This window comes from Candoia aspera, chromosome 9, assembly GCF_035149785.1.
Source record: "Candoia aspera isolate rCanAsp1 chromosome 9, rCanAsp1.hap2, whole genome shotgun sequence".
Taxonomy (NCBI): Eukaryota; Metazoa; Chordata; class Lepidosauria; order Squamata; family Boidae; genus Candoia; species Candoia aspera.
Genome location: NC_086161.1, coordinates 23,074,137 through 23,135,084, shown reverse-complemented (window position 1 = coordinate 23,135,084; position 60,948 = coordinate 23,074,137). Strand labels below are relative to the sequence as shown.

The following is a 60,948-nucleotide window of genomic DNA, read 5'->3' as shown; positions in this document are numbered from 1 at the left end:
AGATTTTCACTATGTTGATTGCACCCACTGGATTCCCATCCTCTATTCCAGTGACCTTTTCAAATTGCGTTGAACATCTAAGACAGTGTTTCCTCAACCTTGGCCACTGGAAGATGTGTGGACTTCAACTCCCAGAATTCCCCAGCCAGCCATGCTGGCAGGGGGAATTCTGGGAGTTGAAGTCCACGCATCTTAAAGTCCCTGAGGTTGAGAAACACTGCACCATTTGAGTGAGCTTTTCCAAAATTCAAGTCCCATCCGCAACCTGAAGAACTCCCAGGTTGCATTCCCACGACACCAGTGGTTAACCACCGCTTACTCAATGCACCCTCACTTCTGAATCCAGAGCTCTAGCCGTGTGGGCCATGCTGAGGTTCAGAAGGACAGCTTCCATTGCAGAAGAACATCTCATTTCTAAGAAGACAAAACTGTTGACGTTCTCTTCATTCCTGCTTACAGCAATGCTACAAAACTGAAACAGTGCTCCGAAACAGGTGGCTCTTAACTTTAGGAGCGATTAATTTGGGTTTCATTTGCTAATTAAGAAAGGTCATTGTTAAAATATCACAACTGTATCAAGCTAGGGTTTTAATCTTACTTTTAACCTGTCTCAGAATACAGGTTGGTTTAGGGTCCTATCCCACTTTCGCCCACCAACCTGTGTAATAGAAAACAGGCAGTTTTCTGGGGGGGGGGGGTTACGTCTGTTGTATTTTGCAATAAATTTCATGCACCTGAGGTGGGAGTACCTGAGCGGCAGGGAAGGGTGGTGCCTTCCGGTGCTCTTGGCTGAATTAAAGTGTTCTGTCATGGTATTGGTGATGCAATGTGGGAACAGCACAGCACACAGAAACAAAGGGTGACCCAGTGACTAAGTTTTGTCAAAACCCACAAGGAGAGTTTGGTTAGATGTTCCTGAACCACAGCATTTTGTGCAAGCTCAGAAGTTTACCCATTGCTGAGGCACCTTCCTTTCCAATGGTGTCAGGAGACAACAAGCCATAATGTTTGGTTTGGGTTTTGTTTATTCTGCAAATCAAACCACTTTCAATCTAAATCATAATTGATGAGCACACTGTTAGAAGACCTGAAAGACTGGGTTAGGGACAGATTGTCATGGAGAAAATCTGTCTATGTGGTTGCTAAGAGTTGGCAATGACTTGATGGCACATAATCCATCAATCAATATTGTGTGAACTCAGTCCACTGGGGTTTTCTCAATAAACCATGGTTAACCAATGGTTTAATGTGAATAAGGCGACTAAGTAAACTCTTCTATTTACTTAAGTGAGGCAGTGGTATTAGAAATGGTGAACAAAATAAACAAGACTGAAGACTGGTAATACAGATGTTCTTAAAGGAATTCCTATTAGAATATTGTGTAAGAGAAAAGAGTATTCCTTTTCGACTGATAGATTAAAACAGAACAAGATTCCATTTCAGTGGGATAAATTGGAAGGTGTGATTTTTACTGTTAAACAGCAGAGGTTTCCACTAAATTTTGTGAGGGGATTTTTAGAAAAATTTAAAGAGGAATTGGAGGAGTTTCAAATAGAGCTGTCAGATGAGACTACCCAAAAACTTCAGCAGGTGCAACAGGAAACTGAAAAGGATGATACTGAACTAGGTGCTACAGAAATGTTTGGTTTGATTATGGATTACAAATTCTTAAGGTAGAATATAAATGGAGGCAATGCTCCTCAAAAGAGGAAAAAAATCATTATTTGAAAACATTAAAACAAGATATAAGATATGTGTCTATAAGAGACACATATTAGAAAAGAACACATAAAAATATCTGATTTATAAAAACTTGTGTGAAGAATTTATTTCAGCAAGAACTAAAAAAAGAAATGAAGTTCTTTTGTATATAAATCCCCAACTAAAACCAGAACTTTTACTGACTGATGAGCATGGTAGATTTGTTGGGGTGAAAGTTAATTTGCATGGGACTAAAGACTCTGATATTGGAAATTTATGCCCCAAATGAGGCCAAAGTACTGTTCTGTAAAGGACTTATGGAGAGACTAATAGGTTTGGCTTATGACATTGGCGTTTGATGGGGGATTGGAATGGAGTGATCTCCCCACAACTGGACAGAACTTCTGAGAAAAATATTAAAATCACTCAAGGCAAATTACCAAATTTTTTCTTTGATTTGATGGACTATTTAGGGCTTGTGGACATAGAAGGACAGAAAAATGACAATTCAAGAGAGTACCCGCATTTTTTGGAAAGCCACAGATCCTTTTCGAGAATAGCTTTGATATGGATTTCGAAGAATTTGGCTTCTAAGGTTTCTAAAGTAGAGATACTAACAAAGAATTTTTCGGATCATAATCCGGTGAGTTTGGTTTATAAAAGGAAATCTTGATCTTTTAGATGGAGACTAAATGAAATGTTGTTACAGAAAGAAGCAATAGTGGAGGATTGTAAAAAAAGGTAAAACAATTTTTTTAAAGTAATTTAAACAAAGGTACCGGTTTAAGAATGGCTGGGGACACAAGTAAAGCTTTTATCAGAGGTTCTTTCATACAACGTAATAGTGAACTCAAGCAGAAGAGGCGAGAGAAAACACAAGCTATTTTGGATGAGATGAAGAGAAAAGAAAAAGAATTAAAGGAATTTCCGGAGAAGATAAATATTTCTCAACAAATCAAGCTTTTACAACGATAGTTATCTATGGTAACTGTATGAGAAATGGAAATAAAAATGAACTATGTAAAGCAAAAAAAAAAAAAAAAAAGAACCGCCCGGCGTGTAGGGAAGCCCCCCGCACGGGGGACAGGAGACCCCGGCCGGCGGGATCCCACCGGGAAACCTCGGCCCCCGCGCGGGTGTCAGCTGGGAGCGGGCGCGCCGCCTAGCGCTCCGCGGCGCCTCTGCCGCCGCCCGGCCTCCCCGCAGCGCCAGCCAACCAGCCGGGGGGCGTGGGAGGAAAGAGGCAGGCAGGCGCGGCGGCGGCAGCGCTCGCTCGCTGCTCGCTCGGCCACTCCGGACTGCGCCGCGCACCTGGGAGCAGCTGGCCGCCGCGCGGCGCGGAAAAGAGCAGCAGCAGCAGCAGCAGCAGCGCGGAGAGAGCGCGGCAGACGCCGCGGGCAGGTGGACCCGAGCCGCGCGGAAGCATCGCTCTCGGGCGCCGCGGCATGCGGGAAAGGTGAGCGCGCCGCCGCTCGACCCGCCCGCCGCGCCCCTCGCCTGCCGGGGGCAAGATGGGCAGCGCCGAGGTCGTCCTGCTCACGCTCGGTAAGTGCGCCCGCCCGCCCGCCGCGCGCCAGAGGGGCGCCGCCGTCCCGGAGAGGACGGAGAAGTTCTCCAGCAGTCGCCGCCTGCTTCCCGGGCAGCCTCCCTGCCCGTTTCGGTCCCTGCTCGCGGGTGGGGGCGGCGGCTTTCTAACCCTCCCCGGCGGGTCGGCCGCCCCAGCCCCTCAGCTCAGCCCGGCCGCCCCGCTGGCTCGCGCGGCTGCTGCTCTGCGCCGGGACCCCGGTAGAAAACAGGTCGGTCGGCGCGGCTGAAGCGGCCAGGCGGGGAGGGAGGGAGGGGGAGAAAGAGCTGGGGGAAACCTTCCGGGATCCAAGAGGGAAACCGGGAATGGGGGGAAGCAGAGCTAAGAAACCTCCTCCTCAATGAGGACTACCCGCTTTTCTTTAAAGAAAGGGAATAGCAACCTGGAGCCCTCCGCGGCTAATTGGACTTCTGGGAATTGTAGGCACCGAGTTGGCTTCTAGGTGAATTATAACTCTTTACCTCTCGTTTTGTTCTGTTTGTGCTTCCTGTCCCCGGCGCGCGCGCGTTTCTGTGTGTGTGTCTGTGTGTGTGTGTGTGTGTGTTTTCTCCCTGCTGATCCTCCGCTCATTTCTTGTACTGATGGTCGGCAATTGAACTGTTTGATACTGGAATGCGTTTTGACCTTGGTGATCTTCTGTGTGTCTCCTAGTTCTCTCTCTTTTTCCTTTAAAGAAGTGACAGACACTTTCTAGAGTGACTTTGCAAGCCAGGGAGTGTTTCTCTTTTAATTGCCCAGCGTTGCTACAATACAATCTAGACTGTTTTTGTCCAGGCTAATTTTTTTTTAATGTGAAATAGCTGGATAATTACAGAGGTACTGTTTTTGGGAGATTTGACAAATACTCATGACTCCGCTCTTAAGAAAGCAATACTTGCTTTCAGGGGTGAGTTTTTGAGGGCCAGACTCTGGTGTGGAGGGAGGATGGCTTCACAAGTTACAGTTGAAGCCCCCAGTGTCCCAGCCTCTCCGGCAGGTGGGGGTCAGCAGATCAACAAGCGTGCAGGCCACCTCCGTCCCTAAAATCTTCCTGCACGTTTGCCACCTGCTTTCAAAGCTTAAGCCTGGCACTGTTTTCCAGGTCAGCCACATCTCTGGGGTGCCCATAACACACTCCGACTGGGTAGCTTGGAAGCACGAGGTTTCAAAAACAACCTGGAGTGCGTTGGAAAGTTTTTCTGGGTAGGAAATCTGAACACATTTCCTATCTTCAGAGACTCTGGCTGGTTGGGATCCTTGTGCCCCCAGCTGTGCCGGCTGGGAATTTGGGATGTTACGGTCCCAACCCATGATGAGAGCACCAGGTTGGAGGAGATCTTCTGGACTCTGGGCTTGGCTCGGGTGGGGTGAAAGTGCCCTGCATGTTTCTTGATGGCTTCTGTTCTGGGCAGTGTGTTATTTCAGGGTTTGAGGTGTTTGCTAGTTTTTTACATTTTTGCGTTAAGAAACTCCAGGACTTCCTTGCTTACAATGTGAAAACTTCTCCCTTAACGAGCTTTTGACAAAAATAGATTTGCACTGAGTCACTGAAATGATGCCATTCTTGCAGATGACACTGCAGAGTAATGTAATTCAGAAATTCCTGCTCCTGGCCCCAAGGCACCCTCATTAAGCATCCCTAATGCAGATTTATCAGCCTGCTGACTTCCTAAGTGCCTTGAATTAAGTGGGAACTACTTTTGAGTAAACACATTTCAGGTCTAGCTGCAAAATTACAGGCTCGAGAATGCCTGCTTGGTTTACTTACCCCGGGGAGCGTGGCTGCCTATGGACTGAGCAGGGCTCTCGGACTTGAATCCAGGAGAGAAGTAACGCTTCAGCCCAGCCCTTTTGAAAAGGCCTTCTCCTCATGGCCCTAGCAAGCTGCTTGTGCAGGTCCACATGTTTTGAGGGAATTGTGGGAGGAAGCCAGGCCGTGTCTTCCAGAGGATGTTGATGTGATTGGAGCAATGCCAATCATGATTAAAATGAAGCTGGTCTAGCTCTGGAATTCAAGAATGTTTGGGTGCTACAATAATTTTCAAATGTACATACAGACCAGCTCTGAGTTCACTCGTCACTGGATTCTGTGCATTGGATGATGGCCAATGGAGACAAGGTTCAATGGAAGGGAATCTCTGGAGCTCCGGGCTGGGCCGTGGAGTCCCTGGGGCTCTCTGTGCTTGGCGGTTGGCTTGCAGGTGTTTCATGACCCCACTAGGTAACAGTGAGACAAGTTTCCGTGGGGCTTCTTCAAACATTTCAAGTATTTGAAAACTATTTGTAAGCAACAGACTGTTCACACAGGCCAGATAATCTTACGATGAATCTCCCTTAAGAAGCGGATGATATAAAGCAGCTTCCCCTTCCTCCTGCTGTCCCCTAGACATGGTGGCTGCGCTGGCTGGGATTTTGGGAGTTGTTGTCCCAACGTCTCTGGGGCACAAGGCTGAAGGCTCCCATCCTAGTACCTCCAGATGCTGTTAGCATATTCCAGTGTTTCTCAACCTCAACTGCTTTAAGATGGGTGGACTTCAACTCCCAGAATTCTGCAGGCAGAATTCTGGAAGTTGCAGTCCACCCATCTTAAAGCGGCTGAGGTTGAGAAACACTGGAATATTGGCAGACATGCTGGCTGGGGAATTCTGGGAGTTGAAGTCCACCCGTCTCAAAGTGGCTGAGGTTGAGAAACACTGGAATATTCTGCTGGAAGAACTGCAAGTATTTTGAACACCATTTTCTCCCTGAGCAGATAACCACCTATTAGAATAGATTAAATCACAGTCTTTGTGACATGCAAAATCCCTTTACTGTTTGGGTGTAATTCTTGGGTGGTGCAATTATCCAGTGCATGTTTTTCTAGAGTTAGAATTGCTAAATAGTTACATGAAGAGGATACACCTTAAGTAGGGGGAACAAGGCATTCACCTAATATTATGGGGCCAATTCTGGAAATAGGTTTCCTGCTTGTGTCCTGAAAATACCTTGGTTGAGCAAGGAGCTGGAAGATGGCCAAGGAAGACATCACTTTCTTGGGCTGTTCAGGCATCAGAGCAACCTGGGCCATTTTACACATCAGCACAACCACAGGGTCAGTGTGCCAAAAGCTTGCTACATTGCCTCTTTGTACTTCCTCAAAGGCGGGGGGGGGAGGGGGCATTCCAAAAAGTGCTGATGGTGTGCATAGCCATGACCCCTTTTACATGTGCTGCACATGTGATGCATGTCAAAAAGGGGTGGGGTTTCAATTGCACAAATGTGGACACCATCTTGACGGTTTTGACTCTCCCTGCCTAGAAGGTATTGTACTTTGAAATGATCTCTTGTATGTGTAGCTTGACAATACAAGTGGGATTAGCAGCCATTCCTAAGGTTTTCGGGGTTTGCCGGTGTAAGTGTGGTACCTATGTTTTTCAAAACCTATTGGGGGCCCCATGCGTGACAGCAGTTTTCTTCCTAGCTAGTTTTGCACAGCTTGATAACTTAACTTGGTTATTGAGTTAACCCAGTTCCTGGATCAGCCTAGCATGTGGGATCATGGACTACCCAAACAGTTTGGGTCCACCCAACCATCTCAGCCACAGGGAAAACTAACCAAGACAATGTGAAACGGCTTGCAGTGGCCGGGGTGGGGGGCAAATGCGACTTCCTGGGCTGGTCTTCGTGATGTCTGTGTTCCTGAAAGCATCTGCTTGGCTGTGTTCACATGCACAAGTGTTTTGGCACAGAAAGGAAAGATCTTGGTATATTACAATTATCTAGGGCACTTTTATAAAAGGTGTGTGTCCCAGAACACCCTTGTTCTGACTGGTGTTTTTTATGTTGGAAAGAAAAAGGAAGCGAAGGGTCTCCTAATCTTTGCTATGAAGGAGCCACTCCATGCAAACAAATGTATTGATCAGCAATTACACTGTCAATCATTACACCTCCTTTACTGAGTCTGCTGCAGGCTATAAATACACCAGCTTTCAGGCACACCTGTTCAGGGGAAACCATCTTTTCTCAGGTTTTTTTGTTGAGGCTGTGTGCTTAAACTCTTTCGAGCAAAACACACATTTTGATCAGGACATAGAAATAGGCTAACCCACTCCTTGATGGTTTTTCCTGGTAAAAATGATTTTTAAAAATCACAATGCTATGTTCACTTTGAATTGAAACTTATGCTTATTGGCGAATAACCCTAGAAGAGTCAGCTGAACAACAGCCATTTCCTAAATGCAGCTGTTTCAGTGCTTGAGTTGAAAAGAAGCAGATCAGTAAAGACAGACTCTGACCTGTGATTTGCAAAAGGAAAATGGGCTGTTGTGGAAAAAAAGCCCATTCAGGCAGAGTCTAGAGCAGCATTTCTCAATCTTGGCAACTTTAAGATAGGCAGACTTCAACTCCCAGAATTCCCCAGCCAGTGTAAAGTTAAAGTTGATCAGGTTGAGAAATACTGCCCTAGAGCATGTTTGACAGATGAAGATGTCAGACTTGAGAGTCTGTTTGAAGACCTGTAGCAAAGGAGACATCACTAGTTCATGTGGCAGACTGTTCCATCGGCTGACACTTGTCCAGTCAGGGGTATGTCAATGAAGATTCTCAGTCATTCAGGTGGAATTGTCCGTAGGCTGAGTCCTGGCAACTGGATTTCTTTCTTTTTGGTTGAAACGTTTCACTGCTTGCCCAAGCAGCTTCTTCAGTCTCAACGTTTTAGCCAAAACGAAAGAAATCCAGTTGCCAGGACTCAGCCTACAGTCCAGTCAGGAGGTCCCTCCTGGCATCCAGCCTGCACCTTCTTCCTTGTAGTTTTAGCCCATTGGTACTGGTCCTGCCCTCTGGGAGAATAGCAAATAAGCACACACACTCTTCTGTGTGATGACTCTTCAGATGTTTCCAGTGTGCTGTGATTTCCCTTTTTCATTCTGAAGGCCAAGCAGAGAGATCTCCATTGGAAGCAGTTGGAGTCCTCTTTTGCAGTGTTCCTCAACCTCAGCAATTTCAAGATAGGCAGACTTCAACTCCCAGAATTCTGAGAGCTGAAGGCCACACCTCTTAAAGTTGCTAAGGTTGAGGAACACGACTCTGTTGAACACAGAACCATTGAGTGAATGAGCAGAATTGATGATCTCCTGGTACTGGCTTGCAAACGTTTTGGGGCTTCTGTACAACAGGTCTCTCTCACATCTCCCTCCAGTTCTCAGCAGGGCTGTGCAGGCTTCAGTCTGATCTCTCCCAAAGGCTTCACTGCATGCAGGACTGTGGCACCTGCCGGCAACACCTTAAGGCAGCCACACCTTTCCAGGGGGCAGTGAGGCCAGCCTAGGAAACGTCACAGCTGCTCTAAGGTGTTGCAGACTGATGCAAGTGTGCTTTCTAGAGATGCAAGAGCTGCCCAGCCCTAATTGTCAGGGCATGTTGATCTCTATAGCTTTTTAACAAGGTGAGGTTATTGCATAGGTAACTCCCTGCCAGAGTCCAGCAGTGTTTTTACAGGTGCTATTGAAATAATCTGTGGAAGTAATCTATCCCATTCACTATTCACTGCAGTCCTCCTGCGCAATAGATACGCTAGGTAGCTGAACCGCTTGAAGCACCTGGATTGAGGTTCCTGGTCCCTGGACTTGCAAAGAGGGTATTCTCTTCTGCTGGTTGACTCTTTTGTGCTGCAAACTCTACTTGCAAGCACTGGCTGGAGTTCTCTCCCAATTGTTGGCCCAGTCTTTGGCAAAAAGATTCAGCACGGTGCAGAAATTAGGAAACGGAAGAGGCAGATGGAGAACCCCTGGTTACGGGAACCCAAAGCAGGTTAAAGGGGCAGAGGATAGATGCAAAGTTGGTGGCTCTGTTTGAGAGCAACAGGAACAGAGTCTTGGAGAAGCACTATGTGGATTTAGTTATTTCCTCTTACAGTAATCTAAGTTAGTTGAGCAGGCTTGAAAGTAACTTGACTACTATATAAGTCTGAGTAATTTCGTAGTTGCAGCCACATACTCAGAATTTCAAGGCAATGCCTCTGATTTCTAACTGCCTCCAGCAGAGTCACAGTAAGCCTGTAGGATGGATCTGTCCAGTGTCGGAAACTGCTTCCGGGTCCTTCGGTCTAAACAGGAGCGCGAGTCTTTTTCTGCCAAGCAAGGGAGGGCCACGCCAGTGCTCAAGGATGCTCCAGTTGTGTTTCCAAGGGCCAAGCTTCTTCGCAGCTGTGCTGTGGTGGTGAAAACCCACTTTTGTATAGCTGCATTGGGTGATGACATAAATGGTTGCAATGCAGGGACAGCCAGGGAGAGAGAACCCTTGTTATGTGAGTCGGCTGTTCAGGGGGTTCAAGCAGGGAGCTTGATAAGGAGGGTGTAACAACGGGGCTAGACTTACTTTTAATTTTTTTAGGGAACTTCCTTAACCTGGGTTAGAATGGAATATTTTGAAGAACCAGGGAAGATTCATTTTCCTCCCTCGCCCTTCAAGTTTGCAAGGAAGTTGAAGGCAGCTTGTTGCTTTTCAGCAGAGGGATCTTTCCTGATTTCAGCTATGAGGAAATGTGGTGGCTGAAAAACATGTTGCGAGAATCCTGCCTTTTCCTCTGCTCACTTTCTTCCGTTCCCAGGAGACCTGGAATGAACCACTCCGCCCTTTGCTGGCAGATTCTTTTGTGCCACCGAAACTGGCAAGTTTCTCTTGCTGAGTACAAATGTTCCCCAGGGCCTGGATGCCAAAGGCCATGGGGGAAAGCGTGGAGGCAGAAGGCACGTGGCCGGCAGCTCCCCTGGAGCCCTCTTTCCTGTCAGCCGTGCTAGTGGAGGGCAGGGGATGATGGGTCCCACAATTAGGGGAGGGGGGATGACTAGCATCGTTTTGCCTTGTCCTGAGAATACCTTGTTTTAGACGTTGTAGAGAAATCTCTTTGGCTGTTGCCAAGCCTGGTGGAGGCTGGAGCATTTCCGGGCACACTCCCTGGATTCTTGGAGTAAACTGTGACCTTTTGTCAGGGGGCAGAATGTCAGGGTGACCCTGATCTTCAGAATCATCCAGTGCCATGGCCCCCTGCGACGGAAGGTGCCCCAGGTTGGAGGAAATATGATGGCTTTGTCCTCTTTGGTGCAAATAGCTTTCAGACAAGGGCGGGAGACCTTTTTCAAGGTGGGGGCCGCATGTTAGCTTTCGAATATGTCTTTGGCCTCCGAGAACTTGGGGGGATGTGTGTCACTGATCCATGTCACCTTGATGTCCTCAGGATGGGAGGGGCTGAAATCTTTTTCTGGTTGGTTGCTATTTTTCCGACTGAGGAAGGCATAGGCGAATAACCCCGTTGCCCCTTCTTTTGGGAAATAAGGCAAAGCAAAAACATTGCCATCAAAAATGAGCAACTTGGGTGCCAAATTTTGTGCGTGCTTTCTGAGGACTGTCCAGAGGCTGCCCATCCCTGCTTTAGGAGGGGTGAATTAGAGTGGTTTGCCTTGACTAGCTGCAGGTAATGTATTAAACCTTCTGCCCCTCAGTTTCATGGGCACTTGCTGATATTGCCAGTCAGAAGGAAATGCCACCAGTAACACAAAGAATTGAGGAACAGCCTTGCTTAAAATTCCCTTTCTACCCCTGTCTCAGTGGCCTATTGATCCTTTGGCAGTCAAATACAGACCTCCCTCCCTCCCTCTTAGAGTCCATTTCCCCTCATTTCCCCTCCCCCCAAAGAACCTGTGGGTAGAGATTGAGCCCAAAGTCTCTGTAGGAGCTCTGTGGACAAGCAGGGACTTCAGCGTGGATCTTCTCAGCCAGTCCCACCTTCACACTGGTTTCTGGTGTTTCTGACACTGAGTTGGAGAACTTCTCTTGTCCTTGACCCAAACACTTGCACTGGGCTGGGAGCACCTGTGCTCAAGGACAGTTACTTGGCTTGAAGAAACCCAAAGCATGTGGCCTAGAAGCGCCCCCAGAACCTTCTGAGGAAGTGTCCATTATGTATGAATATGCGTCATGTATGCCTTCAAATATCTGAGTGGCCGTCAGCTCCAGTACCAGATCAGATTAGTTTTGTGTATTTTCAGATCTTATCCTCTGCTGCAGTGGCCTTGTATTGCAGGGCAGGGAATTTTAATGGAACAAGAAAAAAAAACTGGCTCAGAAACTTGGTAGCCACATATCAGGCATGCTTTGTGGTGGATTTCCTGAGATGGCAGTAAAAATTTTCCATTTTTCTGTTTCCCTTCCTGCCTTCCAACACAGTGCTTAATACTGCTTGCTCTTACTCAGAGCTTGTGGGCCGCCAGTATTCCCAGCACTGACCCATCACCTTAACTGGTGACTGGGGATCAGCACTTACAGCTTCGGCCTGCCCTGTATCTTGCAATCAGGAGCCATGCTTCCCCGCATGGATGGAGCCGGGCAAAAACCGTGTTTGGTTTAGGATTTAATTTAAATTCAGACTTAAGATGTTTCACTTCACATAATGTAATTATTCCCCATGTGTTCAATGAGGTTTCCCTTATCTTATTGGCATAACTTGTGGAAGGCCATTGGGCTACATCCCAAGTTTCGGGGGAAATGTGGCCCCAGCGGCCTAGAGTGTTATGTCCTCTAATGCAAGTGATGCAAGAAAGGAGGCAGGTTTTTAGCAGAAGAGCAATAAATACAACTGTGGGGGAGAGAGTTGTTTGTTTTTTGCTTTTGGTGTCTTCAAGTCCTTCTGAACTCCTGGCAATTGCCTGGCCAAGTCTTTGCAGTTTTCTGGGCAGCATTTTCAGAAGTGGTTTGCCCAGCCTTCTTCTTCCTAAGGATGAGAGAGAGGGACTGACCCAAGGTCCCCCGGCTGGCTTTCATGCCCATGGTGGGACTAGAACTCACAATCTCCCTGGTCCTGGTTCAGGACCTGAAGCATTAGATCAAACTGGTTCTCTCCCCCAGTCTGGAGAAACCCAAAAAGTGAAGGCGAAGACAGTGTGGGCAGAAAAGCTATGATGGCTTGTGAGTAGTGTAGTCCCAGCATTTCGGGGGTGGGGTGGGGATTGAATTGAGGTTGGTTGATGTGAGATGCAAAGAACCTGCAAGCTACAATCTTCACTCTCTCCCTCTTCCAGTCTCACAGGCACAGGGAGCTTCACTCGCACCTGATCACTGGTTCCTATATGCTTTAATGTAAAAATTACCTTGTGGGATTAAGTCATCAACTTGGCATTCAGTTTCTCATCCTAGCCAGATATCTTTGGTGACCACATGACCTCTTTGTTTCTTGCATGAGGATCTGTTCTGCCAGCCTCCCTAACTTGCTGCCCCTGATTGGGACAACTCAATGAAACATTTCATTTGGGCAGTGAAACATGCTGGAGAATATTCGCCTTCTGTCGTGTCTCAAACAAGTATTTCCTGCTGAAAGGGCTGGAGTATGCCAAGCTTGTGCTGGTCCCTTTCAAACAAGCCAGTCCCTTTGTCAAAGTTGCCACCTGATTAGAAGAAACACGGAGAGTCTGAAGCTTTAGGGCATCCCCATTGCATGGAAAAGATGGAGTGTAAAGGAATCAGTTTTTTCATTGTTGTACCATACAGTAGTTGTATAGTGATAGTGGTGCTGTTGTGGCCTCTAGGTAGATGCCACCAGGACTGTTATTGCTAAGCTCTTTGGCCTTCCTTAACTGGGCATCCTGCACTGCAGCTCCCATTGCCCTTGCCACACGGTGGAGGACGTTTCGACACACCTGGAGATCTTCCCTATAGAAGACCTCCAAATAGTAAGTTGATCATGGCAATCTGGGATGCGTCGTTTTGTATCTTCATATAATTAGCTGCAACCATACCGGAAATGACCATAAGCCCCTCTCCAGGCCCAAAAGTGTAGTGTCATTCCATAGTTTTTGAGGAAAAGAGGAACATGTTGCTTTGTCTCTTTCTGATGGAACTGTTTGTTGGAAGGCATAGAAAGAACAAAACTCAAATGTCCAGGGCAAGGGCTGGGACTACACGCTTTTCTCAAGAAATCTGGAAATGTGTAAGCATTTTACTTACTTACTTTATTTATTTATTTATTGCTCAAATGTAGCCACCGCCCATCCCCCCCAGAAGAGGGACTCTGGGCGGTTTACAACAAAATCCAGCACAAAATATAAACATTAAAATCACATAAAAGAGTTATAATAAAATACAGTAAATAAATACAATCCAAGAGAGATGTAAAATCCAGGCTGGTGGGAGGGACTCTAGGGCGCGAGCCACCCCCAAGAACGGTTATTCACTTTCCCGCCCCAGGCGAGAGACAGAACCAGGTCTTCAGGGCCTTCCGGAAGGTCACTGTTTTCCATCTCTGAGCATCTTCTAACATTTATATCGAGAGAATAGTGGTTGGGGACTTCCAGCCAAGCCTCAGTTTATGTATCAATGTCTATGTGCTAATGTATGTGCTAATTATGTATTGTACGTATCATTGTATGTGCTAATTATACTTGTCAGAAGGTTTGAAAAATTGTGACTAGATCATAGTCAATGGCACTTAACAATTTTACGTAGTCTGCTCCGGACTACTGGATTCTAGTCATCCCTGGATGGCCTCCTAATCCATCCTTGTTGTAAAATAGGTCACCACCTGTTAACCATTCATCAAAATGTCTCACCCTTGGTGAGAACGGTGGGCAGACATGGGCCTTCTGGGGTCTCTGAAGCTAAACATGATGGATGATCTCCAGTATGGAATTGCGCATTTTTGTGTTCACGCCCATCTTAACCCCTTTTATCCTCTACGTGAGTAAGGAGTAGACTGTGTGTGAAAAATAATACAACGCAATTACACCATGTTCTGTATCATGGGGGATTTGCTCATTGTGTTTGTATATCTTACCCAGGTTGCTTTACCTGCTGCAGGACTGTTAAAAATTGAGAGGTGCTGGTGTGACCGACGGGGGCCCTCACCCCACCAACGTAGTGAGGCAAAAAAGGCTGCCTTCTCTGCCCTTTATTGGGGAGGAAGACGCATTGCTACCCTCTGCAAGGCCTAATCAGTCTTAGCTTAAAAAGCCAGCTTATGTCTTGGCTGAAGGAGGAAAGTCTCCCTTGAAATCTTGAAAACCCAGCAGAGATTGGGGAACCCAACCATCAGAAATGTGGCTTGTTATAAATTTTCTGTGCTTTTAACTGACTGTACCCCACCCACTTTATGCTGGTTTTGACCGTAATAAAAATTTGATTTGATTTGTTGAGATGAACATTTTTGTAACTCGTTTTACCAGGAGCCAGTTTATTGGAGGACCTGGTTCCAGAATGAGATATAGCTGCCTACCTACATTTTGGAGGGGGGGCATGTTTGCCTAAAAGTGGGTCAGAAGGAGATATTTTAGCCACTCTGCTGATTGGGGAGTGGGGCTTCTGGAGCCTTGCAGCATTGTCCTCCCAGCTGTGGGAAGACTCGCTGGGGTTTTATCAGTTCCAAGCAGGGAAGCTGAGCCTGGCCAGTCTGTACCCTGGTTGACCTGATCCAGGGTCCACCAGTTGATTCCTTTGCTGACTCGTTAGGCTTCTGCTGAGTCAGGGAGGAAGTCCCCAAGCTTCTGCGCTGCCCCCCGCCCCCGGTCTTGGTCCGGGCCTGCGTTTTATCTAGGGACATGACATGTGCTCCATCCCTGGAGGTCTTCAAGGAAAGACTGGACAGCCGTTTGCCCACAATGGTCTGAGGCAGTGTTTCTCAACCATGGCAACTTTAAGATGGGTGGACTTCAACTCCCAGAATTCCCCAGCCAGCAAGGCAGGGGGCTGGACTAGATGGCCTCCTTCCAACCCTAGGATTCTAAGAACATACAGCTCAGCCTGGCAGATTGTACAGCTGTGGCGTACAACGCACTGCGGACCTGTGGACTCTGCTCTTCCCAGCTATGTACCTTACGCAAAATACCTTTTCTTTTCCCCCATGGTGAAAGTATGTGGAAACTCGGGTCAATTTCTTCTCTGTGGTGAGGATTTTCTGTGTCACATTTCCTTCTTTCAACGGACTGGAGATACGGGCGAGTTCACCTTAGCTTTGTTTTCCTCCATCTTGGAACAGCTGGTTCAAGCTTTCTCGGGATCAGGCTGCAGAGTGAAGGGGGACCGGCCTTCTTCGGGAAGCACCTCTTCCGCCTCCGGCCTCTCTCGGGCCAGTCCAGGCCTCCTGCCATGCTGCTCTGCTTCTGTTGTGGTTGGGCTTCCCATCCTCGTTGGACACGCTTTGAATCACATTCTCCGGCGGGTGGTGCGTTGGACGGAGGCGGTTCCTTAATCGGGTGGGGTGCCCACTTGCCCGCTGCTGCTGATTGCTTGGGAGCAGCATCAGCCCTCTGGATGCAGGTGCGGGTGAACCGGGCTGCGGCTTGCAACTCGGTTCTCTCTGCGTCTTCCCAGAGGTCTGCAAACACAACGTGGGCATGCAGGTCCACGGTTTGCAGCGGGGAGGTGCTGGTTCCCTCCCTGGCATCTCCCTGTGGCTCACCTGCATAGAATTGAAGGGAAGGGAGGGGGTCGAAGTACCGCTTTTTATACCACTGTGCCATAGCGCTGCCTATTCCTGCTGCCTTCGCAAAGTTCTCTCAGGCCCGTGGCAGAGCTCCCTGCCCACCCCCTCATGGGAAGGCCTTCTCTCCTCTTGAGATGAAAGCATCTGCAGGGCACGCAGGAATGTGCCGGCCTTGGCGGTGGGTTTGCTGCATTGATGTCTCTCTCCTCCGTGGTGGACTCCCACTGGTTTCTGTTTGTGGTCCTGCGAGATGGGGTGCGATGTAAGGCAACTCCCGGGCTGGCCCTAATGCCACGTGCAGGCCAAGATCTTCCATAAAAGAAAAAGTCCTCAATTCGCCAGATGCTTTCTGCTGCTGTCCGGGTTTAAAGGAGTTTTTTAGCTGGCATCTGAAGCTCAGGCCTCGAGAGAAGGACAAGGCAGAAGATTTCTCAGAGGGGGAAATGGCCAGTGCCCATTTTGCCTGCTGAGAAACAGCTTCAGGCTGATTCCTCTTGGCCTCAGCTGGAGCAGAGATAAATGAGCGGAGCTGCCAAAGAGGGATGGCCTTGAGATCACGGGGCCCGGAGCCAATCGGGTAATGGAGAAATGTTTTAAGCTAAATGACAATATTGAACTGGATCTCAAGGCCTGACAGAGCCGGTCTAACTATGCCTGGGTGAGTTGATGTTAAGCTGGGCCAAATGCTGAGCAGCTTGGTGCCAACCATACAGTATTTTTGTTAGCGATGGTCGTTGGCTCCCTATCCTGGCCATGTTACCTTACTAAACTTGGCACTTCCTTTTTCTTTTTTAATAGTTAAGAGTTCAGAGTAGATTTTTGCACATTTGTAAATAGCAAGAGGAAACCAATTTTCAGCAGGGATGGTGGGAAGTCTCTGGTGACTGCAGAATTGGTCTACCTGCTGTCTTGGGGTCTCAGATGGCCCACCTCTGCGGTTAAATCACAGTTGAACAAGTTGTGAAATATGAACCTGCTGGCTTCTGCCTCTAGTGAAAGGCTGTGGCTGTGATGATATGGAGGTAGGTCCTGTCTCTTGTGTTTCCAGGTGAACAAGCGCAGTATAAATTGGGGTGCTGTTGTAGGGCTTGACCACCACTCAGCTCCAGGGCTTTGAGACTCCTTCCCAGAGATTCTGTGTCTTCAGTTCATCCAAAGACCAGGGTGAAACTTAGTAATTCAGAACAAATGGAGCTCCTCAGAGCCATGTTTATCTTCTGTATGTATAAACCTCTGGCAGAACTAGAGAGCATAGTGAGCATTATCCCAAAGATGAGGTTGGTGAAATTACTTCTGAAGCTTTCTCATCACGCCTGGAGATGCGCTTGACATATTTCTAGAGCTTTGCTCAGCTTAACCAAGGGCTGCCTTGTAGTCGGTGGGCTGTGCGCCAGGTTTATCCAGGGTGTTCGGAGCTGTTACAGTGATCAAGTTAGTCCTGTTTTCTTGCTTTCCACAGCTGAGGAAGCGAGCAATCAGGAGGAATCCTATATGGGGGAAGGAAAACAGTCTCTATTCCAAGGGATCATAAATCTAGACCTCCTCCCCTCTTCCCCACAGAGGATCAGACAGTTTTGTGCCAACAGCAGATTGTTTTTTCCCCACTCTAGTCCTGATGTATCACGGTGGAAAGCTGGCTCCTAGTTACACCTCCATTCATTTTCCAGTTTACATACCTGAAAGTTAAGAAGGACTGGATATCGTCTCTTGAAGGAGCCATATTTCCCAGTTGTTTGTTACAGAGCAACTGATGAGAGGGTTTTTCAACACTAGCATCCCAAATACTGAAACACTCCCCCACACACCCGTCCAGTTATAGTTTGCACCGAATTTAGTTAGGTTTCAGCACCAGCCAAGGACCCATCTATTCATTCCTGTTTGGGATTGAGTGTGCTGAAGTCGTTGCTAACACAGTGCTTGGTCCATGGCATTTATTTTGTTGTTTGCACATGTAACTTGGGTATTATTGTACCTTGCTTTAGAATGAGGTTAAAGCAACGGAGGCTACATTTCAAACAGGCAGATAATCCATCAGTCTGTGGCAGAATGCAAGGCATGAACGTTGCATTTATTGCTAGAATGACTGATCTCCATTTGAGGCTTCCAGCACGTCAGAAGTCCCCATGAATTTGCAGGCCATCCTGCCAAGAAGATTGGGTCCCCTGTTCGAATGAGCGCCTTGCTCAGGAGCCTTCCTACCCATTCTCTGGGGTCCTGTCTCTTTCTGGTGCAGACACTGTAGGAGGAGAGCCAGTTAGTCTGTGGTGGAAAAAAAACAGGAAGTGTCTGGAAGCAGCGTATCCACCGACAGATTTTATTTGTTGCAAGGCCCGGATCTTGCTAGTGAAGTTTCATTCAGCAATTTTCTTAACCGACAGGTCTCTTAAAGGAATAGAGGTCAGCTAAAATACAGAATTCATCTAGACATGAGTTGGGCAACCTGGGGAGGCTGCATCACACATGATCCACATTGCTTTTAGGGGGCAGTTGTGGGGATGTTTTTTCCTTTTTAACCGAGATGCCTTTTTTTAGGACTTGCACTACAGTAGCAGTCCTTTTTCTTTCCCTCTGCAAGATGAGGGAAATTGCATGATCGGTTTTCAGCGGTTGTGTTCAGAACAAACAATGGCAATTGCGAAATGCACAGGTAGCCCAGGGTTCCAGGTAGACTGCACCAAGGTAGAGAGAACTTTTAAAGAAATGTTTGCTTTAGCTGTTTCAAATTAGGACAAAGTTTTTGTTTTTTAAAAAGAAGGTCTAATTCTGGGTGTTGTGTCGGAGCATTTATAAAAGGGGGAGGAAAATAGGTCCACGTACACACGTCCTTGACACAGAAAGTTCTTCCAGAGTATGGTGCAGTATTTGAGAAGATCAGATGAATTAATACTTCTCCAGGCGACGAAAACCTTACAAGAAATTGCTCTCGGGACTTAGATTTTAACATTTTGGATTTCCCCACACAGTTCTGTTTATAGGCTGATGACTTCAGTGGACAAGAAACAGCGGAGAAAACAATATTGTGATAGGGTTTTGTAAGAAGAAAGCCATAGGGGTGTGAGTGGAAGAGGGGGGTCTTAAGTGTGTGTTGTGCCTCTGGGCCTCTCAGATGCTTTAAAGCCATGTTCTTCAACTCTGGCAACTTTAAGATGTGTGGACTTCAACTAGATCCTCAAAGCAAAGTATTAATCTTAATAAATATCCAACCCCCAAACTGGGGTAGAACAGCAATCTACTAAAAGCCACCTGCTAGCTGGGGAATTCTAGGAGTTGAAGTCCACACATTTTAAAGTTGCCAAGGTTGAGAAACACGGCTTTAAAAGATTCTGGTTCTGCAAAAAATGGGTTGCATCATTAGCCAGGAATCAGGTGGTGCATAACAACTGCAGGTCTATTTTAAAGCAAGTAGCCATGGAAGGTGGCTTACAGGGGTAGAGCTATCGATAACAGCTTTTGACACCCCCCCCCCATCCTTTTTCTTCTGCAAAACCTCTCCCTCCCCTCAAGTCTAGCTCATTCCTCCAGCTGAAATTACAAGTCTGTTTTCTTACTGCAAATGGGACCCAGAAAAATGGTTGGAATGCGTGCACACATACATAGCTATACTGGTTTTGCAAATACAATGCTACTTTAGAAAGTAAGTCATGGTAAGAGCTGCTGTTTGGGCTTAAAGAAGATTTACTCATGTGCTGAATGCCTGTATAATTCCCCCCTCACCAGTATTTTAAAGGAAGAAAATACATTGCTGCCATGCAGTTGCCTTGTGCTACATGTTGATGCAGAAATAGGTATTCCTTTGACGTTGGTGTGCCTCACAGCAGCCAACAGGGCTTGTCCTGGAGCCGTGTTTTTCAAACTTGACAACTTTAAGATGTGTGGACTTCAAGTCCCAGAATTCTACTTGGGTCTGGCCATTAACAGACCCAAATAACAGCTCTTAAAATGTGTTGCCACAGTGTGACATCATGCAACCAATGCATTAAGAGTCAACTTGTATTTCCAATTAGCTGCTTGATTAATTTTAACTTGGATGTTTTCTTCTTCTAGGTGTTTTACTGGCAGTGTGCCATACCTTGGAGAACACGACATCAGCCTTGAGGGGTGAGTTTATTTCATTGCAAGATACAATATCTTAAAACTTTACCAGTGGTCACTCTTGTCTTAGGGTGGGGCTGGGTGCTAACCATGAGCCACTCTAGTGGTTGGATACATGAAGGACAGCTTTTGGGCTGTTAAAGCTCCCCATCAGTCATCTCCAACCAGAAGCCTTCCAGGTGGCCAGTTGTAGGTGGGGAAGGCTATAACCCCATGTGCTTGGAGGGCCCAAGGGATTTCCTCTGACTGGTTTGCATAGTCTGTTAGACTAGATTGCAGTAGAGTTGGGTAGTTTGTGATTCAGCACCTTGTGAGAACTCAGCTGTTTCCTTAGTATGTGGTCTGGACCAGACCATCGCATTATGCTCCCAAGGTATGGGTTGTCTGACCCACCATGTTCTCCAGATGTAGCAGTTGGGTTTTGCAGTCTTGAGTTTAAGGCTTAGCCCAGTGCGTTAACCTGATCCTTGCATTAAAGCTCACTCTGGAATCATCTGGAGAAGCTCTCTGCCACTGGAAGCTAACCACAGTTGCCTGGCATCAGATAAATAATAGCTGGGCTTCTTTGTCTGGGACCTCCTTTTAAGAAATACTGTATAGCTGCTAGGCTGAGGGATACATCAGGTGGCTTTCAGCAGATCGCTGCTTTATCACAATGTGGGGGTTGGATGTATATTAAGTTTTATACTTTGCTTTGAGGATCTAGACCAGAAATGACAAACTTTTGGTGGCTCTCCAGATACCGCTGAACTACAACCCCCCATGGCCCCAAGTCAGCTTGGCCGGAGGTGAGAGATGTTAGACGTGGCAGTTCCACAGAATCAGTTCGCTCGAGTGTTCCACCGTTGATTTAGGGAGCAGGATGTTCTTCGAAATAAGAAAAGGGGAAGGAAGTCCAGTGACTCTGGAAATGCTCTTTTGCATCTGTCTTTGCTCATTTCTTAGAAAGCTTGTGTTCTTCTGGAGTCTGTTGTCTCCATCTATGGCAGAATTTCTCTTTTTGATGATCTCACCTTTCTGAACATTTCTTGTTCCAGAAATATCTGGTGCTCAGAAGCTAAACTGAGCTCCCTGGCTCTTTGTCTTACTAGAGAATTTCATCCTAACTTAAAAAGCTCCTCGCTTAATGATGAAAGAGGAACTAGGGCCAGCGTAATCAGATTGCCTTTTAATCCTTAGCTGAAATCTGCCCCTATGCATACTGTGCATTTCTTGTGTGTTAGTGAAATATGGATTTGATCAGATGTGCAGAGTTACGCCAGTAGTGTTAGAAAGAAGGCGGAGGGAACCTTTAGCACTTCCCTAGGCCCCAAAGCCAGGCGGGAGAGACATTTTATTTTATTTATTATTCCAATTTCTATCAGTGCCTATCTCCCCCTAGAAAGGGGGACTCTAGGCGGTTTACAAGAAAATTAACCATTTAAAAACAACGTATAAAATTACAACGTAAGCAACTGAGTTAGTAAAATAATAAATGTAAATATAAAATCCAAGTGGGGGAGATTACATTTGGATTTGAGTTACATTTTAAACACACACCTGGTGGGCTGCAGGAAAACTGCTGGACATGTGCTTAAAACCCCTTCCCACAACTTCAGCATTCCATTGGGGAAGGCTGGGGAGCCTTTCACGACACACGTCCGGCAGCCTTCAGAGGCTGTGGTGCCAGGACTGTGTGCTGGAGAACTTTACCTTGGGGTTGTGCAGCCAGCATCCCATGGGAAAGCCACTCTAAAGCAGGCGCAGGGGAGACAGGTCATTTTGGGTTGGAAGAAATGATCCAGATGTTGCCTTCACAACCTTTACATGCCGGTAAACCCTGGAAAGGGCCAGTGAGTCTGACACCTGGGTGAAGCTTTCCCATGTTTCACTTGGAGAAGGGGATTCTTGCCTCCCTGCTAACCCCAAATACTATTCCTGCCCAAAAGTCTTATGTAATCTTCTCTCTTAATCTCCCTGATCCCTGTTGAACAAACTCCAGCAGTTTTTCCAACATACTTTTGGAGGGCATTGCTTACTAATTGCTAAAATATGCAGGTGCGGTTCCAGACATCTTTGCGGTTGATTTTTCTCACAGCGGCTTTCAGTGGCAACTTGCTTGGCAGCTTCCAGTGGCGTTGATGCTGCCGAGAAAAGCTTTTGTGTCAGCGTTTGCTCCATCACTGCTTCTTTGGAAGCATTTTGCCAACAAAGGCAGCGTCTGGTACCACCTCTGTGACAGGAGCGCCTTCCTCGTTCCTCATCCTCATTCCTGCCAGGCAGAATGACTTCATCAGGGCTGGCAGTTATGTGGCGACCTAGAACAAGTGGCTTTCCTCTCTTTCGGCTCTGCTTTGATTGTATGCTGGGATCCATCATGGCGCAACCCTTACGCACTTGGTACACTGTTTCTGCTGATGACGGTTGTGCTTTTAATGTGCTGAAGTTGTTGTTCTTTTATTAAAGTAGTTGACCAGGTTCTTTTGGGCCTTGCATTTTAAGGAGGATTCATAGAAACTGGAGCTGGTTCAGAGAAGGGCAGCGAAGATGATTAGCAGACAAGAGACTTACCTGGAGGGCTTGAAGGAGCTGGGAATGTTTAGCCTTGCAGGACATAGAACAACAGATTTAAGGTATGGGAAGGAAGACTCCAATTCTGTTAGGACAAATAGGAACGGTGGGACCAGTGACCCAGAGAGGCAATGGGCAACTCTTTGCTGGAGGCATTCAAGCAAAGCTGGAGAGTCATTTGCTGGGAAGGCTGATAACTGGGGCTCCTGCATGAGAGGGTGGGCCTCAGTGGCCCCTTTCTAGATGGTCGTTCTGTGAAGCAATGAGGGTGGCATCTTCAGTTAGTCACTGGTGATTCCAATAAGCCACGATGTCCTTTTTCTGTGTGGCCTTAAAGCTTGGCTTTGAAAGTTATCTTTAGGGCACAGCTAATGGGAGGTGGGAGGGAGGCAGCAACTCCTTTGGAGTTTTCCTGCTATCCCAATACGCTGTTGGGCCCCCACATCTGGAATCTTTAGGATGAAGAACAACATGTTTTCGGAAGTAGCCATCATATTTCGTAGAGTTCCTCACAGAACGTTGAGCTGATTCCTTACTGGTACGTGCAGCAGCCGTATGTTGAGCCTCTCTCTCTCCTCATTGGCAGTAGCTTCTCTGGGCTGCAGCTGGGGTCTGGTCTTCCCTCTCACTATATTGCAGGCACTGAAACACATGGCGGCACAATTCGTCCTGTTAAGCCCAAGGTAGCAGTCATCCGAGGAGGAGGAGATATAGTAGTGCAATGGGAGGCAACTGGTGCCTTAAACTACAGCACCCACAATCCCTTTCCAAAGACCAGACTGCCTGGAGCTTATGGGAGTTAAAGGCACCCGGTTGCCGTCTACTGCAGTTTGAAGTGTTACCCATTTCTGGGGTGGGAGAGAGCGTCAGTGGCTGATGGTCCTCCATCTTTCTAAAAAAATTGGTACAGAGTCTTTCTCGGGCCTGGTAGTGACCTCTTAGCGTGAGTCTGATTTTCCTCTAGAGTTGAACTACAGACCTTGCACAACGGTGCCTTGAGGGGTGGAAGAACGCATACCTTCTGCCTCCCATTGTGGTCCTCTCAGGCACCCTTCGCTTCAGCTTTCGAGCAGGTCTGCAATCTTCATATAGATTCAACCCAGCCTTCTTCAACTTGGTGCCCTTTAGTCATGGGGACTGCAACTTGTGGAGACAGTGGCCCTCCGCTGTCTGGGGACAACACCAAGATGGGGAAGGCTTGATTGAACCTCTCCATCCTGCAGGCCAAGCTCCACTTCCTGGGACTAAATTGGTGAGCCTTTGTTTGAGTTGCTTGGTGTTGTTTGTGGGCAGGGTTAGGATGAGTGCCAGGAGCATGTAGATCAAAGGGTAGTGCTAATCTCTGCTGAAAGGGCCCTCTCTGTTACTAATCAAGTGGTGGTCCTGCTGATGTGTTGCAGCAGTGGGGAAAGGAAAGCTGGGCTGCAGCTGCCGAGTCACACAGAGGACTTCAGTGCTTAGTAACGGAATACAATTGCTATTTTATTCTCCTGACTTTCATGGACTTCCAAGTTCTTGTGTGAGATGTGGGAAGCTACTGCTTCATATCTCATGCATCTTGGGGTCCAGCAGCTCTTCTTTCCACACAGGATTCTTTCTCTGGATACAGGTTTGCTCTGCTGTGGGAAGAAATGCCTGACGGGAAGGATAAGGCCTTTCCCCGGCTACTGTTACTCTGACGAATGGTCTTCTGTTCACAAACCTCTCTGGAATGCTTGTCTCCACTGTGCTGCTGGGCTGGGTTCTGAATCCAAAATGCTCACACAGATTTGGCCTCTGTAACAATTTTGACTTGTCTCTGCCCGCACTGAGGATGGGCAAATCTTGGTTGAGTCAGCTTTATCTGTGGAATGAAGGGCCTGATATCTTTAAGAGAGCGGTGATGGTTGGTGACCAGCAGCATCTTCCTATAATGCACGCATCCACCCAGGGACATGCACAAATGCACAGTCTAAGGAAACAGAGTCAGATATGTCCATGGAGGCATTATTTGCCAGCACACCTTGGCCATTGGCTCTTCTAGAGCAGTGTTTCTCGACCTTGAGAAACTGTTCTAGAGGAATGCTTTAAGTCCCTGGCTGCAACCCACTTTCTCTTACTTTGAACTGCAGGTCAGGAAACTGCTTCAGAGAATCTGCAAGCCTGATCTGTGAACCGTTGCTTTATGCTTCTTCCCCATTGCTTTGTTTTGGAAATATCTCATGAGATGGAGAGTTCTAGAGAATGCCAATGCCAATGCTTGCTTTGGTGTCATTTTGGATGGTTCTGGAAAGGTATTAGAGTGGCCACCTTGGTGATGGTGAGGGTGTTGGCCTCGGACCTGGACGTAGAATTGGGTTAGGCCTGGAGAGAGGGGACAGTGGAGGGAGGGAGGGAGGGAGATCAAAGCCCTGCTCCTTTTTTAGGTGTGGGCAAGTGGTCGCAGCTGCCCTCTTGACTTCTCGACACCTGTCCCCATTTGAGCAGCCCTTGAGCAGATGAACCTTAGTTCAAGTCTACCCTCGACCACAGAAGTCCACTGGTTACTATCACTGTCTGAACTCAGTCTACCCACCGGGCTGTTGTCGTGGAGGCAAAAATAGGCAAAGAGATATTATTCCACCTTGAACTCTAGGAGGGAAATAATTCAAAATCCATAATTGGGTAATTATTACTTATTTATAACAATGAATTTTGTTTGAAGGAGCCACACAGCTATGGTTCTCTTTATGCTTCTCGTCTGCATGTCCAGTTTGAAGAGTACTTGGACTTTTCAGTCAACTTCATGTTCAACTTCTGCCATAGGATGGAAGTGGCTCTTAACAGTTTCCATGCAGTTGGCAGTTCTAAAAGCCGTTCTGGGAAAAAGCCATTATGGGGCTAACTGGATTTATGCATAATCCACTCAGGGACAGAATAAAAATAAAACCAAATTAATCAGTCAACCACCCCACCCCACCCCACCAGTATATCAGCCACTTGCTGTTGGGGGAGGGAGCTGCTTGTTGTCCCAAACGCAGCTTGAAGTGTGTGTCCTGGAGCGTCAACCTGTTGCCATTCTTCCCCACCCATCCCAAGCACAGCTGGGGCGATTATCTCATGTTTCAGGTTTCTTTATTGGGAAGAAATTGAGAGCAGAGGGTGTTGCGATCCCTTCCTGATGCTGGTCGTAACATCAGCTAAAAGTCCTAGCCAGCAGATTTCAAGTGTGAATGGGTTGCAGGGAGGGGCCTGCATTGAAATGGTACAACGTGGAATTTCATTTTAGGATTCCAGCAGCTCGGCTGTTTTCTTCTTCCTCCCCCTTCTCCCTTTTCTCTATGTATTTCCATCGAACTGGTGGAGGCCACGGAGTTTGCTCAAACTTCATTGGTTCCCCTTGTTGTGTTTTGTCTTTAAAGCTGTATGGTACGGATCCTGGGTTGACAAAAGTCGGTTTAGGTGGTTTTGCACCTTTCGGTCTCCTACCACAAATCGGCTACTTCTGTAGCTTGTCTCAGAGGTTGACTTCTCAAGCCATCTCTTGCCTGTCGACTCAAACATGGGCAGTGCTGGGGATGGGGAAGGGAGGGCTGGAATCCCCCCCCCCATAAAGTACCCAAGAGCTGAGGCTCTGCTACCTGTCTCTGCCAACTCAACATCTCCAGCACCCAGAAGTGAATCCTAGTCCCAAATGAAGGTGGCCTTAGTCCCACTTCCAATCCCAACGCCTCCAGGGTCTCCCCCAGGCAAGAAAGAAAAGGAGGAGGAGAAATAGAGCAAGCCAGAAGAGGAGGGCTGGGTATCGGACAGCTGGGAAAGGACTGTGTGGCTGAAAGACCAGTAAGCTATATGCCAAAATAATGGGTCACATATTCAGAGCATTAGTCAATGTGTAACAAAAGGTAATTACAAAAATGCTATTCGGGTTGTGAAACTGAGTCTGTTGCTTACAGCTAACAATGCTAGCAAGAGGGAATTAGTTGCCCTGGCCAAAAGCCAGGAACCCCAGACAGTTATAGATGCCATTTAAAATGACACACACACACACACACACACACACACACCCTATAAAAAGAAGTCGGTTTGAGAGCAAGCCAGGGCCAAAACAGAGTCTTTGTGCACACCCTCCCACCATGTCTGCAAGGCTAGGAAGTAAGTCCTTGGCTTTTCAACTGAGCCAAGATATTATATGGTGAATATACTTAAGATATTGAGCAATAGTAACATATCAATACACTAACCCATCAGGCACCTCCACCCTGACATGCAGAATGCACCCAGGTACAACAGGTTTGAATTCTCAAGGAGTCAGACTTCTGATATATACAGTCTGTGGTTACACTTGCTAAGCCTGTTAGCACTTTGGATCTGCCCAGGGAACCATGATCACACTCAACATTTAAGACTCTGTTCATGAAAACTGAGTAAAACATCACCAGCCAGATGGCCTGAGAGTGGTACGGTATCTAAAGTACAGTACAGTACTTTAGCTGTCCTGAGCGATCTTATTTTCCATCTTATGAAACATCTGGCAAGGATCACAAATACGTTCGATGACACTCAACTATCTTCCTGTTCTATGGACTCTAGAGTAGGCATCATCAAAGCCTCTGTGTATCTCCAGGATAATTCAGACACTGAATCCAGAGGCCAGACTTCAGGATGGAAAAATACTTCTGGTTGCACTCCTGGATAAGAGAGACCTGGTGTCTCCCATCCACTGCTGTCCTCAAACCCTGACTGGCCCTTGAAGACTACCTAAAAAAGTTTCACTTGTTGTGAGCTGCTTTCCAAGCTAAATATAATGACCCCTTGATGGTGTATGAAGCATTACACAAGCTGTTTATATAACCATCTCCTCCCATACAGTCTAGCCTACATTGGGATTTTCAGTGGGAAATGGCAGTCCACCACAAAAACTGAGGTGGGACCTCCGTAACCAGTTCTACTTTGTCAGGACCAATATTACGGAATGCAAGTTCATTGAAGTGAACTCCCTCCTTACTACAGTTTCGGAGGGGGCTCAAAATAAATTTATATTCCCCAACCTTTTAATATTATTTGTTTTAGTTTTTGAGATTTACATGTTAGGCTTTGTTGCTTTATTGATGTTTTCACTGCAGCATATAAGCCACTCAGGCCATTAGGGCAGCAGATGGCATATCCATTTTCTCAGTGAATAAGCCTCAGTGGCATCCCTGACCCATTCTGCATGAGGTGGCAGCTTCCAAGCTAGCCTTCAATAAAAGTCAAAGACTAATAATCCTGTGTGTTATCTGCAAAAAACACTGCTTGCACATGGAGAATGATATATATGTATGTATGTATGTATGTATGTATGTATGTATGTTCAGGATCAAATCAAAATGATTGAGGAGTCGAGCATTATGATGCCTTGCGGAGAGTTTAGTGTTTTTTTTTTTAATTTTATCCCGCCTTTATTGTTTTTTTTATAAATAACTCAAGGCAGCCATACCTAATACTCCTTCCAACATACCTAATACTCCTTCCTCCTCCTATTTTCCCCACAACAACAACCCTGTGAGGTGAGTTGGGCTGAGAGAGAGGGACTGGCCCAAGGTCACCCAGCTGGCTTCCACACCTCAGGCGGGACTAGAACTCTCAGTCGCCTGGTTTCTAGCCTGGCATCTTCACCACTAGACATCAAAACAGTGCATCAATAAATAAAAACCTCCTCAGATGTCCTGAATTTTAAACATTCCCTCCTTTTAACTCTGCACTTCTGTTCCTCATGGTCAGCTTTCTTGGGCAAGATCTGCCAGACCTGGGCCTCAGTTCTCCGATCCTCTGTGTCCTGTGCCTGGCTCTGTCCTCTCCAAATAACGCAAGAGATTGCAGATTTGACATGGCATTATTGTGGGATACACTCACAGACATGAATAGAATAAAGTCATTTTCCAAGTACTGCATACCTAAAGATAGGAATAAAAACGGGGAAGGCTGTGATTTGCAGAAATGCTGGCTGTGAGCTGTAGACCAACGAAAGGGCAGGAGGTTGACCCAAACTGGTGCCGATTCAAACCGGAACCCCCCGTTCCCGAATCAGAGGCTTTCTTTGTGTGAATGGTGGTAGCTAACCACTAGCTTATACTTGTCAGCTGTTTTGCCTAAGTTGTGCAGCAGCCCACAAATATGGAATTATTCCACTGCCTGAACCTCTGGACATTTGGTGAATTTTATGAATGGATATAATTGAAAGGCAGCATCGGGGATAGTTGAGGTAGAGAGAGGCCATAAACTTCTTAGCTTTTTCCTTTTCTTTTCTGGCAAGGGCTACAGCTTGCAAAAATATTGGCAGCTTGGAATGATGGGGCTGTGAAAGAAAATCCCGGCGTTTTAGAGGAGGTGGGAGTGTGAGGCATTCACGCTTTGCCCAGGTTCAAAGAGAAGCAGCTTTGGAGACTTGCAAGGGATCAATTCATGCATCCTCGGTTATTTACTCAGCGCTGCGTTGAAAAGCAGCCTGTGTCTCTTGGATGGCAATCCGGTCAATTGCTCTCCTGGCAGCTGAATAAAAGCCCCTTTCTAGGCGTTCAGTTGGACTTCAGATGGCAAGAGGAAAAAAATAGGCTCTGCAACCTCCAGATCGGAAGGGGCTGTTTTTTCCCATTGGGGGAAAGACTTTAAGTGCCAATTCCTCAAGGCGGAGACGGCCATTAGCAAACTAAAGGGGTGTATTTTCTTAACTAGAGAATCCCACTGAAGAAGCTGCCCTCAAACCTTTGGCGTCTGAAATGTGTCTGCCCGTTTCTTCCTTGGCGAAAGAGGAAACATCCACATTATGCTGAGAAGTATAGTCCAGCTCACCAGCAGGCAGTACAAGCTGCTGACACTTGAAAGCGTGCAGGTGGTCCTGAAGTCACACGTGTTTTTGTGGTTGTGAGCATGTGCATGTTGTTTTTTCAGAACTGAATTTATTCCTGCTGGCCAGCAACCCCGTGATTCGATCTTTTCTTCTCTTCATTTCTTACATCTTCTGTTTGCTTCAATTCTCATGCTGTTCAACGTGCCTAAATTGGAAGGTTCTTCTCATGGTTACTTTTTCTCACTTATTTTAGGCCATGGAAATGAACTGCATTAATGTATTCTGCAGAATTATACTCATAGCTATTCCTTTACTGCAGCCTTTCTCAGCCTTTTGGCCCTGGAGGAACCCTTGAAATATTTTCCAGGCCTCGGGGAACCCCTACATATTCAGGCTCAAATGTAGGCCAGAAGCTACAAAACTATTATATTCCTTTCATGGGTGGGCCTTTATAGATGCATTAACCATGTTCTTAAATAAAAATAAAGGATGAAACTGGCCTCTTTAATGTGAAGTTGCCCGAATTTGAAATAATTTTTTAAATAAATTGTGATCTTCCAGGGAACCCCTAGTGACCTCTCACGGAACTCGGGGGTGATGCAGAACCCTGGCTGAGAAACCCTGCTTTACTGTGCTAACAGAGCATAGCCAATATATTTGTTCCCTTATATATCAATACTTAGTTTAATTATTATTTAACATTGGGGAATAATGCATATACCTGGCCTTTTATATAATTATCCACAGAGTTCTCTAATTTTTATGTTTAGCTCCTGCCAGCTGAGCATAGAGCAATAGGTGTCCTGACAGGTTTAAGCCAACCATTTGGTTCTTCTGCATGTAGAATGAGCATTTGAAATTTGGCTCTTCAGGATCATGGGCCAAAGTTTATCCCATCTGGGTGTTTACTGAATTTACATATGGATTTCTGGAGACAATCAGTTGTGGGGGTCTGTGTGATCTCCACAAAGTGTGCAGGCTTGCTGCTGACAGTGTCTGCTTAGAAGGTGTTGGGTCAGATTCATTTCCTCCAAGGTCCTCTTCTGGCCAAGATCTTCTGCTGTGTTGCGTGGTCTGTGAAGTCATCTCCTCAAGATAGTTGAAGTAAATTTTTATTGCAAGTTGGTTAGAAATAAAACTCAGGAGGGAAGTGTTAAGTGGGGTCTCCCTGAGCTCATACAAGCAGTTCCTTTTAATGCAGTTCCATATTAACACAAGTCCTTGCTTAAGTTAATTTTTCATCTTCCAGTTAGGTCTTCTGAGTGGAAAAATACATTGTCCCACTACCTTTGACAGTCCTGTGTTGGCTTCTGTTTTTTTTTAGAATTAGTGAGTTCTCCGACAACTCTCTCAAGAAAGCTTTGACTTTTGAACGTGCCAAGTTTCAAAGCCGTTTAATCTCTTCCAGGCGACATTGAGCCGGGTCCAAGAGATGGCTTCAATTAATTTTGCTGCCTGGTTTGCTCTTCCGTAATGGGAACAGGAACTTGAGGGGGCTTTGAAATGGAACACGGATTTCTAGAGGGGTTAATTTGCAAGGCAGGATACTGTTTTCAAGCTCTTTGGGGAGGGGGGAAGATCTGTGGAACATTTGGGGACAGGCATGGAAGAACCTCTCATGTGTGTAAAATTAAGCGGAAGGAATTCAACACACACACACGGCTCTCCTCTGTTTGCCCTGATTGTCTCTGAGAAGACATTCACACAACATGCTGAATCAGGCTGAACATTAAGTATGGTTTAAAGTTTTGACTATAAACATTCCCAAGATGGCCCAGCAAACAACAGGACCCTCATTTTCTTTTGCTCACCACTCCAGCAGTCACTTTGTTTGAAGTATTAAACAGATGCACACACACATACACTGTCCCAGTTCCTGAGGAAGGGGAGGCTAAGCCTTGCCCAAACTCCTTTGCTATGAAAAATACAATGGGAGCAGCCAAGACATGGCTGCTAATGGGGTCCACTCTGTGGTCATTCCTTTTCCTGCTCTTGTTTCCCTGGACAATAAATGGGCTGTAAGGTAGCCCATTAGACTAGATAAATCAACATAAGATGAACTAGGGTGACAAACTAGTTTTGATCTGGGTTTTGATAACGGGATAGACCAAACTGCAACAGGATTAATTGTATTATATTAACACAACTTAATTTAACTTGCATGCCTTAATTTCTGGAGCAGAAAGAATGCTCAAAACCAGTGGGTTTCTCGTTCCTCGTTTGTTTTGTGTCTTTGCAAGACACGAAAATGAGGCAGAAAGGAGAATTCCAATTACTTTCATCTATTGAAATCCCAGGTAATCTCCCATTAGACCCGTGTTCTGCCCACCAGCCCCCATTGTGGGATGTTCCACGTTCTTAAAGTGCTGGTTTTATTGATGAATGTGGTTGATTGTGGGAAGGGATAATAGAAGAAAAATCCTGCTGCTGTGGAGTTGTCAGTCTAGGCCAGTGTTTCTCAACCTTGGCAACTTTAAGATGTGTGGACTTCAACTCCCCAACATCCATGCTGGCTGGGGAATTCTGGGAGTTGAAGTCCACACATCTTAAAGTTGCCAAGGTTGAGAAACACTGGTCTAGAGTTTAAGACTGGACAGGTGGCAATGAGGTGAGAAGATGGCTTAGCTTTCTCCAGCCTGAATCACAAGCTGCAAATTTCCCAGGCTAAAGTTCAACAAAACACGTCTGGAAGACTTCAGCTTGGGGGAGGAGAATGGGAGATGTCAGTGGCATCTGGAGGAGAGGGTCAAAAAGTGGGAGCTATGATGGCACCATCAAAGCCCTGCCCCTTTGTCCATGTGCTGCCATAACAACCGTCTTGCATTTTTTGGCACACACCCCCATGGACACCCCTGACAGAAGTGCTCATTCAGGCTGACTTTATAAGTTTTTGTCCATCTTCTTTTTCTCACTGAGACATCTGTGGTTTAACTGGGTCTTGCAAACCCAATTATGATTTCAGTGTGACCCCAAGTTGTGTTCTGGATGTGTCTGATGAAACAGACTGCGATCTACAAAAGCTTGTTCAGTAAGAGTCTTTTGGAGTAGGATGGCTATAATAAATCCAATAAATAAAATGACAAACAGGATCATTTTTAAAGTGCTATAGCAAAGTCTTTGTTGTTCCCAATGCCGAAGATTAACGCTGCTCCCCGTTTGGAATCTGGAAGTCATGAAATTTAGGCTTAGGAAATTATCATGACTGAGCATTGTGCGATTTCCAACTGCAAATGTGTCTGATGTGCAACTCGGAGTTTTTTTAGAAATTCGGATCTGCGTGCTGAACATGTGCTCACCAAAGAGCACTTGGTTGAGGTTTGCCTCTTCTAGTTTGTCAAGGGTAATAAAAAGGAAGTCATAGCCAGCCACCAGTTGTGCTAAACTTCTTATGACTAGGAGGACCTATCCACATACAGCAGGTTTCTTCCCGTGAAATATGAAACTTTGTGCAACTTTTTAGTGATTGCGTAATACCTGGTTGCACCTGCTGGAAGTATTGCGTGAAGAGTTAAGTAATGCCCATGAAGGGAACGGAGTGTCTTGCATTTGGAAGTGAGCTTCCTATACGGCAATTGGGATACATGTTAGAGAAAGCAGCGTTGAAGACTGGTAGTAATTCAGAATGTAGTTTCAAGACACATGGTCTCTAAGGCTGGGACTGATATCACGGTCCATTATGCTCTTCCTGCAAATGGATGTGGTTTTCTCGCAATGCATTCTTGCTCAGCCCACTGGCCTGAGAAAAATATGGGGGAGTTGCTTCCTGGTCTCAGCAGCTGTTACTGTTGCTGGGATCCCTCTGCTTATACTACAAGGATGCTGGAGTTCAACCTCGCTGTGACGTCCAATAGCCGGATCTCAAGGCGGGCAAGATAAAAAAAGTATTCTGAATATGGTGGCTGTCTTCGTTCTCCCTGAAGATATGCTCTGCTTTTTATTCACATGGTGCATTCCAGGAGGTGGTGGTGTAAGGTTATCTTCATCATATAACAGATGATGATGATGATGATGATGATGATGATTTTGGTGCCTTTGAGTCAGTCTTGACTCCTGGTGACTGCCTGGACCAGGTCCTGCAGTTTCTAGGTAGCATTTTTGGAAGTGTTTTGCCCTTGCCTCCTCCTTTCCAGGGTTGAGAAGGAGGGGCTGGCTCAAAGTCACCCAGCTGGCATCATGCCTAAGACAGGACTAGAACTCACCATCTCCCAGTTTCTAGCCTGATGCCTTTAACCACAACACCAATCTGGTTCCTTTTTTGGAGCCTTCAAGTCAGTCTTGGCTCCTGACAACTGCCTGGACTAGTCCCTGCAGTTTTCTTGGTAGCATTTTCAGAAGTGGTTTGCCTTTGCCTCCTCCTTCACAGGGCTGAGAGGGACTGGCCCAAAGTCACCCTGCTGGCGTTGTGCCTAAGGCAGAGCAGAAGAACTCACGGTCTCCTGGCTTCTGGTCCACCACCTTCACCACCACACCAAACTGGCTCTCGTTGCTTTCAGGTCAATCTTGTCTCCTGGTGACTACATGAACGTGTCCCTGCAGTTTTCTTGGCAAGATTTCAGAAATGGCTTGCCATTGCCTCCTTCCTAGGACCGAGAGAGAGTGACTGGCCCAAGGTCACCCAGCTGGCTTTCTGCCCCAGGTGGGACTAGAACTCTCAGTCTCCCTGCTCCCGGTCTAACACCTTCACCACTAGATCAGACTGACCCTGACATTGTCTTTGAGTCATACTTGGCTCCTGATTACCTTCATGGACCAGTCCCTGCAGTTTTTCTTGGGAAGGTTTTTGGTAGTGGTTTGCCTTCTTCTTCCTGGGGCTGAGAAGAGGGACTGACCCAAAGTCACTCAGTTGGCTTCGTGCCTAAGACAGGACTAGAACTCACCGTCTCCTGATTTCTACCCTGGTGCTTTTAATCACTCCACCGAACTGGATCTTATAATTGTACTATTGGGTGCCTCAGTATGACACTAACCTTCCTTATAAACAGAAAAGTTAGAGTTATTAATAAGGTTTCTTCTTCTTATAACAATATGCTTGGTGCAGCATTCTGTGTGTTTCTGGTATCCGCAGCAGGAGGAAGCTGTGGATTTGGATCTAGGGGTGGATCTCTTAGCCACTGGCAGTAGATCAGTAAGAGTTTTTGAACAGAAGCAGCAACCAACTGAGTGTTCCCTGCTTAGGTCTACCCAGAAGGAAAGCACTGAAATGAAGCCATTTCACCCTGAGAGTGACCAGGATCTTGGTTTGGCAAGTTGTGAGTTTTATTCGTTTTTATCCTCCAGAAGAATTCCTGGGCTCAGATTGTTATCGTTTTAAGCCTGCATCAAGATCAGCTTGATGGATATTAAGGTTCTGGGGAATAAAAACGCCAAAATTGATTCTAAAAACCTCGTATCTGCAGATTAGGCAGATAATATTTTCTTCCAGAATGCCCCAACATTAGGCACTAGTCTGGTTTATACATTTTTCATTATGCTGACACTTGAAAATATGAACCCATTATAAGTGGCAGACTGTGGTTTATTCCTGGCCACAAATCATGGTGTGACAATAGCAGCAGCAGCAGCAGCAGCAGCAGCAGTGTTGAATGTTTTAGGAATACACTGGGATACTCTTGGGATAAAGGAGAGGACTAATCTAATCCTTGGATTGAAGTCCATCTTCGTTATAGACCAATCATGTGTTTCACATGGTCTTATTTTCCTGCCTGTAAAATGGGTGTAATAAGGAACCTCACAGGTTATCATGGAGGTCACTTTAATAAAATGTCCTGAGCCATCTGAAAATGCTCTAAAGAAACAAAGAATGGCCTGTTAGTCTTGTTCAAGGTATTCTGAATGGTCTTACTGCAGAAGTGAAAACTCATAAATCTTGTTGGCCTTTTAGGTCCCCCAGTGGCGGCTGCAGTGAGATCTCATTTCAACAACTGTCCAGATGCCCACAGCCAGTTTTGTTTCCACGGGACTTGCAGATTCCTGGTGCAGGAAGAAGAACCGACCTGTGTGTAAGTCCTTACCTTTGTATTCTGAAACGCCTGCGCAGGTGCACTCGGAGGCTTTGCAGGCGAGGGGGAGCAGAGCAAGTGAAAACCGCTTGGGTTCCCATGTTGCAGAGGAACCTCTGGAGTCCTGGCACGAGGCACAGAAACCTCCATGCCAGCTGAGGCAATGCAGGAGAGGAAGGGAGCCTTGGCGAGAACGTCTGCTTACCTACAGCTGCTGCGCTCTAGAGGGGGAGTTTCATTGGACTAAGCTGCTGGCACCACATGGCAGAGATGGCCCAACATTGCTGAGGAATTTGGTCTGCTTTACTCATTCAGCAAGTTAATTCCTCTATGCCCACGAAATGTTAACACTCTAATTGGAATATTTGTTCAGTCTTTTCCTTGATAAGTTAATTAAACTCAAACTGAGACATTAATTAAACCTGGCTCTGACCGTATGGTCCCTTTTGGGTCTCCCCAGCCCCCTTTGGCCCCTTTGTGCATCCCCTTCTGGGAAGCGGGAGCCGTTTCAGGGCTGCCCCCTTTTCCTCCCAAGGCTGAGCAGCTGCACTGGCAGAGGCCATGGGGCCCACTAACCTCTAGTCTCGGATGAAAGGAAGCATCGTGGCTGCGACTCCTCCCCCTGAAATTCAGTTTGTGTGTATTTGTGGATGCACAGAAGTGCTGGAGGTCTCCCCTGGCATTTAATTTTTCCTGAGATCACCAAAGACTGTCAGCCTCCAACTTAAGAAGGTTCCCATGATCTGTCTTTGGGGGCAGGAGCAGAACAAGACCACCTCTTCCAACTCTGGTGTCCTGCAGGTGGGCTAGCCCTTCATTTCTCCATCTTAGCAACTTTAAGATGTGTGGACTTCAGCTCCCAGAATCCCCATCCAGAATGATCGTCAACTCCACAAATCCCCTGCCAGTACGTGTGGGCTTCAACTCCCAGAATTCTGGAAGTTGAAGTCCACATATCTTGAAGTTGCTAAGGTTGAGCAACCCTGGGCTAGACTAGAGTTAGTCTGATCTTCAACAAGATTTAAAAAGACTGAGCAGAGGATGATCCCACACAGAAATGGAGTCTCATAAAAAGAAGTTGAGGCTGAGGGCAGATGGGTCAGCAAACGCTTTCCCACTACCTGAGTATATCCGGACCACTCCTCTTTGGCTGCAAAGCAAGGGACACTGAATAAAGGACCCAAGCGGCAGCTTTTGACTGCATGCTAGGGAAAATGTTCCTGAGAATAAGGAGAGTTTGGCAGCGGGACCCCAGGTGGGTGGTGGGCTCTCTCTTGCTGGATGGGTTCAAGCGGGGGCTGGAGAAACATCTGTCCAGGATGCTTTAATTCAGATTTCTGCCCTGAACAGCAGGTTCGACCTGCTCACCTCGAGAGCCCTTTCCGAGCCCAGGATACCCTGATGCTCTGACCTGGAACCCAAATAGTCTGCATGCTTTTTTCCCTCTGGCTCTGGGCAGGTGTTGGCTAGCGGATGAAGCAAAATTCCACTTTAGTTGTGAATGAGGTTACCTTTGGGTTGGCGGTCTCCCCCTCACCCCCCCATAACATGTGGCCTTGGGTTCTGCTTTCCTTGCCCAGGTGCCATTCTGGGTTCATAGGAGCCCGCTGTGAGCACGCTGATCTGCTTGCGGTGGTGGCCGCCACCCAGAAGAAACAAACCATAACAGCCTTAGTGGTGGTTTCCATCGTTGCCTCCATTGGTGTCATCATGGTCTGCGTCCTGATACAGTAAGTACAATTTTGTGGGGTGCGGCTTTGAATCTGTAATCTGATAAAATCTCACTGATGTAAAGTAGATCCTGCGTTACCAGGGGAGAAAAAGGGGGATCGACATGCAGGAATGCAACAGCTGGTGAATTTCTATCGGACTTCCTTTCTAGGCATTGCCTACACCAAATCCAGTAGATTCCCTGATTTGAGACTAAAATCTGTACAGGGAGGGGACAGATGGCTGCATGCAACTTGTTTTAAATTCAAGCTGTTTCGAGAATGAAACAGCTGTTTTGATTGCAGTTCAAGCTTGAGGCGGTGTCCTCAAACCCGAAGCAGCTCCAAATGTTCCCAGATGCCCCAAACAGTCCAACTTGCTCTCAATTCAGAATTGTTTAGAACTCAAAACATTTTCACATAGAATTGCACGATGTGAATAAAAAGGTTTGGATGCCCTGCGGCCTGGACGCTGGCTGCTGGTCAGCTGTCTTAAGAAATATATCACTTTGAAATCACAAATCTTCGTTGGAATTCTTACTTTATATTCAGAAATTCTAATTCTGTTAACAGGTATTATGGGCTGGCTGTGTGAGGTGCTGCAATACTTGTTGTGCTGAGCACAGGCTGTAACTATCAGTAAGATTTTATAAGCTGAAAAGTACACAAAATACGGACAATCCTGCTCTGTTTTCACATTCTGCTTCTCCTAAAGTATTTAGCGAAAGGCAACCTGGAGGTTAGGAACTTCTCCAAAGCCTGAGTTCAGAGAGAATAGGAGGCTACGAAAGCAAGCAGCCAATGCGAGCTTTTCTAAGTATCTGCTTTCATTACACTGGTGTCCATTATATAAATGAAATGTAATTCCTTTGCTAATAAACAAAGAGGTGAACTACGCAGAAACATGCAATGTTTAAAGTTTGGATTTGAGAAGGCAGGCTGGGCCCTTCTGAAGGAAAGGTTCCCAGAAATGCGGATCAGAAGACATTTGCCAGCTGTTTCAAGGGTTTTCTTCAGGAAGGAGGAGATGAAAGCAGCTGTGGGCAACTTGGGGGTGGCACCTCGGTGGGCTTCTTTGTTCAGAGTTCTCTGTGAATGAAAGTGGATGTTTGCTCACCACGCTGCATGCAGGCTGGTCTTGCTGAGCCAGCCCAAGTGCCCCGGGATAGCGTCTCATGATTACATTGTGAATTACGTTGTGTTTTTGTTCTGAGGACAAGGGACGGTGATGTACGTGTTGCACCTGGAATGCCTCTATTAAACTAAGATTAAAGTCTCTGCCGGGTGATTAGGAAGAACGGCTGAGGTGCCCTTCTGGCTGATTTCCCAATCTGAGCGGCTCCCCTTGGGAGATGCCTTTTTTAGCAATTCCCTTCCTTTCAGCTTCCCTCTTGAAATATTCTTGGCCCGCAGTGGAGCCTACATGATAAACCCTGGGGAGGGGAGGGGAGGACAGCCCAGGTCCTGCTGCTTCTCTGGGGCTGGCAAATGTTCTCTGCGTTGTCTTGCAAACAAGCGGAAGGCAACACACTGAAGCCCCGAGACTTGCCTTAAGCTCCATGTGCAGCAAAGCTGCTTATTTATTTGCTTTCTATCCCACCTTTATTATTTTTATAAATAACTCATGGCGGCCGACATACCTAATACTCCTAATACTCCTTCTTCCTCCTCCTATTTTCCCCACAACAACAACCCTGTGAGGTGAGTCGGGCTGAGAGAGAGTGACTGGCCCAAGGTCACGCAGCCGGCTTCCACTCCTTAGGCGGGACTAGAACTCTCCTACCACGCCTGATTGGCTCTTGGGCTGAGAGAGAGGGACTGGCCCAGGGTCGGCTTCCATGCCTAAGGTGGGACTAGAACTCTCAGTCACCTGGTTTCTCGCCCAGTACCTTCACCACTGGACCAAACTGGCTCCTCGTTCTCTTGTGGTTTGGGGACAGAGCCTCCGGGAGAAGTCTTCCCTTTGGCACAAAAACGTTTGGAGGATTCTGCAGCTTGGCTTTCTGGGGGAGTTTGGGGGGACAGATGATTCTGGAGAGCTCAATTCCTTGTGGGGAGTTTTTTTGGGTCAGTCCACATTTGTCTGTCAGTACAGGGGTAGTGCCGAAGAGTTCAGCTGAATTGCTGCTGAAAAGGCTTGGAATCAAACCTGAGATTGAAATATTGAAGGAGTCTTCTCTCCATGCTGTTAACAGATCGAGGGCCTGGGTTGTGGACCGTTGTGGACCGTTCCTTGTGTGAATCTGAGCTTCCACAGGAGCGATGACCTGCACACAAGTCTTGGGTCAGGCAGACCGAAGCTACGGCCCCTCAAGTGCCCAGAGGCTGCCCTCCCAACAAGCACCCCATTGTTTCTGCTCCGGAAACCTCATTCCCTGCTCCTTTCTTTCCCTCCTTGCCTGCCAGCCATTCCAGTTCCTGGTCCAAACTTCAGTTGATTAAGCCGCCATTGTGTGTGTGTTTGCAGTTGCTGCAGAATACGGAAACGCTGCGAGTGGTGCAGGACTGTCGTCTGCAGGCATGAGAAACCCACCGGGCTCCTGAAAGGGGCTACGTCTTGCTGCCACTCAGAGACAGGTAAATCGACAATGTCTGTGCCGATCTGTAGTTTGTAATTTTGGACAATAAAATCCAGGGTCTCTTACTTGGCTGGAGCAAAGGAAGTCAAGCAGTTCTGGCTTGGCAGCAGAAGAGGGCATTCTGGAAAATGCAAAGGGAAGTCCTGAGGATCCAGGCTGGTGTTCCAGAGGAGAGCACACAGTTTGCAGGTGGATGGTCTCTATCATCTCTGCAAAAATGGTTTCTGTCTTCAGCTGAACTATGGGAAGTCCTCTGAGGGCTCTGTGCCTGTGAATTTTATTGGCTAAGCAGGGCCGAATCTATTCACTCTTGGCTGAGAGCGCCAGGGCTGCAAGGCCAGATGGGGAAGTCAGAAGGACCATCCACGGGGAACCCAGTCCTGTAATACTGCTAAGAAAACTGTCCATGAAGTTCCCAGGAGTCGTGCTTGACTCAAGAGAAACTTGATGCAGAGGGATGGATTAGAGAAAAAGAGAGAACTTTTTAGCATCCTTAGTGTGAAAAATGTAAATCCCCAATCCAGTGTCCTCAAAATGCATTGAATTCGACTCCTATTATCCACCCTTAGCTAGACCATGAAGGCTCCCCAGTTCTGTTCCTCTGACCCACAGCACTGGAATATAATAGGAATTCCCCAGAACTGAATTTTCACTTTTTCAGGCATGGGGCAGAGAGGGCTAGGTTCATCCAAAGCCCTGATTCCCCAGCCTTGTCTCTAAGGCTGCTGAGTGAGTGGACCAGTATGGCTTCTGCTTTTGGCTGCAACCTTGGGGAGAACCATGCTCCAGTGCCCAGCCTTCCCCCACAGGTGCAACGGTCATCCTACAATCAGTGCCTCCAGATGCAACAGTCTTCTAGCTGGTGGGAACTCTGAGGATTGGATGGTGCCTAGTCGGGAATTCTGACTTGCCCTGCAATTCTGTAGAGATTCTTGTGACATCAATGCTTGTGGGCAGAGGTGTAAGCAGAGCTGCACCACATACTCCCTGACACAATTCCTGGTTAATGTGTGATACCTTCCTTTGGAGAAAATAAGACTTTTCTCGCTGGTTCGTTTTATGGTTTAGTCCTCTGGCAGCCAAATGGCTTTAACAGTTCTCGGGCAGAAGATCAATATAATGGCCTTCTGCTTTCTTCTGTTCCACCCAACATTGTTCAGAGGTACATTGTTTTTGAATGGGAAAGTTCCACTTGGTTGATTGATGGCCTGTTTGCCACCTCTCTGTCTAATCCCTTTTAAAGTCATTAGTGGTCATCCTCACATGATGTGGTCAGTATTCTGTTGCTGTGCACTGTCTTCTAATTCAAATTAAATATGTTTCTTTTGGTACTGACTTACTTAACTGATTGTTTTGCAGTTGTCTGACAAAAAACAGGTCTGCTGCAATTCCACAGATGTGAACAGTGCAGAACTCTACACGTGAGGTCTACAATATTCCAGAGAAAGACTTTGATGTGGACAAAGACAATTTCCAGGGATTAAAACAGGAAGCCGATTTAGTGCAACTTTTGAGGCCTTCTCTGAATCTTCAACCATTATGCTGGGCTTCCAGAACTTTGCTAAAGGGGCACCGTGGTGGGTGTGGCTTCTGACTAAACTAATGTGTCATGTATGACAACCAGCAAATCTCCAAGACTTCTTTTTAGTCAAATAGAGAACAGTGAAGATTGGACCGCTTTATATTTACTTTAGGCACCGAAGGGCAGGCTTGTTCAAGGGAAGGAATGTGTCCGGTTCGTCTTGAAAAGTTTTAATGGAGACCTGATCCAACACAACCTGAAGGGCTGGCTTTGATTTGTGTGTTTGTGACATCTTGTGACGCCTATCCAGCGGAAGGATGCGCCCTGTTAGACATTTGGGAATAGCATCCTCCTCCCTGCGAGCAGTTGGCCTGTCTGCGTTCATCTGCAAGTTGACCCTGCAAGTTCTTTGAGTAGCAAAACATCAAGATGAGTCGCCTTCCCAAAGTTAAACATTTCTGTGTTTGAGGTATCCTGTTTGGGGGAGAAAAAAAAACAAACAGTGGGGGTAGACTGGCCGAACTTTTTTGAGCCAAATGACAGCAGAATTGCTTACCCTTCCTTCTCTCATTTATGAGTCAGAGCTGCATGGTCAAGTTAGAAAATTCCTTTGCCCTCCCAGCCAGGTTCTGAGTGACTTGGTGAAAGAGTGGCAGCTGTGCTACGTTTTCCCAAAGAGCAAACAGATCATAGAAGCATTAGTTACGACATGACAGGTAGACATGGGATGTTGGAAGAGGTACATCTGAGCTTGTTTTTAGTACTGACTTTAAAAGGCCTTGAGTTAGATGGGAAGCTTGCTTAAAATCAGTTTTTAGAAGGGGTGTTTTTAAATGCTGCACTGTTTCTAGGTTTCCATGCTTGTGGGGGATTTCTAACTATTGCAATGTCTTGGGTGACAGACAGTTCCTCCAAGTCACTTGTGCATCTGGAAACATTCCATAGGACTGGGGAAAACACTCCACAGCTGTGTGGGTGCTTGCATCTTTTGAACCCTGGGTGCTGCATGAGGGCATGGTTCCAAGGGTGGGATAGATCTGTGAAAGAACGTGCATGTCTGAGGTATGGTGGCATTCCATGAGTCCAGGGGAACCTTGGAAGTGGAGTTCTTCTCATGAAGGTTGAGAAGCTGACGTCCTGACGTTATAGAAAGCTCTGTTCTGAAACCAGGCCCTTGGCAGTCGCACTGAGGTTTGAAGTATTGGCCCTGTGAGGACAGATGCCCCCAGTTTCTAAGGCAGAAGTAAGAGAGAGAGATGGTAGTAGATTTGAGAAATGTCTTCGAAAGCCTTTCTGCTCTTCTGAATTGGCCGAACAATAAATTATAATTCACGTGCAAGCCAAAACTTCTACCGTGAAGCACCAGCTTCACCTTCTTTCCTTTGGCAATGAAAAGAAGACGTATTTGCCAACACTCCTGATTTTTCAGGTTCCATTTTTAGCTCACATAAAAGGTCTGTTTTCCCAGATGGATGGGCTCAGCATGTTGACTGAAGCTCAATGCCATAAACGTGACCAGGGCACTCTTGACATATGACGAAGAAATAAAAATACGGACAAACTGATTTTGTTTCTCCGGTTGGCAGTCTGGCTTATGAATGCTTCTATTACTGTTAGTGGGCGGATTCCTTTTCTACCTTATTACAACGGCATTCCCTCTTTGACTTTCCTCAGAAGGGGAAAGAATTGAGTTTTTAACCACCACCACCCCCCGCCTTCTTTCCTATCCTTGCTTCTCAACAACCAATCTATAAATTGGGTTTTTTTCCAAATGAGTAAAAAAGAAAGAAAAAAAGTAACGCCAAAAAGCATGGCCTTTTGCACTGCCCCTCAAGGTATAATCAAGGTCACTTAAGTCAGAGCCAGGGATCTGAAAGAAATTTGCTTGCTTGAGAATTGCCTGTAAGGGCACCTTGATTCCTGCAAGGTCTAGTTCGGGAGTTCTTGCTACTCCAGTTTCAGAGGGCATCAGTGGTAGGTGGGTTGCATTTGTTCTGAATTATGTTTTTGATACTTAGAATGGTAAACCAGTTTGTCCAGGATATGATCCTGTTTCCTGTCAAGGGAAGGAAAGACTAAGAGCCCGGTAGGCTCCATGTAATAGTTGGATGCACGTTTTACTGAAGGCAACTTCACCTCTTCTCTGGAATTATATTTTGTGATGCTGTTTAGAAATGAGGTGCATCCTTTGAGCTATCAAGTGTTTAATCTGATGCAACCTGCACTTCTGGAATTGAGCAGCAATAGGATCAACATGGAAGTATCAAGGGTTTGGGTGGGGAAAGGTTCTCAAATGAAACACTTCTGCTAAGACAAAACATGAATTCTCATGAGTTGGGCCCTTTTTCCATCTTAGGTGCATCTTCGATTATGCTGAATTATTACCTGCTAAATGCCTCTTCCCTATTCTGTGTGTTGACTTCAAGTTAACACTTTGTCCTTTTTCATAATTAAGTTTACTGTCCATAACCAACCTGAAGTTTTATTTTTAGCCAAGGTTACACTTTTTTTCTTCTGTATATGTTGCACTGAAGGTTACTATTTAATGTTTTAATTTATTGTGTGGTTAAATTAATTTGATTCATGTAAGATGTTTATGTGATTGGCTGTTATTTCTTCCTTAATACGCTGAATTAATAGATATTTAAATGAGTGAAATATACTTTTCATAATACTTTGTTGTATGGTTTTTTTTTTTAAATGGGGAGGCTATAAATTAAATAAGGAACTGTTCATGTAAATGTTAGCACTCTGTGTCTCATTGCAATCCTACCGCTTCCCTTGAGCAGAGGCTTCAGTTGCAAAGGCGATCTTCACACGCTGCCCAAAACAACAGGTTGTGTTGTGGAGAATATAGTTCTTTCCCAGGTGGCTGCGTGCATGAGTGTAAGGAGTTTGGCCGAAAGCCACTTGTTATGTTGCACACCAGCTCCAGTCTACCTCCAAGGGTGATTTGTTTGAACTGTATTTGAATGAGCCACAGTGACTTCCTTCATACAACACCGTAACCCATGAGCCACAGTTCCCAAACTATAATGGCTACGTTTATACAGCAGTTGGATGACACATCGCTGTAAACCCCAACCAAACCAACCAAATTACATTTATATGCAAAACTTTAGGCAAGTTGTATGTTTCAATGCATCCTTGGGTGAAGAAAAGCTGACCAACCTCTCCATGGTGTAAAGTTAAATAGGACATCTTTCTGCAAATTTGAATGCTTGCTTAGTATTTATGTACAGTTGTTTACAAATTTAAAGTAAGAAAATGAATTGGGTAGGTGCAGTTGATGAGAGATATGGCCCCAAAAGGCGATTGACTGGTTGGGCCTACAGGTTAGCCAGGAGAAGTCAATTCCATAGGGGAACCAGTACCCTGATCCTTCTGACTTCTCCAACTGTAATTGTTCTCTTTACTTCAGCAACCATCAGCCATGGGGCCCTCTGGACAGCTCTCTGAGTGCTTGAAAAACAAAGATAACTCTTTCTTACAAAACAGGGAAGGCAATAAACAAATATTTCACGGCTTCCAGCTAGTAATTTCAACTATAAGAAACATGATTAAGAAATGGAAGTTACATGGAAGAGTCAAGGTCAAGGCAAGATCTGGAAGATTAAGAAAAATCAGCTATAACACATTACACAGCAAGGCAAATTTAGACATTTGGAATACAGTTGTTTGGAAAAGTGTTAAGAGACCAGTAATAAACAATAGATGACATGACTTAAATAGACACAATATAATGTTTGTTTAATGTTTAATTAAGTTTAATGTTCAAAAGACAGAATAAATACTTAATGTAGAGGTTAGCAATTAGGGAAATGACGGAAAGGGGAGAATGTGTTACAGATTTTTTTTATAATGTTTTTACATATGTTTTATTAATCATCTTCGCTTTTTGCATCTTCATTCCTGTATGATTTCTGTTTAAATGATTTATCAAAACTTATGCAATGTAAAAAAACCTGCTAAAACTATCAGGTCTGCAAAACAGAATCCACAGATCCCTGAAAATGCCCTGCTGAAACTGACCTTGGAGGAGGAGTTGTCCAGAGCCACCCAGGAAAGTGTTCCTTCTGTGACACTGACCTGTATGGGAGCATGGTTGAAGGCAAACTTTCCAACTGCATCACAAAACTCATCATCTAAAACGGTGTTTCTCAACTCGGCAACTTTAAGATGTGTGGACTTCAGCTCCCAGAATTCCCCAGCCAGCATGCTGGCTGGAGAATTGTGGGAGCCGAAGTCCATACGTCTTAAAGTTGCCAAGGTTGAGAAACACTGATTTAAAATATGCAAGAGAAAACCATGATAAGCCTGAAATATTTTGGAACAAAGTGCTTTGGATTGATGAAACAAAAATTGAACTGTTCAGCCACAACCACTCATGACACATTTGGAGGAAAAAAGCTAAACATTTGAAGAAAAGAACACTTTGTCAGCTGTGGAGCCTGGGGGTTGCTCTATCATGCTTTGGGGTTGTATGGCAGCCAGTCTCACAGGAAATATTGTGTGGGTGGAAGGAAGAATGGATTCAACTAAATATCAACATGTCCCAGAAGCTAGTGCCCCACAGTCAGGAAGAAATGGAAGTTGAAAAGAGGTTGGCTATTTCAGCAGGCCAACGCAGCTGAAACTCAGATCAACTAAAAGTACAGGAAAGAGAAGTTTTGAATGTTGTTGACAATCTGTGGGGAGATTTTAAATGTGAGCTGCCTCTGAGAAAATTTCTGAACTACAGAAGGTCTGGAAGGAAAAATCGCAGAACAAGATTCTTAGGCTATAGAAAATATTTGGAATTATTTCTGCCAGGGAAGGGGTTACAGATGTGAATGCAGAATTCTGAATCTAAACTTCAACACCTGATACATTTTTTTTTTCTTTTGAATTTGTAAACAACTGTACACAAATAGTAAATTTGCACTCAAATTTGCAGAAAGATGTCCTGTTTAACTTCGTGCCATGAAGAGAGTGTCATATTCTGTTCACTTTTGAATTCACTGAAACAAACCATTGGACCAGGAATGTCTAAACTGCAGGTCCATGTCTTGGTGTGGTTTTGTGCCCCTGAGAGACAGATCCATGCTAAACATTCTGGCTGTGTTTGTACAGCTTCCGTGCCAGATCAGCTGAAGACCTAGAGACTGCATGCACACAAGGTTTTTGTGATCCACCATATTGCGCCAACCCAGAAAAATAGATTAATTCAATGAATACATTACTTGGAGGACAAATTTGTAATATTATAAATTGGGAGTGTACAAAGAGGAACTGAGAGAACTGCAATTGCTCTGTGATTGGGACAATAGAAGAATCTTCCCTAACCAGGAATCCTCCAGTTGTGTTGGATTTCAGCTATAATCCTCCATAGATCATAGTCTTGAAGATAGAAATCTGACATTTCTGGGAGGCACCAGGCTGGTGAAGGGTACAGTAAGAAATCAGGCCAAAGTGTTTCATATAATCAAATTATGAGATTTGATGGTTCAAGATGTGTGGATGGCATCATCTTAGATGGCTGTCAAGAACAAAATGGCAAATTCATGGAAATGTGCTGGTGAAGAGGTATTCCTCACAACAAGATCCAAGTGATCTAATGTGCTTAGAGAAAAAGGCAAGATACCGCAAGGACCCATCAGCCTGTACTGGAGCATGTGATTTCAATTGAAGCTGGTTGCTGAAATGAGGAAGTACAGATGACAAATACGGTTGGTCATCCATTCTTCTTCCAAACAAAAAACTCAGACTAAACATGGACAGATGCAGATGGATGAAGGTGAGGGACCCATGAAGCCCATCTGGGATCCTTTGTACACTCTCTTTTTGGTTAACAAGTAAGAGGGTGAACTAACTTTTCAGTTGATATAAGCCAGGTACAATGAGAAGCTTTGTAGTTTGGTGAAACACTTGCTTTGCAACTGAAAGGTCCCCAGGACATTTCCAGCTGGAGCTGTTAGATTTCCATCCCAAACCCTGGAGAGCTACAGTTTGTTATGCAGAGTCAATGGTCCTAAGACAGGCAGAGCAAAGGGTCAAAGCAACTGTTGAGTGATAGCGATTATCTTCTTGGTTCTTTAAAAAGTTGAGTCTGGTGCTACAAACTGTTTTGATATTATGATGCAGGATCACTTGTAGCTAGAGAGCCCTCAAGTCCATGGGAGGTGTGAATGGGGTGTTTGCTTTCCTTAGGAGAACCAGGCTGAGGAGTCCTTTTGACTCAAGGGCGATGAGATCTCTGGACAAACCAGCCAGAACTTATCCAACACAGAATGAATGAAGTCACTCTGACCTCTGGCGTGAAGTTTCCGATCTGCTTGTGGGGCAGATGCACACATACATACCCTAAAAGAAAGGGAGGAAAAGGGCTAGGTTAGGGGAAAGGGCTTCCTTTCCCACATCTGGTGGATGAGGCCATGGCACCAGGGTGGGTGGGGGGAGAGTGAGATCTGGGCGAGGTTAATGGGGGGGAAAAATGTGGGCTTATGGTTGCGCCTGCATTTCTGCAGGAACCCAAATAACTCGCATGACCAGCTCTAATTTCTACTTCTCCAAAGGCTTATCTAGGCATCCCATTCCAGGTATGTGGGTGTCATGAGTGCCGTTGAGCTGAAGTCATCAGCGCAATGGCACACATGACAATAGCAAGGAAATAGGAGAAGGGGCTCAAGATAAGTAGCCATCAACTCACAACGACTAACGGCCAACAAACAATAACTAAACGGATCACGGAGCACACCCAAGCCATCAGCGCCAATACAACGGAGATCGCCCAGCTGACAGCAATCACCGGATGAATAGAAAACCCGATGATGGGCGATCCCGGAACGCCAGCGGGGCCTCACAACCCCTCACCCACCGGCAGGGCAACGTATTGGACAAAGGGGGGTGACGTGACCGCGAGTGAGGGGGCGCTAACCGGCGCGGGGTATTTAAACCCCGCACCGGCGCGCTCCTGTCACTCTCAGCTTTTTTCTTCCGACGCTGTAACTGCGCTGTGAATAAACCAGAGCCTGATCCATCGAACCAGTGTCTGAGCCTTATTCAGAGGCAGGCAGCGCATGACAGTGGGTCACCACCGGTGGAAGGTCCTGAACTGTCTCATTTAAGCAGCTCATTGTTTATTCCACTGGTGCCTAAGGAGTGCCTTGGCACAGCTCTGCAGTTGCATGGGGACCCACAAACTCAACGACCCCAATCCTGACATGTGGACGAATGGCTCATAGTGGCCTCATGGCTGAGGTGATGTTCCCAAATACCTGATCGTTTTCCTTCTTTCCCTGGTGTTGCATAACTTTGCTTTGCAACTTCTTTGGGGCAAAAGTATGGCTCCTGCTTGGTATTTTTTAAAGGTGAGATAAGCAAACATGGGTGAACTTCACTTTTTGTTTTGAATTCAGCCTCTGAGGACTGCAGGAGGCGTGGATGATGACCCAATAATGTTTCCAGGGGGACTCGGACTGAAACTTTGGAACTTTTTCTGTTCCTAAATAAAACAGGTGGTGAGGCCTGTTGGAGGCTTATTAAACCTTTTTGGTCCTGATTTCTGTTACAAATTTGTAATCAAATGCAACACCAATTTTCAGCATTTTGCCTCTAAATTTGGGGGGTGCAGTCTGGGAGGGGCTTCAGAAAAGGGCTACCTCCATAGATCCAGCTTCCAGAAACCATCAAGGAAAATTGTTGAGAAATAGCCAAAAGTTGCTTCCCTAGGAAGAAGAACACGTCATGCTTGTTCATCTGCATCTTTTGAGGCTTCTCTCATGTTCGAGTTTTCTTCTTGGCAGCTATAAGCCAGGTCCAAAAGTCAACTTGTACAAGGAAGAGATGTTGAGTGCTGTGATGCCACCACAATCCATGGGGTCTTTGATGAGTCCCATCAGCTTAACCACATGAGGCCAGTAGGGCCTCCCAAATAGCAGCCTTCTTGAATTTGGGACAAGGGCCCATCAAGGTACATCAGGCATAAACATTTGGTTCAGTGAACTTAGTTGGCTCTCAGCCTTTAAGATGGTTTTGAACCAAGAGAGAGGCAAAATCAGACAAACGCATCCTGTAGGGTCTACAGTTTATGGATTGTTTAAAATTGGTGTAATAGGAGGAGGAGGAGGAGGAGGAGGATGGAAAAATAGTTCTTTTTTTCCTTCTTTTCTTTTTAGTTTTCACTGTTTTGTTTATCTGGTTTTCGCTATATAGTTTTTGCAACATTAGTTTAAATGCAATAAAATTTAATAGTTTTGTCCCACCTCAGATCTCTTAAATGGACATTATTGTGGACATTGACCGCAAATCCAAGATAATAAATAAAACCTGCTACATAATAAAACATTTAATAATTTTCACATGTAAGCAAATTTACTTCTGCAGATAGTCATTCTGTTCCATGATGGTGGCCTCTCATGGGGTAGCACGTTGCTAAGTATCACCACTACTGTATTACTATTTGCATTGGTTTAAAAGGGCATTATTTTTTTCAAAAAATGACAACAGGCCATAGATTTTTTTGCAGGCCTCAATTCTCCAGCCCTGCTTCCCTTTCTAATCAGCTGCCTTGGATTGTGGCTCTCCCAGCCACCCCAATCTCTGCCCTTTCAGCCTGAGATGCTGGGGTTGATTGCTTGCACCCTGAGTGCCCTGGTCCCGTTTGGCATCTGGCTTTAGTCCTGGGCTACTCTTTGGCCAGCTCTGCTGGAATAATGTGCTGGGGGGAAGCCCTTGGGAAAGTAGTTAGGGTTGGGTTTGACTTCCTGTACATTTAAATATAAAATAAAATTAAATGTAGTTTATACAATGATACTCCGATTTATGTGTCTCATAATTTCCCACTTCAATCCATTAAAAGTGACTGTTTGGTAAGTGAGGTCCAAGGGATTGCATCAACTCAGCCAGGGGTGTGACTTTCTAGTTGTGTGGGTTGTGTGAGCCCAGACACGGAGGTGCATCCTGGAAACCATCTTTCCCAGAGATCTGGGGCAAATGTCTTTGGCTGGCTCAGATGAGCAGCTGACAGACATCTTCTCTTTCTGCCTTCAAGACCTCCCTGCTTGCTCCCACTCCCTGACCATTAGAAATCATACAGCAAATGACTAGAACCCCCACCATCCCTTTCCATTGGGAACGTGCCCAATTTATTACAGCAGGTGTGTTAAAAAAGAATAAGCAAAGCTGCACTTGAGTCTGGTAAGATGTTATGCTATTGCCCTGGTTCTATTTTCCCTGACAGATCCATGTGGTGGATCTGGTTAAAGAGGAACAACAGACTAGCTTCTGAGTCATCCTGCGCAGGACCGGCTATGAGACCAAGCAGGCCGTGACGTCAGGCTGCAGCTGCAATAAACAACAATTATTTCCTTAAATCCTCCAAGGGAATCATCCACCTGTCCAGGTCACAACACGGGCGTGTGTCCCAAAGGGGATCCGAGGGTTCCCAAGGCCAGAATGAGGCCCCACATGAACAAGCAGCTTCAGTTCCCAAGCAGGACGCTCCTCCGTATTCCAGGATGTTTTTAAAGTCAACCCTGTCTCTCGACAAGGTGTGAATGTACACAACAGACCAAGGGCAAAAGCGCGAACAGGTTTTTCTCCATCTGCCATTGCACTAGAACTAGAGGCCACCCAAGGAAACTCACTAGGAGAGATTAAAACTGATAAGAGGAAGCATTTCTCCACCCAGCACGTAATCAACCAGTTGAACATGCTGCCACAGGATGTGGGGTTGGCTGCTGGTTTAGCGGGCTTCCAAAGGAGACCAGGCCAATCCCTAGAGGACAGGCCCCTCAGTGGCCACAAGCCTTGAGGACTGGTCCTGCCTGCGGGTACAGGGCAGCCCACCTCTACATACCACGTACTGAGGAACCACAGTGGGAGAGGACTCTGCCTGGACTTCCTCTTTGTAGGCTTCTGGTGGACCACCATGTCTGTGAGGGAATGCTGGCTAGATAGGCTGAGCCCTGGTCCAGCAGGATTCTTCTCTTGTTCTCATGCTTAGGTCAGCTTTATTCCAGTTTTACAGTAAGAGTGTAACTACTATAGAGTTTACTCTCTCTTTGTTGTGGCCATAGGGATATTTGCATATGGGATAAAGGATGTGATATAACTGTCAGCAATTAAGTGAATGGTAGTCCAAAACATTTAACATAGTTAAAGCAATGGTGTTCCCCGTAGTAACATATGGCTGCGAGAACTGGACCATAAGGAAGGCTGAGCGAAGGAAGATTGATGCTTTTGAACTGTGGTGTTGGAGGAAAATTCTGAGAGTGCCTTGGACTGCAAGAAGATCAAACCAGTCCATCCTCCAGGAAATAAAGCCAGACTGCTCACTTGAGGGAATGATATGAAAGGCAAAACTGAAATACTTTGGCCACATCATGAGAAGACAGGACACCCTGGAGAAGGTGCTGATGCTGGGGAGAGTGGAAGGCAAAAGGAAGAGCGGCCGACCAAGGGCAAGGTGGACAGATGACATTCTAGAGGGGACGGACTCGTCCCTGGGGGAGCTGGGGGTGTTGACGACCGACAGGAAGCTCTGGCGTGGGCTGGTCCATGAAGTCACGAAGAGTCGGAAGCGCCTGGACGAATAAACAACAAAAGTCCAAAACACTGGAGGGCATTACTGATTCCTGGCATAAATAAACCCTCTACTATTAGCCCGTCATGAAGCGATGAAGATGTCGGTTGCCTGTGATAGTTTCCCTTCACGTTTCTTGGCCGCTGGTAGCTTGGGGCGTCAGAACTAGGAGTGCTCACGCCACAAAAACTGAAGCCGATCATAGATGGAGGTCAGAAGTCTAGAGATTCGTGTGAAACAGGCCCACAAATCCTGGTTAATCATGGGAGTCGCAGTCTGCAACCAGCCTTGGATTGGGGAAGGTGGGAATGAATAGCAAGATGGGTCCCGTATTTCCATTGTCCAACCTGCTGCTCTCTTTGAACCCCGCACCTTTCCCTGCCCTTTCCATGGCTTCAGGGCGGCATGCAAAACTTGCAGGATATCTCCTGCAGGGAGGCACCGATGTCCTTGTAAGGAAAGGCAAAAAAAAAAGCAATCAAATGGCCAATTACTCCCTTTTCATCTTCTTTGCTTCTACAGCCAACTGTGTCCCCCTGCCAGCCTCTCCAATACCAGCAGAGTCATAACCCCGCCATCAGACTGACGAGATCCAAGTGGTGTGGTAGCAAGTGTAGAAGAGAGCTTGGTTTCAAAGCCTGGCCCCACCTGACAAGATCTTCAATAACCTTCAAGGACTTCTAGCCTGTCTGTGGTACGGCAGCAGCATTCTAAGGGAACCCATAAAAGAAAAACAAGTAGGTGCCTTTGCTCATCTTTAAAAGGTCACACTCAGTTCAAATTAGGGTTGGGCCAGCTTTGCAGCAAAAGGGTGGTGAGAAGCCTATTTTTGAAAGCTTCAGTGTTGAGACATCCAAAGAGGTTCCTGAGTTGTAAGATGAAGTTAAAGGTTGGTCAAGGTCCCTGGAAAAGAGTTCGTGGCATGGTTGCAGGCACAGGGGCAGCTCAGGGTTCCTTCCACGAAAATCTTGCGATGCCAGGGCGGACCTTGGGCATCGTGTGGTTACCCAGAAGAAGTGCTGGCCAAGTGCTCTGAGCACAGCCTGATGGTAAGGCTGAAGAGGCTATTTGCAGCTTCAGGGCAGGACTTTTGCCTTGTTGGGTTGTGAACAGACTAATTCTGGCCTGCACAAATGAAGATTAAAAGAATTGGGCATCCAATGTGTTAATTCTTGTTGCATTTTCGTGACATGGTGTCTTGTTATTATCGGGGGCTGCGGGGAGCCTTTCATGATGTTCTTTTCAATGTTGTGTATGTTGCCTGGAGTTGTTTTTGCAAGTAGGTGGCTTATAAATTAAATAAACAATAAGAAAGCATAGCTTAGCACAATGAGGAATCCCTTCAGGATCTCCATAGTCAAGGATTCTTTACCTGATCATTCAAACTCCTGGCCACATTGCCAGAAACTTACTTGGCTTAACAAAGGGGGAATTGTGGGTGCTAAGAGCTAAATTATGGGTGTGTGTGTGTGCAATGGGCTTGATGATGGGCTTTTATCTGGAGGTGGAGCAGCCAGCTAAGGGTCTTCCTGCTTTGGTTTGCAGGAAGGACATGCTCACGCCACAAACTCACTTCAGGATCCTTTCTCACCATCTGGGGCTGGGCCAGTGGCCTTCATAATCGAGACGGCTGGAGATCTATCCATGCCTGTCCATCTATCCATGACATCTATCCATGTATCACCTCAGGGGTCCTCAAGGGGGGAGGGAGGGAAGTGACCCCAGGATGCCTGCAACACTGTGGCTTGTGCAGAACCGTTATAGATATTCTTTGGATGAAAAGAGGGCTGAGAAATAAGTTCAATAAGTACGTAAGAAGTAAAGCCAACATCTGTGAATCATTGTTTGTCAACCAAGCCATTTTCACAGGAGAAGTACTGATGCAGAGCAGGATAACCAGCCTGCTTACAAATTTCTGATTGGGTTGTAAGATCCAACAGGCATAGTCTAACAAGGGAGGTGACAGAAGAGTGTCAGTTTGTTTTCTAAAGTGAAAGCAATTAACATCATTGATGAAACTCTAGTCCAGTGTTTCTCAACCTTGGCAACTTTAAGCTGTGTGGATTTCAACTCCCAGAATTCCCCAGCCAGCATGGCTGGCTGGGGAATTCTGGGAGTTGAAGTCCACACAGCTTAAAGTTGCCCAGTTCGAAAAACACTGTGATGGAGAAAACCTGTTGCACAACCCTGGCACTGGGTGAGGCTGTTTTGCTCCTCTTTGCCACCTCTTGTCACGTTAGCTGGCAAAACTATGAGAGAGATGAAGCTACCGGCTGCTCTTGGCTGAACTTTTATTCCCGTGTTCATCCCGTGCATGCTTCAATTTCTATTTTTGAAATGTTTACTCTGTTTTTAATTTGGGGTTTGTAGCTGTCCAAGCCTGTTTTTTAATTTTAGCTTTTGCACATTACACAGCTTTGTTAATGGTAATAATTTACATTCTAATGGCCTTTGTAAAAACCACTCTGTTGTGTTTTGTTCAGGACCAGTTGTGGCTAAAAAAAGAAAAAAACCAACACATTCAGATCCTCCGTTGTTGGAAAAAACTTCAGGAAATCTTTTGAGGCCATAATGTGCCTCTTGCCACATGGTTTTTTTAGTCAGACCTCATGAGTCTACCCAAGGTTAGAGTCGCTAACCTGCCTTCTACATTTAAGACCTGCATGATCGTACACAATTCAGCAGCTGTCTTGAAGCAATACTTTCTAGGCAAACTGAATAGGTCACCAGAGAGCTACGAACATTTCCATTCCCCAGAATTCTCCTTTAGGCAAAAAAAAGTTAAAAATAAGCCATGTGTGGGCCTCATTATATCCTCAGACAGTGTGAGAGAACTTCCAAATGTGCTAATGGCACTTCATCAGACCCAAAAGCGGTGCTAGGCTTTCCCAGGGGCAAACCCAAAATTTGGGTGGAAGAAGAAAGAAAGAAGCAAATAATTTTTGACCCCCACTTCCCCCCACAGGAATTTGTGGAAGTACAAAATATATCTGTTAAAGTCAAAATTGTTTGCATCATTTGTGGTGGGCAGAGATCGCTTGGCCAAGGGAACCAAATGAGTTGGGGAGCCTTTATGGAAGAAGATAATCTAAGACAGTATTTCTCAACCTTAGCAACTTTAAGGTGTGTGGACTTCAACTCCCAGAATTCCCCAGCCAGCATGGAAGTTGGGGAGTTGAAGTCCACACACCTCGAAGTTGCTAAGGTTGAGGAACACTGATCCAAGATGTTCTACAAGGCTATAAAAGTCAGTCAAAGCCAAATGAGATAACAGAGATCTAGAATGGGGTCGTGGCACTTTCGGAGAACTCAGGCCAGAGACAGTTCCCAAATCTCCTCCTCTGGTGTAGGACCTCACCGCTATATGACATAATTTGGTATTTTCCAGGACACTTAAAAAACAACAGGAGTTATGCTACTCAGGAGGATGAACAACAACTTTTACCAGGGCACCACCTTTATGAGATCAACTGAAGATGCATTTCAGAGCATGGAATCCCTTCAGGGCAAGCTGTTATGAAAACCTTATCAGAGGCAGGGATGGATTAAGGTCTCGGCTGCCCCCAGGCACGTCTTCTTGCCCCTCCTTCGTGAAAGCACTTTTATGGATATATTGGTGGGTGATCAAACTCATCCCGAACACTTCGTTTTCAGATAGCAAAACCTGAGGTATGACATTAAGATATGTTTGCTGCAGAGAGGTGGTCAGGCAAAATCCTTTGTGAGAAAGCCGGAACACAAGAGGTCCAGGCGGATCAGAAAACAAGCTCCATCAGGGACAGCTTCCTGTTTGGGATGCAATCCAGCCACCTGTCCTACTAGCCTCCTGTTTATTCCTCCTAGGGAAGAACTGGTCTGGACTGGTTTCCCCAGGCACACTGATCCACTAATAAGCCAACCACCTTTTAGGCCAACAGGTTGTGCAAAGTCGCCTCAGTTAATCTGCTTAGTGTGTCATGAGAAATCAGAAAAGTGGGTCAGCTGAGAAAGTTGTCATTTGCTTAACTTTGGATAAGTGGATTGGACAAACAAAGTCCTTGAGAGGAATTTTGCTTCTCACCCTGAACTTTACATCAGGAAGCCAGTGCTGTCGGGGGATTGCAGATGTGGTCAAACAAGTCACGATAGTGGGATTGCAGCTCGGCCTGTATTTTTATGCACATTGCACACACAAATGTTCCCAATGCACCTGAGATGCTTGCAACCCTTTGGACGTTTACCAAAACACACTTACCAATTAAATATATTGAGAATAATGAAAGTAGTTTCACAGGCATATTTTAAAAACTTGAATGTTATGGAGAGCCTTATGAGTAGAGGCAGAATTGGGCTGGGCATTGCTTCTGAATAGATGTTTAGAAAAGTTTGGCTGACATTGTTTCTATGCTGGAGATGCAGTAAATTTGAAGGAACATTGGAGCACATGCTTCGGGCATGGCCACTGGTTGTTCCTGTTTTGTGCTTGGACCCAGGTCTTGGAAGGAAGTTAAGGCTCGGAGATGTAAATGCAATGTTAACTTATGTTCCCCGAATTTGGAATCTGTCTATGTATGAAAGAGCTTTGGATATATTGTGCCTGGACAGTAATGAAAAAGGTGATTTTGAATTCTTCGAAAGATGTGTGTATACCAGAGGTTAAAGTCTGGTTTAATAATATGTCAGCCTTTGAGATAGCCTTGAATTGACAGATACGATCGTCCTGAGTGGTCTAGGTCAGCCTTTCTCAACCTTCTGACCCTGGAGGAACCCTTGAAATATTTTCCAGGCCTTGGGGAACCCCTGCACATTCAGGCTCAAAGATAGGCCAGGAGTTACAAAATTATTATATTTATTTCATGGGTAGGCCTGTATATATGTAATAAATAGTGTTCTTAAAATGAAAACAAAGAATGAAACCTATCTCTTTAATGTGAAATTGCCCCAATTTGAAATAATTTTTTAAATAAATCATGATCTCCCAGGGAATCCCTAGTGACCTCACATGGAACCCGAGGGTGCCACGGAACCGTGTTCAGAAACCCTGCTCTAGATTTAATTCTGCTTAAAACATTCAATATTACACCATTATTTTAAAACTGTAGAATCCCTCCCTCCCTCCTTCCTTCCTTCCTTCCTTCCTTCCTTCCTTCCTTCCTTCCTTCCTTCCTTCCTTCCTTCCTTCCTTCCTTCCTTCCTTTTAGTTTTCACTGTTTTGCATGTTTATTTTTTTGTTGTATAGTTTTTGTGATATTGTTTTAAATGAAATGAAGTTCAGTAGTTTTGTTTGCTAGGGTTCCTATTTATATTCTCTATTTAAATTATTTGTTCTGAAGAGATTGAGAGTTCCTCCCTGCTACCAGCTGGGATCCTGGACACCACTGGGATGGCTGCCAGAGGGGACAAGATCAGTGCAGGGATGGAAAGGGTTAACCCCTCTCCCCACGGGCTGTGGGGCTGCTCAGGGACCTCCAGGTCCTTTGATGCTTGTTGATCATTTGCTGCAAGTTGAGCTGCTTACATCTTACATCTCCCTTGGCCAAGTAAACAAAGCAAAACCCAAACAGCAGCATGGCTCAGTGTTAGGTGCATAAAAACAATTCTCCAACAGCTGGGCAAGAGCAAACACCTGCACCCAAGTCCTTCCAACTAGGATTTATGGATGCGTAGAGTGGAACCTGCAGAAATCAGATGCAGAAAAGCTTTGAATCATGCTGAGTGCAGTGGAAGGACAAAGGCTAAAGGCCTTGCTCAGAGCCTGAATCAGACATGAGGAAATTGAACCACCAACGAATTTCAGGGGTGTCCTAACAGTCGCATTGAAACAGAACTATAAATGGTGGGTGCAGTGGCTGTTTGCCCGTGGACACACTGAGTGACCTGGTGACGGACCCATAATTCCACTTGGACGACCTACTAGAAGAAACAGACAATAAAAGATCTCGGTGGCCCCAACCATCGTGAAAGACTGAATGAAACAGAAGTATCTGTGGAAATTGTTGCTTCCAATATCAGCGCTCTCTGGATAAAGAGGATGATAAGTGAAAGTGAAGTGAGAGTGGGGCGGTTCCAGTTTATTCAGTCAAAGGATCATGCCAGACATCCCAAGGGTTGCACTGTGATTGTCCATAGAGGTGTTTACCTGAGCCCATAAGCACAGACTGGGCAAAGGGGGTTAAGCAAAGGGACTTGTGAGAGGGGTGTCCTTTTCAGTTGGCCCCAGCACCCTGAACCACGCAGGCTCCGGCATCTGGGTCCATGATCGCCAACCCCCAAGCTTCCTGTCCTTACTCATGACACTTCCCATGGCCAGCCACCTGGTACTGCCAGGCTGCTGAGCCAGACTTTTTGTTCTCCTCATTTTCTTATGCACCAAGGCAGATCTCAGGGGCGCAGGGGGCAGCATCCTTGCCCCCCCAAGGACACTGCATGTTCACACTGGCCATGCAGTGCCATCTAGAGTGGCTCACATGTTTATTTACTCATTGGGTTTCTATCCCACCTTTATTTTGTACAACTCCAAGTGGTGTACATGATGCTCCTGCCTTGAATTTTCCCCACAATAGCAACTCTGTGAGGTGGGCTGGGCTGAGAGGGAGGGACTGGCCCAAGGTCACCCAGCCAGACTTTCATCCCTAATAGAGAACTAAACTCACTGTCTCCTGGCTCCAAGCCCAGCATCTTCAACCCAGGACCAAACGGAGGCTTCCTTGGGTTTGATTGTTTAGTCCTCTCAGTCATTCATTCATTAGTGCAATTCTAAACCTCTCCCACTTTCTAGGAAGCTGGAATAAAAACACTGAAAGCCAATGGCGCATGTGAAACATGTTGAACGTGATGCCTCTCCTGGGTTTCTAATGCAAAATGGAGCAAGATGGTCATCATTTCCTCAGGGCTGAAAATGGAGAATGTGTTTGCCAGCAGACACGTATCCCGAGGGATGCAGGAAAATGCTTACTTAGGATTCAGTGCACACATGGCACAAACCAGTTTGCCAACAGTGATTTGATGAACAAGCCCTTGACTGGGTTAGTGCAACATCCTGAGCTAAAAATAAGCAAACTACCTTCTGCTTTAGAGCAGGATGTGGAACTAGGCTGTGGCTGTATTCACACAATGTGCTAAGCCAAGGCTTGCTAAATAAACACAGTTGACAGGGTTTGCATGGTACATTAAGCAATAAGCGGTGATTTAGAAGCGTCAGTGGCTAGCCCCCTACCACACGCTAAGCGACAATAAACCAACGCTTTTGGGGTTAACCTGAGCCTAAATTAGGGGTATCAGGGATTTCCTTCTGGTATTGTGCCTGCCTAACTTGGCAGGGGCAGAACATGCATGGGCCACCACTGTCCAGGCCCAGCTCTTCCTCCTCTTCCTCCTTGGCTCATACCCAAATGCTTGTGTGCAACGGTGTCATGTAACTGGTGTGTGTAACAGCAAGCTTATTCTGCCAGTGGGCAGACTTGGTTCTTTCCACCAGGCACCTGCCTGACAGAGATGCATCTTCTTGAAGAGCTCTGTGCCTTCGGGGCTTCCCTGAGCCCCCCCTTCCCTCCCTCCCTGACAAGACTCCCCTTGTGCCTGGCCCACTGGGGGAGCGGGAACCACTGGCCCACAGCTGGAGGATGCGTCGCACCTTCTGGAGCTCCTGCAGAGCAATCTCTCCTGGCTGGGGCAACAGGGAAAGCTGCAGCCACGGATCCTGATGGATCCTGGCAGGAGTCCCCACCAAGGGGGTTTCCAGGTTGCAGCAAAGCTTAAAGCAGTTCCTTTGATGGCTTCCTGCACAAAGAACTCATTTGTACCCCAACTGACCCTCTGTATTCCCTGGCTACAGGCTCTGCTCAGCTCCCACTAGGGTTTTGACTCCCACTTCATCCTTGTGAGTAATACATAGTCTCACCCAGTTGGGTGCTCTCGGCTCCAGGGTTCTCCAGCCAGCTCAGCCAGGGCTGAGCTGGCCATCAAGCATCTGGGGTCTGGCTTAGCATCTTGGGCAACGCCTCCTCCCCCACCATGCCTGATGGGAGTGAAACCACAAGGGCTGGGCGGGGGTGTCCGCAGGGTGTGGCCAAAAAAGTCAAGATGGCAGCCACAGCATAAAAAACAAGTGGGGCTACAATCACACCATCATGGCCACCATATTAACTTCTTTGACTTCTTCTTTCTGGAAATGTCTGAAAGAGCAGAGTGTTTCCACATAGTCAAGCCATGGGTGGAAATGGAGGCACAGAGGAAACCTCTGTCTCTTAATCCTGTGGCCGGTTTTGGATCTCATGCCAAGCCAAGACTTGCCCAAACCGTATTTTCTTGAATGAACCATCATTGGCTAGGTCTTTAATTTATTTTTATTTATTATTAAACTTGGACGCTGCCTAACTCCATCGACTCATGCATTGCACGAAGCCAACGTCAAACAAACCGGACAATCAGGGGTGCGAAGGGCTTTTGAGTGATCCCCCTCTTCAGGGCCAAGGTGATGAGTCTCGCTGGGGGGGCCAAGAAGGGCTGTTTCCAGAAATCAGCATCTCCAGCTTTGTTTTTCAGACCTTCCAAGTTCTGAATGAGGCATCTCTGTCAAGTGGCAGAAGAGCTCAGCTTGGCCTGGGCACAACTGCAGAACTGAAAAAAACCACACACACAGAAAACCCCAGATCTTCTTCAGAGGCTCAGAGGGGGGACCCAAGCAGGGGGTCAATTCAAGACCTTAATCCTGCTCCAACATGATGTTCCTTGGAGTAAGGATTGGCAGGTTCCACAAAAGCCCTTTCTGGCCCTCAGCGAAAGAAGACTTGAGAGAGAATTCCCTTCTGTTCAGAAAAGGCCACGGCTTTCCTGGATCCCAGCCAGTGGATCAGTCCTGCAGTGTTCCTCGGGCCCTTCACAAAGGAAAGAATTTGCAGTCGTCCTTCCAGTTCAGTTTCAGCACTGCTATCTTGCCATTTGTGTGGTGGAATTTGTGCTTTTTTTCTAGTGTTACAACTGTTCTATAGACATTTGAATTTAGTGTCTTAATCCTACCTTTCTGGAGGCTGTCATGTCACGCAGTCACTGAGCACAACTTGCCTCAAGAGCATTTGCACACGTGAGTGATACATGGAGCCCAGTCACTGCGTTCGCACAACCATGGGGCTGTCAGAGCAGGCTGCAAATATTTGAAGATTACCAAATCTCTAATTGTTCTCTGGGGTTCTCCAGCCTAGATCTGGGGAACCATATTGTAGCTTAATGTATTGTACGAACCCAACCAGAACACATAGGTGAATATAGCAGATGAGGCCCATGGGGAAGAAGTCTGCTTTGTCAACCGGTCTCTCCACTTGTACCGTCTGGGCCTAAAATATTATTTGCTTAGCAACATGGCTTTTCTAGGACTAGATTCATATAACTTACTATGGCTACTAAATGGTAGTCAGATTATTTGTAGCTTGGGCATTCTGTGAACCTGCTCACTAATGTT

The 60,948-nt window shown here is 46.2% G+C and overlaps 1 protein-coding gene across 2 annotated transcripts; it reads left to right on the top strand.

Moving 5' to 3' along the window:
* Window positions 1-3,068: 3,068 nt before the first annotated feature.
* On the top strand, window positions 3,069-43,689 carry TGFA (transforming growth factor alpha). Of its 2 annotated transcripts, none has more exons than XM_063311581.1 (6): window positions 3,069-3,246; window positions 19,755-19,808; window positions 35,021-35,138; window positions 36,719-36,868; window positions 39,315-39,424; window positions 40,786-43,689. In XM_063311581.1, the coding sequence occupies exons 1-6, from the start codon at window positions 3,213-3,215 to the stop codon at window positions 40,791-40,793; spliced, it is 474 nt and encodes a 157-aa protein (XP_063167651.1). In that variant the 5' UTR covers window positions 3,069-3,212; the 3' UTR covers window positions 40,794-43,689. The 2 variants fall into 2 exon arrangements, with proteins under 2 accessions (XP_063167651.1, XP_063167650.1); XM_063311580.1 differs by lacking the exon at window positions 3,069-3,246 and adding an exon at window positions 15,114-15,171.
* Window positions 43,690-60,948: the final 17,259 nt, after the last annotated feature.

Bases quoted from the DNA above. Each gene is read 5' to 3' on its own strand.
- TGFA (XM_063311580.1), top strand. From the start codon at position 15,129: ATGGTGAAAGTATGTGGAAACTCGGGTCAATTTCTTCTCTGTG. The intron at 15,172-19,754 runs GTGAGGATTTTC...TTCTTCTTCTAG, and splicing joins GGGTCAATTTCTTCTCTGTG to GTGTTTTACTGGCAGTGTGC. The intron at 19,809-35,020 runs GTGAGTTTATTT...TTGGCCTTTTAG, and splicing joins CACGACATCAGCCTTGAGGG to GTCCCCCAGTGGCGGCTGCA.